The sequence below is a fragment of the Chenopodium album genome, chromosome 20, assembly GCF_948465745.1.
Source record: "Chenopodium album chromosome 20, dcCheAlbu1.1, whole genome shotgun sequence".
NCBI lineage: Eukaryota > Viridiplantae > Streptophyta > Magnoliopsida > Caryophyllales > Amaranthaceae > Chenopodium > Chenopodium album.
Genome location: NC_137853.1, coordinates 27,940,219 through 28,004,176, shown reverse-complemented (window position 1 = coordinate 28,004,176; position 63,958 = coordinate 27,940,219). Strand labels below are relative to the sequence as shown.

Here is a 63,958-nt window from a genome sequence, read left to right as displayed (position 1 = left end):
GCTTACATTTTAGCTTACAAATTTATGAAATTTAGCTGTAATCTAGTTATTTCTGATGTTGTTTGACCATGAATTGCTGATCTATGCAATGCAAATTTTTTCGCGTAGTTTTGCAACTTACTAATTTGTTTATTCCCTTGGAATGAGCAAAATTTATACTTAATTCATCATAGGCAAAAACTTGTATTGATCGTGTGTATTGGATAGAACTGTGTTTAGCCACCCCAAATTGGCTAAAAGTCAACCTCACACATGGGTGAATTGTATGGGATTTGGAGACTTGCCTGTCATATGAGCTTAATAGTCTCTATATGAGTAGTTATACCATATACGGACATAATGTCGTGAAATATTGGTATGTTTATGACAATAGTTGGGAAGCTTGTGCCTTATGCTCCTAGTGTGACAATTTTTGTTTGTAAGAATTGAGTTCCCATCCACAAGGTTAAACTAAGAGAAGCCTGTTTGAGTGGGTATCAGGTTCTCCTAGGAGAGAATTATTTCGCGGATAGAACGGCCAAACAAACTGTTGACATTCTTAAAAGAAGAGGGCAGGGGTTGGAGTCGCAAGTTGGCTCTGTTAAGGCTGTGATTGAAGATCTCAAAGCCAAGGCCTCATTTTATGACAGAACTGCAGCTGAATCTGAGGTAATTATTGGTTGAAAGTTGCTTTTATTTAACCTGTCCGTCAAATGTGTTTTTAACTTTTTTTTTTTGTATCTTCTCAGTTTAGCTTTTATGTGCTTATTGCAGGAGGGTCTTGTAGAGATCAGAGAAGAGTTAAGTGATGATGACGATGCTGGAGGAAGTATGTCCAAACAGGCTAATTCTTTCTTAAATTGATGATAAAATTTTCTTCGATGGAAGCATTGTCTTATGACGTTTCCCATGGTTATCTGCTAATATATTTTTTTTATTGCCCTTAGTAACACATTGTTAAAAGGATGATTTTTTTTTTACTTTTCCTGTTTGTGCTTGAAGGATTTTGTTTTTCGTACCATTTATGAGGAGTCTCATTTACGTGCTCTAACTAAAGGCAGTATGGACATATTAGCCTCATGGCCCTCAACTACGTCCTGACATTGTACTACACCGAAGGATTTTTTTTCTAATATCTGTCCTTAGTCTATGCCTCTGTGTACTTTTGAAGGAGAAGGAGGGGGGGGGGGGGTTCGGGGGTCGGGTTAAACCTATCGTATCAATTGTTTGAGTTTTTAACTAGCGTAGGATGAAGGTATTTTAAGCCCAGATATTGCATAAAACACCTCCAAAGTTTGTTCAAATTTTGGTAAGGTTTCTAAGATATCATAAGGTATACCAGAATATGTTTTTTGCATAACTGAGTAGCACTTCTATTTAATGTATTGCAAGTTGAAATCAGTGCTTTTTTTGTTTTTGTTTTTTTTTTTTTTTTTTTTTTTTTTTGTTTTTTTTGAAAGAATTTGTTTTTGTGTTTTTTTTTTTTTGATGGATTTTTGGATGCTGCATGCTGATTCTCATATTAACAGATATTTACTGACTTTTGTTTAAGAGTTGTTTGACCTACCCTGTTCCTCTCATTACCTTATGCTGGTAGCCTAGGTTTGCGATTTTCATTCACTTAAAAACCTGTCAGTAAAGGAATTGCTCACTTTTAATACGCATGGAATATCAGGCCCAGAAAAGGCAGAGGCTGCTAGTGTGTGTGAAGTTGGTAATCATAGTAGACCTGGGGTAATTGATGATGAAGAATGTGCTCGTATCATGTCCAGGATGGATGAACTTGAGAAAGAAGAACTTGAGGAGGAAGAAGAAGAAGATACTGAAGAGCTTGGAGACGTTACACGTGATGAAAACTTCAATAACTTGGTAAATCACTAATCAGTATTAATTACTTTCTGTATAAAGCAATATATTTCGGAGAATTTAGTAAATCAATGTATTAGTTCTTGCTGCCGGAGCTATTTACATCTAAACTGTTGACCAATCAGGACCAGGAGCAATCTAAAGACCATCATCATGCCAAAGTACTCTCGGACAGAAATGCTCTACCACAAGATGCCGATAACTTAATTGTAATACTTGTTATGGCTTCCTATTATATGCATTCTTGGAAGACTATTTTTTGTTGTGCATGTTGACTCTTCCTGCAAGCTGCTTACATCTGTCGTTTGGCATCCTTTTCATGCAGCATGAAAGTTTGAGTTTGCAATCTATGCATAAAGGTACCTTTCTTTCTCCATTAGAGTTTACTTTTGAAGTATGATGTAAGTGCAAAATAGCACTTGGCCCCAACCCGGCCCTAGTTCTGGCAGGTGTGATTGTCTGGACCTTATTATTCCAAGCAGTCTGTGTTTGGGATTGGACATTGTTGCGGGGTTGGGGTATCTGATTCAGCTTACTTTGCTATCCTATCTCTTTCTGTCAATTGTATTGATGCTGATATACTCTCACCTTTATCATTATGATCAGATGAATCCTCACGTGGCAAAAATTTGCTGCAAAATCTTGTTGAAAGATCGACAGGGGAAGACTATGCCCCTCCTGTGATGAAGACAAGTATTCCATTTGAGTCCAAGTCAAAATCTGAGGTATACATGGCTTTTTCTTTATGCCCAATACACATCTTTCTGCTGTGTTTCATATTTACTGGATTTTTTGGGAAAAATTTGATGGGCTATCTTGTACTTTTGAAAAATCAGGTGATGCCTTCCACATCTAATTTTATGCACAGTTTATTCCTAATTAACATCTATGTTATGCACAATGTATTTGAAACACAATGTCAATGTTTTCCTTCAAATAATGTTTACACGGCTGGAGAGTTCATAGTTTTTTTGAACATATTTAACTGTATTTATAAGTATTTGTTAAGTTTTGAAAAATTTGTAACTTAATGTGTCCAAATAACTGACTAGGTAGAACTCTTTTTTCCCTTCAATATTGTTCAAAAGTCACAACTACAACAAAGCCTTAGTCCAAAATGATTTGGGGTCGGCTAACATGAATCATCACATGGAATTGTCAAAAAGGTATGAGCAAATATTGTTCACAAAATAAACATAACAAAAAGAAGTTATGTTGTTGCATACATTGTGCGTTATTCAAAAGCTCAAGGATATACTGTGCACAAAGGTAAGATGTGAAACTGTGAAAGGCATCACATGAAACGTGCAAAAGTTCAGAGGCGTCCCACTAGTTCCCAGGTAAAATACATGTATTTAAGAATTACCTCAAAAAAATGTACTCCATATTGAAATCTACTACATATATAGTCTTAGTTCTCAAACTCTAAATACTCTCCCTGCTAATGAATGGTAAATTTTTGTGGATAGTTGAAGCAGCTTCCGATTAAGACTGTTACTTGCATCCATCAAGTAAATTCCTCTGCTTCTAACTAATTGAAATCTACAAGCTTCCTCTTTCCTTGATTCTGTCCTCTTTGTACATTGTCTTGCTAGTTTTTGGAATTCCCCACAGCCACCAGAATTTGGGGATTAACCAATATAGTCAATCAGCAAGGCATTGCTAATACCACCATAATTACCTTTTGACGTTGTAGCAGTAGTGATGGCTCCAGATTTGTTGTGACAAGGCCTGAAAATTAATACCATACGTCCATAATTAATTATAAATTAAAACAAAAGGAAAAAGTTCTTCTAGCTTGTCTTTTTTCTCGTCTCCTCGCTCTTGTCTTTGTTTATAGTAGTGGACTAGTGGCATTTTGATCCTTTGTGGTTGTATACTTGTATTTGGTCACCTATGTACAGTGGTCATGTTGAGTGGTTGGATAGAGAGGAAGCTGAAATGGGTGACTAGGCTTCAGTGAGGAGAGTGAGGATTATGTGTTGCCAGTGTTGTCCTAGTTGTAGACAGAGGGAGATGAGTGGTGGTGCTGGTGGGTGATAAAGGGACACAATATGATTGGCAAGGGAATTCAAAGAAGGAATAGTGAGGCGTTGTAAGACTCACTGTTTCACTGAGAGACTGAGAGGTAAAGGGTTTTTCTTTGTTGGGTGAGAAAGAGGTGACAGATGCGGGGATGGGCTTGCGGGTTATTCATTTCTTTAGCACATAATGTTGTAAGTAATCAGCGGAAGGGTACTTGTATGTGCATTTTTGTTTGCATGTTATTCCCATTTCTTGCACTGTTTTTAATTGACCTAGCTTAAATTAAACAACCCCTAAATGTGATTGTTGAAAGTAGGTCTAAATTATAAGATTTAGTTCTGGTTTGGTTAAAAAGTAGGGCATGTAAAGAGATTATATGAATGCAGAGAAGATACTACGTACCTCAAATTGGATTTTGGGAGGCTGAGTGTGCCTAGGAAAAAGTGTATTTGTCCAAGGTAATAGCTCCATAAATGTTTAATAGCACTAGCTGCTCATGTTTAGCTTGCTGATCCGTATAGTTGCAAGTTCTAATTTCTGTTGTGTTTTCCTGTAATTGGATGGTTGGTGGCTGTCAATTTACTTTGCTTGGTTGCGTGATGATTGTTGTGCCTTTTCATATTTTCACTATTTCAGGCTCGAAATTATATGGAGTAGGTCTTAAGTGGACTTGCAGAATATGTGATTGGAAGTATTTTCCATGACTAGACTAAAAGTCTCTTGCTTACTGATTATAACCTAGATAAACTGCTAAACATTGCTTGGCTATATCACTAGAACAGTAATATGGTACATGCTGGTATTTCAAACCCATTTCTAAGATTTCTCTATATAAAGTTTAGTAATTTAGATAAATTGCAGTAATATAAATTTCTCTATATAAACCTAGATAAACTGCAGAATATAAACCTAAATTTCTTGCTGTCAGATATAGATTTCTATATATAAACTAGATAAACTGCAGCAATATAGATTTCTCTATATGATAACTGATCCCATCCCTTCCTATTTTACCTCCAGATATCTGTTCCAAGGCCTAAACCAGATGCTAGCAATCGATTGTCTAGAGACTCTAGACCCAATACAGATAGCCTCAAGGTATGTCTTTTGACCGTCTCCCCCTATAGTTCATCTCTCCTTGTTGCCATGTACCGATCTTTCATTCACTGCAGGCCTTCACTGGTTCTATCATAGAGCGGACAGATAATTTGCAAATTTCTCCAGATAAGGAAACTATTGATCAGGTAATTATGTCTTCCTCTGGTCTAATCATCATATTTACTTTTCATTCATTTAATAAGAAGTTATGTTTATATAATGCAGCCATCTAATCCTCAGCCTTCAAAGCCGGTATCCAGATTCAAGATGCAGAGAAGGGCTGTTTAGAATTGTATCATGCAGATCTCCTAGGGATAATTGTAAATTGTAGAGGATAAAATGTGTCAACGTGGTATCTATTCTAGCCAAGATTGGCATCACTTTGAAGTTAGTAATGTTGACTTTTTAAGTTGAGAAGAAAATTTTGTTGGATGTAATATCTGCTTGTCTTGGATCTTGACTGTATTGATTCCTAAATTGTTGACTTGGAAAATTGTTTCTTTTGCTTAGAATACTCCAGGTAAAGACTTCCGTCAAAAAAAAAAAAAAAAAAGGTAAAGACGTAAACAGTGCCGGTCCTGACATTTTTGGGGCCTTAGGCGAAATTATTTCCAAGGGCCCCTCTATGATAAATTGTAAACACTATAATCCTAAATCGTAATACGAAACATGATAAGAAAGTGTTATAAATATTTTTACTCCCTCCGTGTTTTATTTAAGTGATACATATTGACCGGCACATAGTTTTAGGCAATTTAATTGACTTAAATAAAATAAGAAGTAAGTGGGGTAGTGGAGTATTAAAAAATTGTTAAAGAAAGATAGTGGGGTTAATAGTTTATTGAAAAGTAATATATGTGAGAAGAAAAATATAATAAAAAAAGTAGTAGTGGGTTTGGGTGGGGACCATAGAGGAGAGAGATATAATATTTTAATGTATTGTTTTGCCAAAAAAGAAAATGTATCACTTAAAAAAAACACGGCCGGAAATGGAAAATGTATCACTTAAAAAAACACGGAGGGAGTAGGTCATTTTGACATGTAATAAATAATTCAAAACGGTTAAACTAAATGTTATAACAACGGAAAAAACAATTATAAGATATACATGTATTCATCTATACAAATCGAAGTAAGGAATAGAAGTATAAATTAATTTTATAAAAAATAAGTGAATATAAATACTTGTACTCCGTACTAAAAATAAGAACCAATATAAAAATTATTTAGTACCTCAAGGCTCAATAGCTAGATGGAATCCTTAATTGAAAAGGAACCATTCTACATATAATAGAGACCGAGTAATAAATCAGCGGATGACTTTAAAAAAATAGCTTATAAGAAAGTCTATATAAGAAAATATGAAAATAAAGCTTACAAACTTAAGTGAACATTCTAATACAATTCATTACGCATAATACCGTACCCCAATTTATTCAAACCCTTCATCTTCCATAAACCGTAATATAGAATAATGAAAAGCCACCATGTTTAACAAGGCAACAATATGACAAAGAAAATACTTACAATGTCAAAAAAAAAAAAAAAAAGATAAAGATAATTACAATGTCCAAAATCTATATTAGAAAATAAATGTATCATTTAAATTAGAGGGCATAAAAAAAAGTGGAGTTTCATCATATTTGGAAGAAGAGATGGATGTTCAGACTACGTGAATGATGGGGATTAAAATCTACTCTTAATATTCAGTCATTCATTGAAAACCCAAAACAGACATAAAAGTAAATCATTGGAATAAAGAATGTTTAGATTTTCAATGAAAATTTATGCTTTAGAATTAATGTAGTGTGATTACAGAGTAGGAAGGGTGAAAGACTTTCCCCTTTAATAAGAATCAAACAACTGTACCAATTTGATTTCCATTGACTGCGTACCGTAAATATTTTCGTGGGCCCCCCTTGTCCTTGGGCCCTAGGCGGGCGCACTCCCCGCCTACCCTCAAGGCCGGGCCTGGACGTAAAGTTTAGAGTACTTGGTACTCGGTGTGATTATGTGATGTTTAGAAAAAGATTAGTTGTTACATATAGAAATGGTTTATAATCTTAATTTTTCTTTTTTTTTTTTTTTTTTTTTTTTTGAAAACCGATAGAGCAATGTTATTAAGCATTATCCAAATCCACCAAAGTTAAAATACTTTGGGGAGAGGAATCAAGTCTTACAAACTCCAAAAATTCACCAACCTCCCATCGAGCAATTAGATAAGCGGCGGTGTTACAAGAACGTTTAATATGGGAAATAATACAATTATCGAACCAAGCTCTATCGGACTTAATATCATCATAGATCACAAACAAGGGAGAGAGACCCCCAGTACCATCATTTACCCGCTTCACTACAGTCATAGCATCGCATTCCACCCACACATCCTTATACCCCAGCCTTCTTGCAAGCTTCAAAGCGTATTACACGACCATAACTTCAATGTATTCGGGTTGGTTACCAAATGGCTTCTTCGTTGCTGCACAGATTAAGCTGCCCCTATTACACGTCCCACCACTCTAAGCCTCGCTTCACCAATAAAGTTGATTGACTTGCTATACGGAGTATATATATGGTTAAGGAAAGTCAATTCCCTCGTTATGACTCATAAGTCAACTTTATCTGCCCTTTTTCTAAATATAGGATGGAATATACCTTCTTCGCTTTTGTGTTTTTAGGCAATTGGCTTTTCATACTTTGTTCGACTCGTTGAATTATTCTTTCCAAATTCAACTCACACTATTCATAATTTTAGAATGTTTGAAATAGTTGTCTTCTTTTCAATTTTCCAATGTACTTTGTAGGATAAGTAGCTACAGGGACGAAACCTATAAAGCAAATAAATGCTAGAAAAAAGTGTAAGAAAATTTGGGAGAATTTTACTTATGATGAAACTTATGGGCAAAAGTGAAAACAGACACGTAGAGCCTATTTTCTTCAGCTTAATTTCAGTTCAGTTCAGTTCAGTTCAGTTCAGTTCAGTTTTCATCTTAATTTTCCTCTCCCATACAAAAATTCAGTTCAATTCAGTTCGGCTCCAATAAGTTCAACTCAGTTCAGTCAATCAGAACAGACCCGTAGTATTATGAAGTAGAGTAAAAGCCTAACAAATTAAATATTAATATACTTTAAAAGTTACTCCATTTGTTTTTATGTGCCCCACTTTTCTAAAGCTTTGTTTTTAAAAAAAATTATTTTTTAACGAATTCAAATACTCTAATAACTTGAGTTCACTTAGACTTTAAATAGGTGACAAAATAGGAAATACACGTTTTTAGACAAAGAAAAGGCACGCGTAGAGGAAAAGGACAATTTTATTTAATGGATTAAAGTTTTATTTGGGAGTTCTCATTGCATATTCTCCCTCCCAAATAGCATTACTTTTAATAAGTTTTCCTAATATGACAGTATTTTCATAATTAACTAGTATATGACTCAGGTGTTGCTCCGATTGTTACTTTCAGTATTTTTTTTTAAGTAAAGTGCTTGAAAAACTTGTTGATTTTTTTAATTGTCGGGTAAATAATAATATAAGAATGACAATAAATTGTACTTACATTTATATTAATTAGATTCTTATATGTATTTATATAATTATGTACATATTTACAATATGATTTATTTGTAGCTAAGATGGTAGTAAGTGTGACTTTTATTCAATTAGGTTCAGTGTTCAAACCCCAATTAATCTTGACATGTAATGAAAAATGAAGATGTTGAATGGTGATGTGGCGTGATGCTAGTGCAAGAATAGATACACGTGGCACATAGACACTTTTAAAAACGCTTTTTAATAGATAGTATAGATATATAATATATGTTGTTTCAATGAATACTACAAGAAGGGGGGTTGAATTGTAGTATGACAGTTTAGCCAATTTTTTTGCGGAATTAAAACTAAATAAGCTAAAGGAACAGAAAGATAGATTAAAGGAACTAAAGTGCGAGAGAGAATTTTACGTGCACGTAAAATTCCTTGGCCCTAATCAAGGAGAAAAACCATGACCACTTGGGATTTTAGGAAAAGAATCTTCTCTAGAATAGGGCAATAAATCCTATTACAAACTAAAGACTCTTACTTGAAGTTCCTCAACGAACTTGAAGCCCCGAGGAACAAGTCACCCAACTTGTTACTCTTCTCACTTCTCTCTTCTTTTTCTCTTCTCTTTCTCTTCTCTTTCTCACAAACAGAAGTTCACTCAACCTTCTCCATTCCCCAAAATACAACTCGAAAGAAATTTACTCTAGTATAAGAACACTCTATTTCACTAATGTGGAATTGGACTCTTAACTCAAATTAAGAAAGCAAAAGCTTGAAACCTGTGTGAGCAAGGGCGAGTTTTTCCAAACGAAATCAAAAGCTATTTATAGAACAATGAACTCACTGGAAAAACTTTTTTGTGTAGCAACTCCATTATGCCACTACTCCAACCCACTAAGATGATCATGTCCCTAATTTTAAGGAAGCATGAACTCCTCAATGTGCTTGACCATGACATGAGAAAGATCATGGGGAGTAAGCCGCAAGTTTGGAAAACATGGAATAAGATTTTATTTGTAAAAAGATATTTTCGAAAATCAGAATAGAAATAAAATCCTTTTTGTTAAAAAGATAGTTGTTAGAGAATAACAGTTTTCCTAAAAATTAGCATGCACAGTTTTATCTTTTAGACCAATTCCAAACAGCTATTTTTGAGTGTAACTTAATATCTCATACTTACATAAATCCTAAAATATTATTTATCTTATTCTTCATGTTTCTCTGATGAAGCTTCTACTCCGAGGCTTCTGTTCCTCGGAAGGAACTTTTCTTCTCTGGTGAAGCTTCTGTTCCTTAAGGGGAGCCTTCTCTTCTCAAGTCTTCATTTCTGAAGCACCAGTTCCTGCAAAGGAACTCTTCCTTTTGGATACCTCTGTTTCTGGCTTTCCTATTCCTCATGGTATCTTTGCACGACATTTAGTTCTCCTAGTCATTGCATCTGATCACACACTTAAACAATCAAGCTCTTATTAGTCTGTAAGTAAGTGAGGTTGTGTCATCATCAAAATCATTAAGTCCAGCAGTATAGATAACTAATAAACTTAATTAAACAGAATCAAGAATCGATGCAAACTTTTTCGGTCTGATGTTGGACCAGTTTGTTTTACAGTTTTATTAATCTAACCAAAACCAATCCGTACTCCGGGTCTTGAATTTTAAAATTCTGATCTTCGATCCTATCCGATTCGGTCTGGTCTTGGACCAGTTTGGTCCGCGCAAAGTATATGAGAGCCAGTTCCAGGAGGAAGTACTGGACGAAAGGGGAGAGGGTCCAATTGGACCAGCACACCATTAAAATATTAATACCTGCAATTAAAAATAAAGGACAAATAAAAAACTCCCGTTTGGTTGGAAAAACGGGAACGGGGTGTGTTTTTGGGGGGAATTTTCCGCCAAAATGCAGCCGACTGCTGCTGATGTCACTGGTTCCCTAAAATTGAAAAAAAGAAAGAGAGAGAAAGCTAGCTAAAGTTCATTGTTTCAGCCAAAACTTCAAGAACAAACACCAATGAAGAACGAAATTCCAAATCTCAACTAAATTGATCTAATTTGGGAAACTCGAAAACGAAAAACCAAATCTGGTAAGCACACTTTAATTTTTTATGGTCTTTTTGTTGTTAAATTAGTCTTTTTGTTAATTTAAGGAGTTATTTATTAATGTATTATACTAAATTTCTAGGTTTTCTGAGTTGGATTTTTGGGAATTGTTTGCTAAACTCAACAATTATCATCAATTTCAGGTACTATACTTTAAAATTAATTAGTGTTTTTGCTAGGGTTACTATATAGTATTATGTCAATAATTTCTAGGGTTTGTAGATAATATCATAATATTTCAATTGTTTTGAGTATGAACCATGAAAATCTGATAATTGTTTGGGTTTGGTTTTTGGAATAATTCATGTGATTAGTTATTAGTTATGTGTTTGGGTTTGGTTATTAGTTCATGTGACTAGTCATTAGTTATTAGTTCATGTAACTAATTATCAACAAGTATAGTGCACATTTTCCAACCAATTAATTCATATATTAGTCAAAATATGAGTAAACATATAATTCAACAGAATTTAACAAGAACTTACCCCCATCTACCTCTACAAGTGACTTTCTTTTCCATACTCTTTGTCATTGTAACAAGAATTCAACACAAAGCAAGCCTTCACATACCAAGAATAATATAATCAACCTCCAAATCTGAAAAAGATCGTAACAAGTTTGGGCTTGATGTCATACAACGTAGCAAGTTTAATTTTAACAAGAGAACATTTCCAATACTTTGGGTTTGGTTTGGTTTACAACTTATGTGTCTTTGATAATCTGAACTTATTTGTTTTGAAATTATGTTAGTAGCTTTGATGGCACTAGGTGTTGCAATTTTGCATATAGTGTAGCAACAATGGTGAATTGCAACTCCATTTGATATTAACTATTAAGTACTTCTACTTGATATAGTGAATTGCAATTTTGCATATAGTGTAGCAACAATGCCCAAACAAAGCATCAACAATCTGTTAAACGTATCTATGTGCTTATTATTTCAATTATATAGAACATATATATTGAATTTTGAATTGTGGTCAACATGCTTGTTATTTCAATTACACACAACATGTTTTTATTGAATGTGCTTGTTATTTCAATCGCATTTGATATTAAGTACTTCTACTCGATCACTTATGCTAATCGAATGTCTTATGATGTTGTTCTTTCTAATGGGGTTGTTTCTCCGGCCTTTTTGTTTTGTTTAGTAGCTACTTGTTGATCAACAACTTTTGCTTATAATTAGGTAAATCAATTGTTTATGCATCCCCTTTCCCTTTCAGAAAAGATATTTTTTGATATATTTATGATTTCATTATGTCTAGTAGCACTAATTGAATTGCTAGCCCCACAAAAGACACATAATTTGTTCAAATCCTAAAATCCTTACATGCCAATTAAACGACAACCCTAAAATCCCTAAATTGAACTCATGAGCTAATGGTGTAGGTACTTCAACCAAAGACCTAAATTTAACTAAACTGAGCTAATGCAACAACAACCCTAAATTGAACTCATTAAATTGAGCTAATGGTCTTCAACTATAACCCTATAATTGATCTAATGGTATTCTACTATAACCTTAGAATTTCAACAACCCTAAATCAGCCAAAGGACCAATTTATCCCAATTTGACACAAACCCTAAATTGAACTAATGGTCTTCAACTATAACCCTAGAATGGATCAACCACAATTAAGAAGTCAGATTGAGCAATTGTAGTCAATTACAAACACAAGTGCTTCTAAATTAATCAAATGCTTCTAAATTTAGAATTGATCAAACAAAATATACAACTAATCACTAATATACACACAATTAAACGAAAATGGAATGCAGAATTCAATTGAGATTTACCTTGAACAAGAAGAGGTGACTCTTTGCTTGAATTTTCTCTCTTGCTCGAACTTTCTCTCTGCTGCTCGCACTTTCTCTCTCTTGCTCGAACTTTCTCTCTCTTGCTTTACCAAAAGTGGAAAAGTGTCGGTCCAAACTTTCCAAAACATTGAGCGCATAATGAAATTTCCGCCAAAATTTCATCTCCAGCAAAACGTAGGCCGTTTTGCTTGCCCAGCTGGCCCCCAACTTAAGTGGCGAAAATACTATATTGCCCTGCTTGCTACCAATTGGACCCTCTCCACTTTTGATTAGTCCTCCCTCCCAGTTCCAGTAATCCACCCCAAAATTGCAATGTATTTATGTATTAACCCTTCAACTCTTAAACTTTTATACTTTGTTAGGTTGATCCTTAAATCATGGCATTCTTTGTATTAGCTAAAAGGCAGCTGATACCCCATCAAATTCAATTTCGTTCTTTGCTATCAACACTTGTTGTTCGCCCCCAGATTCCCTCTTCTTCTTCAAATGGGTATGTCAACATCTTCTCTCAGACATTTCGTCGAACACTTTCAATGCACTTTCATACTCCCTTACACAAACAACCTTCACTGTATTCCTCAACATTACAACCATCTTTAATACAATCTTTTTACAACCCTATTGATTTCAATGCAATTGTAACCGAAAACAATCAGAAAGATGAACTGGGTGTTGCTGAATTAGTGGAATTAGTGCAGAAAACCAAGGATTTTACTTCTAGGAAGGAAGCCATTGATTTTGTTGCTGGTTCTAGTATTAATCCTGATGCCAACCAGGTTTATTTAGCTATCTGGGAATTGAGGAATGATTGGAAGTTGGCTTTATTGGCATTTGAATTGAATTTAAAATGGGGTTTTGAAAATGAGAAATCATTGGGTTTGATAGTTTGGGTATTGGGTACTCATCAGAAGTTTGATGTTGCTTGGTCTTTGATTCGTGATTTGCACGGGTCGGCGGATACTCGACAAGCAATGCTTGCTATCATAGAGAGGTGAGTTTAACTCATATAGTTCTTTGCTAGTAGCTATTGTTAAAGAATACAGGTTTATGTTTATTGCCAACATGTTTTGTGATTATGTTTATGTTCAGCAATAAGCAAATGCTTCGTAGAACCTATTGTGCAGTGCAAATTGTTAAATTCTAATTTATTTTATTTATTTTATTTTTTTTCTTGTTTGCAGCCTAATGTGCTTTATTCAAGTCTGTAACTACCATGTAAGAGAACTATTTACTCGTATTAAGGAAGTTATGTTTCCTTTCAATCTTATGCCATTAGAGTTCTAATGATTACTGTGAATGTAAGGGATGAGATCAAGAGATTGATTAAGTCAAAATATGTGATCGGATTTTAGTATTATTTTGCTATAAGCGTTGATAGCTTGATATGATATGTAAGCGTATACTTATCGAAGATTTTGGTCATATGTACAATGACATGAGTTATCTTGTCATATGACTGAGTTAATTCTTGATTGCAAAGACTACTTTAAGATTGAATGGTTTGACCTCGTAATTGCCAGTCAAAAGCTGTATATAAGAGATTGTGACTGATAAGTCTTAGAGGTCTTAAAGACCGTATGATGCTACAAAGTTTTTCCTTTATTTTTTATGTGTTTTTCATACAATGTTCTTCTTTTGCCAGCTCCTATACGAAAATTGCGTTTACTTTTGTTTAGTAGCAAATAGCCTGCTCCTCTGGTGGTCAAATTAGTGCAGTTTGGTTTGAAGTAAAATCAATGGTTGGCTGATGCCTTCCAGTCCAACTGAGGTGCTTAATGTTTATGGGTTTGCAAGTGGGTGTGGTTCTTACACAGTATGTTGACACACGAAAGTGCCTAGGGTTAGTGATGGAAGCTGACTTTCAATTCAATTAATAGGAACAATGTTTAATTAATAATATCAAGACTTGATTATTTGATGCGTTATTAAAATTTTAACAAAAGAAATGATCCATTTGAAAAATGTCAAGTTTTATAGATGACACAAAAATCTAACTGCTTAGTGTTAAAGTTTAGCAACTACAAAATTTAATATATGATGCCTTTTTATTATAAAAAGTCTACCTGTGATTCTGTGAAAAGGAATTTTTGAAAAAGATGGCGAACACTGAAAGAATCCTACATGATACTAGTCATGCTATTTCTCTTCAGTAATTGAAACTAATTGATGTATCTGCCTGTCAACCATAGTGCTTGTCTAGTTGCCTCTGTGCTTGGTCTAGTTGTACCTTTTAGAAGTTGAATCTGATTATTGATATACACAAGTTGTACCTGCCAACACCACCCTTCAATATCTAATTTATCTGTAATTATACCAAGTCTTGAGCTTGATAGATATATCATATTAAATTGCTCCTTTTCAGATATGCAGCAGCAAATAATCATGAGAAGGCCATTAAAACATTTCAATTCATGGAGAAATTGACACTGCATCCAGATCAGAATGCATTATATACTGTTATTAGTGCCCTATGCAGATATGGCAATATTGAAGAGGCTGAGGAATTCATGCTAAAAAATAAGAAGCTATTTCCTCTTGAGACCGAGGGCTTTAATATCATTCTTCATGGTTGGTGCAATATTATTGTTGATGTTGTTGAAGCAAAGAGAGTCTGGAGAGAGATGGCAAGTTGCTGTGTTACACCTGATGCTATGTCTTACACACACATGATTTCCTGTTTCTCGAAGGTCGGAAACCTTTTTGATTCTCTGAGACTCTATGATGAGATGAAGAAAAGGGGCTGGATCCCTGGCCTTGATGTCTATAATTCATTGATTTATGTTATGGCTCATGAAAACTGTTTGAGTGAAGCTCTTAAAATTCTTGAGAAAATCAAAGAGATGGGTTTAAAACCAGATTCTAGGTCATACAATTGCTTGATTTGTCCTCTATGTGAAGCTGGTAAATTCAAGGAGGCAAAAAATCTGCTGTCCATTATGACACAAGAGCATGTCCAACCAACTATTGAGACATATCATGCATTCTTGAAAGATGCTGATTTGGAAAGCACTTTTAAAATTTTGAGTCAGATGAAAAACGATAAAGTTGGTCCAGACAATTGTACATTTCTACTCATTTTTGATAGGTTTTTTATATTAAGAGAACCCGGAAATGTATTGAAGGTGTGGGTTGAAATGAGACGCTTTGGAGTAGATCCTGAATCAGAACACTACCAAGCTGTTGTGCGTGGCTTGGCAAATTGTGGCTGTTTGATGAAGGCTAAGGAATTGCATACTGAGATGCTTTCAAATGGCTTTGTAGATGATCCGACACTCCAAAAATTGTTTCAAGGACCAGAAGAAGGTAGTCATCATAGGAAAGTTGGGTCTATAAAATTTGTGAAGCCTGCTAATGAATCAATATCTTCATATACATCCCGTGTCAGACCAGAGAGGGGAGGGGGAAGGAGAAGTCGAGGTTCCAAAAGCTCAAAGAAGCAGCAAAGATTCAAAGGATCCTCTGTGTAATAATGATTTATGAACCAAGTTATATCAGATGATCTACTATGTCATCAATAGCTCTACATCTGTCATTGCTTTAATCAATATAGTCTTTTGCAATAAAAAATAACTCTTGGCGAGTTATAGCTATGCTATGAATGAAAGGTGAAGACAGGCTTAAACTTGTGAATTTGGTGTAGATAATCTGGGAGGGTAACATTACTGAGGTTATTCTGGTTAAATATTCCAGAGTATGTGAATTGAGTACTGATGCTCACTAAGGGTTGCCTTAATCTAATTTCCGTTTGCACCTCCAGCTAATGCTCGCTTTGGTGTCATCCCTGTCAGGTATGTTTATCTTCTAGTACAGTTTCTTCTGCGCTCAATTTTGTTGTTTGGGTATTGTAAATATGTGGGAACTCCAGGATAGAGTTTGGAGCCGGGACCTGGGTTCACCGTTATCTGTAACCTTCTTATTACGGATTATTCTTCTGATTCTTCTTGCCATGCAACCTAATCCATTTGGCTGTCATTATCTATTGGCTTTACGGGTGAATTCATAATTATAGTTAAAAACCTTTGGATATTTTTTCCTGTATTTTTTTGAGAAATCCTACTGTTCGCATATTTCATAATATATTAGAGTGCATTAATCTTAAAGTATGAATTAGCGAACCACCTTGTGTGAAAAACAATCATATCATTAAAACAACAAAAAATTCTGAGAAAAACTTATAAGTAGCATGGATGAAGTTATATGTGCATATGAGTTTGTTTATTGAATCATGTCACCTTAGTAGACAACTGAACTGTAATAAAGAAGCCCATTTGTAGAGAGATTTGATGATACTGCTGTATTGAAAGATGTGGAGGAGCCGGTGCAAGCCAAAATTTTCTCTAATTAATCTGAATGGTCTAAGAAATCAGTAAAAATTATTACAAGAGAAATGTTAGTACTCAGGCTTCCAAATATCATGGTGAGTGGAAAACTGCTAGGAATTAGCTCAGATCAGAGAGATTAGGAAGATGATTAAGCAGAAACTTAGCTAAGTAACAGATATTTGTATTGATGATCAGAGTAATCAAACAATACAATCACTTTTCATTCGAGAGGAAGAGCAGCTCTCCAAAACTAAGCAAAAGCTTAACAATATTTTCAGCATACATTCCCCCTCACCCCCATCTCCTATTAATACCCAAAAATTAACCAGCAAACTCTAGAAGCTGCTAGCAAAGGGAATCAAAATAACAAACTCAATAACTAACTTATTCATGAATTACTACTGTACCCTCTTCCCCAAAACTGATTTCTTAACAACTTCCCTCTCATCAATTGTTAGTATTCTTGGGCCTTCTTGCCTAAGTCTAACGGATACCAGGCTTGGGCTGATCCCTTGCAAAAACCAAGGAAAACCCCTGAATTCTGTTTATGCCTCCTGTGAAGGCTGTAGTCTTAAGATCTGAAAGGTTTCATGTATGCTTCCTCATCCATGTTTGACGCTCAGTGACCTGAATACCCAGGGATTGAAATAAATCACTTGAAAATTGAAATGTCTATATAAAAATGAGAAGTACAAGTGGTAATAGTTTGATACAATGGATTGGATTTTTTGTACGAAAATTCATCCACATCAGACCTGATACCATAGAAATCAAGATCACAGAATTGGAAAGATTCCCTTGCTTCCTGTGTCCCCAAAGCTTTTGTTGCCCAAAACTGAACCCATCAATGAAATTTAGTACCGAGTTGGGTGATCAAATCAAGTACTTCCTGGTAAAATGACAAGTACTTCAAATCTTCCAAGCTTTTATAGTTTAAAAAGCAACCTTTGGTCACCTTAAGAATGCCAACTTTAACAGAGAATATGGTACCATTAGAGTGTAGTATACCTAGATTCCTTAGATCAGGATCATAAAGGGGTAAATTTACCTACTTGAGTACCACCTTTAGTATGTACTGTAATTGAATGGTCCTGCTCCGATAAATCTACTAGCTAGTTTGTATTTCTTTAATACAACTCCAATATCAAAATTTTCAAATGCGGAGGATGCAAAAGTAATAGCCAAATCTTCATCATCCATATCTTGCAGATCCGTAGCATTTAATAAAAACTCATCAAAGTGAGATTGAATTGCCTTCCGTAAGTTGAAAATCCACGACTCTGATTTTTCAAAAGGCTTGGTCACCCTTCTAGTCTTACAAAAGTTGCTCAAACTTTCGTCATTTCCTGCTATAATTGAATATTTAACAACTTCGTGGAGAAACGTGTAAACATAAAGAAAACTATGATATGGTTTTTCTTTTCTACAATCAAAGTCTCGTAATCGTTTATTGAGCTTCCATTAACCATAATTCACCGAGCTATCAAAATTCTCAATGTCTAACTTCCTTAATTGGTAACAAAATTAATCTATGTTACTCGGATTCAAGTACCTGTGTCCAACACGGTTACGTGTCCAAGTATTCGACCGACTCGGTTATTTTGTGAATTATTTTTTATTATTTTGAAATATAATGAAGTCTCCAAGTGTCATATTCATGTCTGAGTGTCGAGAAATCAACACGGGTACTTGAGGTAATAGAAGAGTCCGAGTAACAAGATTAATTGATAATAATTTATGTAATCCAAACAATACTTTGACACCCTAGTTTAGAATTAAAGCTCTAAATATCAATTCATTATAAGGACAATTTGGATCCATTTCATGATTGCCATTATAATTGATCAAGTATTAAGAGGTTTCATTTAAATATTATTGATTTATTTGCTGTCATACAAGTAGAATTAAGTCCCTATACCAATTGGATTTTTATCATGTTTCAAAGTGAGACCTAGCAAAGGTTTGGGGTTCTGACCAAAGGTGACAATGTTTACTAATAGACACATACAATTTATTACATTGCTCCCCAAATGTTGCGAAAATGTCTTGTCATGTGATGTACTCTTTATTGTAATATAGAAATACTATCTAGTTTTGATTATTCTCTCATCATAGTTTAAGGTAGATTACAGGCAAAATTGTATGTGACACTTAAAAGTATATACTACTCTTGTAGTATTATGGAGTTTACTTGGGAAGGAAATTTCTTTGACAACTCATTATACTGATAGGTGAATTCTGAGTTTGAGTGTTATCTGATTGATTAGAAAGTCACATTATGTGATTTTGCTGTAGCATGAGCATTCTATGGTTTCATTGTAGGCTTTATCAAGGTCTCAGGGATGTGGTTGAAAACTTGTCAGCTAGTTTGGAAGTGAATCTCAATGAATATTCATGATCTAACCAGCTGAAGCTTTGAGTTTGCAAAGTGGTGTGTGTCTGTTAAACAACAATGACTATGCTATGTGAGATTTTTGAAGCATTTGTTAGATTTCATACTTTGTTGTGTTACTTGTGGAGTTGAGGTCCTTGAGGATAAAGTTGGAAACTTGTTAGCTAGTAGCCTAGTACAGAAGTGAATATTTTCAAATTGTACCCTCTGCAGGCAGAGTTATACATAATATATAGATCTTTTAACGACGTCGTGTTGATGCTGTAGATTTATATGTGATTACTCTACTTGATTACTGAACCTTGGCTAAAGCTCGTAATATGTTGGGTTAAAATTGGTCTTAGTAGTTTCTAATCTGGTTGATTAGTTAATTACTGAACCTTGGCTAAAGCTCATAATATGTCAAGTTGAAAATTGGTTTGTTTATAGTTTCAAATCTGGCTGACTTTGATGTTATTAGTCCCCAAGTCCTCTTTATTGAAATCGATACTGCATAAATGAGTTGTTAGTGCCAACTTGTGGTACACATTTGGGAACAGTGCAAGAGAGCTAGATGCTCTGAATTAGTGCTACAATTTTCAATTATTTTGAAAATTTTAAGTTAATTTTTATAATTTGGCTAACGGAAGCGCTATAAGAAACTTCGTTAGGATAGTTTATTTATTTCTGCATTTATCTATGCCTGGGCAAAGGACTAAAGCGCGGCCTAAATTTACTAGGTTACTTTATTGATAAAAATTGATTGATAGCTTAATTAGTTAGAACTTCCTTCCCGGTTCTACGGGATCCTGGGATCGATTCTCATCTCCCGCCCTAGTGGCTCTCTAAACACCAAAAAAAATAAAAAATAAAAGATTGATAGGTAGGGACTAGTATTTCTAATCCTAGCATGATATATTTTATTTTTATTTATTATTTTTTTATAGTACAAGCTATAAAAAATAGCTTATGTACATGCTATTTCTTGATTAATGAGAATGAAAGGGAAAAAAAACCATTATATTGACAGCTTCTTTTGCCTAAATTGTAAGGCCAAGCTACCATGTCTTTACCTCCTTGGTGATTTAGAAATTGAACTACTATAAAGAAACTTAGCAAGCTGTAGGGAACCTCTTTTTTTTTTTTTTTTTTTTTTTTTGTTTGAAAACAGCTGTAGGGAACCTTGTTCTTTAGTTTCTTTTGTTATTTTATTTTCTGTATTATTAGAGTAAATGGACTTATTTTCTTCTTTTTTTTATTTAGGTTGATCGCATGATGATAATAAAGGGTGAAAGCTTGTAATTCTAGAATTTGAAGGCAGCTTTGGCCCAGAGAAGTACTTGAGTTCTAATTACGTGGGCTTTAATGGATGAAATTGATTATGAAACTAATCCGGTATGCATAAAATTGGCTTTACAATCTAAAGGGAGCAGGACAGAAGGGATGGAAAGCTCAAACTTGGCTCTTTGGCCAATAGACTATTTTCAAGATCAGCTTTTTTTAACCCTCATTTTATATGCAAGATAGCTTGTTAGTAGTTGAGGATTACATCTCTGAATTTGATTAATGTGATGTCCATGAAAGGCCTGAAGGAAAAAAATGAACTTTTGTGGTGATTGCTGAACATAGATCTTACTGGAAAGGTTAAGCTCTAGCTCAATGGATCTTTTGACATTTTGAGTATATGTGTAGATCCTCTATTAAGCGTGAAGAGCTAAAGATGTGATAAAGGTTTGGTGCTTGATTAGGTATGAATTTGTGGGGGCATCTGAGAGCAAGAACGTTAGAACACTAAAGAATACGTCGTTAATGACTCGTCAACTTCCAACAAAAACAAATGATGCTGCAAGTGTCATGGTTTTGGGCATATAGCATCTGAATACCCTAAAAAAGTAAGAGGTACATGTTGACTATACATGAGTATGATGAACATGAGGCTCAAATACACATATGACAAGGCTTTAAGGATGAAGATATGATGAGGAAACTGGTATTGAATTTAGACCCACAATGAACCACTTATGTTGTTTCTCCATGGAGTCACCCAAGTGTCCTCTCAACTTGTTAAAACGGAATAGGAGGGAGTGGAGGATGATTTGCATGAGGTGCATACAGTAGCATGATCTCATATCATCATGGAGCATTATGGATTTGTTTTGGGTATGTGTACGGAAGGGAAGAACTAGCCATGGTGCTAGTCAGTAGAGAAACCACGCGAAACACTCAAGCAGTGGGGTAAGGAGGATTGCAAACTCTGCAGGAACATGGTTAGTGCTGTGCGGATCAAGTTGGGTTGAGTAATACGAGTATGTTTCTCCTGACCAAAGGCTACTGGATTTTAGGTGAAGCGTCTAGAGTCTCCATGTATGATTGAGTTGCTTGTGGTGCATGTCAAGTGGGCTGAGTGTTCTGAAATAGCACTAGAGATTCAGCATATTATAAGTTAATTCTAGTTTTTACCTAATTAAAGGGTTTATGTTTGTTTTTGAATAACTTTTGTATACATCCGGTGTACAGTAATTTACTGTACATCGGGGGTCACTTTTTATCAAATTTAGGGTCACTTTTACAATTTTTTGGGTAACTTTTATCAATAAAGTATAAATACTTTGTAACATTTATCCATATTAGGGTAACTTTTGCTTATTTTAGGGGTAACTTTATAACGGATGTACAATATTTATTGTACATCCGATTTATTTAAAAGTTTGTGTTAATCTTCCTTGTTATCAACTACTAAGCTGCTAAGCTATTTGACCTCACGAGTGGATCACATAAATTTTAATAATTTCTTTGTTCGTTATTTTTAGGGGCATATGAAATGAATTCTTCTTACCAACTTTAGGTTATACCCCCTTATTTTTTTTTATTTACTTATACTGAATCGTGCTTAATAGTAAATTAATTTGTTTGTTTGTTTGTTTTTTTTTTTTTAGAGTCACAAGGGCGGAGATAAGAATCAATTCCAATATCACCTGGAATAGGGAGGGAGCTTTAATCCCTTAAGATATCCTTCACAGTCTATAATAGTAAACTAGTGTGTGACTTGGGCTTTGCTCCAGGTGATCTTTTGAATAATTCTAGTTTTATATTGGACGCTTTAAAAGTCTTGTTATTGGTCAAAATGTATTATATAATAAAAGTCTGGAATAATTTCATTTTTATACTATTAGAATACAATGATAAAAATTACTTATTTTGGATTTATTTTGATTTTATTCTACATTCTAATAAAAGTATTTATATATAAATTTGAATTAATAGAATATGATTTATTTCTAGCTAAGATAGTAATACTAATACACTAATACATGTTTTCATTCACTGATGTTTTGGTTTGAATCTCTTTGTATGCATTTTAAATTTAGAACATTGAATGATGATGTGGCGTAGTACTGGTGTAGGGTAGGATGCACGTGGCACATACACGAATTTAAAAACGCCTTTAGTTTTCGTTTTATTATTACGAGCATTTTTTTTTTACGAAAAGTATGGAATCTATTAACTAATACTAAAACAAAACATTACTGACATCATCTCTTTTCAAAATTGTATATGTGTCGCTTTCTTATGAATTTTTTTCCCGCCTAACATCATTGATGATGTCATTTTTTTGTGATATTTTTTTTTTGTGTGATATTTCGTAAACAAGCTAAGTAATTCTTTCAATGACTTTAATCTAAAAATCGGAGTATAGTAATTGAATTGCAACTGTATTCATTCTTTTGATTTAAAGATCTATCTTTCCCTCTCCTCATTTCCTTAACATTGATATTCAAACATCCAAAAATTTCTTGAAATATTCAAATTGTATTCCTTTCAAACAATCTCTATTCAATGAATTTATAACAAAATTGAAAAGATTCATTGTATATACAAGTTCTACACTTTATTATTTATTTGTTAAAATCGTGCATCGCACGGGGATAATCTAGTACCCTTACAAAATGGACTCGAGTAGACGAGTACTCCTTGTGGGCCAAAATTTACATCTTTACATCCCTTACCAATTTCGCTCCTAAGATAGTCCTAAATCAAAATAGACTTAGAGTACTCCCTCTATCTCCCTTTATTTGCTCCATTGGGGAAATGTTAAATTTTAATTTTTTTTAAAGGAGTTGACGAGGGAGAAAAGTGGTAAGTTAATGGAGTGATTGTAAGAGTAAAGTTTTGGTCCCTACAACCGAATATAGTGTGAGAAAAATTTAAAGAGACTAACTGAAAAGAAAATTGGGGTAAACATTAGGGATATAGGGAGTATCCATTACAAAGTACTCTTTAGTCTGGTCAAACCTTGTTTAATTATAAATGTAAGAGAATTCCTTTTTTTTTTTTTTCTTGGTGTTTAAAGAGTCACAAGGGCGAGTGATGACTATAATCCCAAGTTCACTAGGAATCGGGAGGGGAGCTCTAACCACCTGTGTTAACAACTTAATATAATAAGGTTCCACTAACAATTTAGTTGCAATTATTTTATTATTTATCATTAATAAAACCTAGTGCGTGACTTGGGTGTAATTCTAGATGTAACTTTGAGGTTTTATTTTATTTTATTTTTATTTTATTTTATTTTATTATTATTATTATTATTTTATTATTTTTAATAGAGAGTTGAAATTATTGAGTAAATTAGAATACATTGAGAACAACAATTATTTTGGATTTTCTGTTTTTTTTTTCTTTTGTTTTACAGATTTAAACGTTTTTTTTAGTACGGAGTATATATTATATTTATAAGGTTTTTTTTGTTTTTGTTTTTTTTTTTTTTTTGAGATAATATAAGTTATAAGTTTGGATTCAATATAATAGCCAAGTAAAAATATTTGTATGTGGAAAAGGATTATATGGAGTATTTCATAACTAAAAGATTATGGGATCAATTTCTATTACATGCAACTAGAGGGTGGGGATTTCCTTTATATAAATGGGCCAAGTCTCCTTCGAATTTACCTTTAATCAATATCCAATGAGATTACATTCTTTTTTCACTATTAATGAAAGTCAAATGCATGGGTAAATTTCATATTGTCAACTTCGAATTTACATGGGCCAAGTCTCCTTCGAATTCCCTTTAAAATAGTGTAAACAATATCCTTTTATTGTCAACTCTGGGTACTTCTTTCTCATTTAATTTCATCCCCAGCTTACCATGTTGCTTCTTCAGTCTCTTGATTCGACCATAAAACCTTTATTATCTTAACATCTTTATAGGTCTTAATTTCCTTGTAGGTCAGACTTTGATCTAGTTCTATGGTCTCAGGTTGTAACATATGCGACTTATCCGGGATGTACCTTCTCATCAATTGAGACACGTGAAACACATCATGCACCTTACTAAGGTCCATAGGCAAGCTAGGCTACCTTCCCTATCCTTTGTAGAATCTCATAAGGTCCTATGTACTTTGGACTCAATTTTCCATTCTTTCCAAACCTCACAACTCCTTTCATTAATAATACCTTAAGCAATACCTTGCCACCAACTTGAAATTCCTCTTCTCTACACTTAAAATCCCATAGCTCTTTTATCTATCTTATGCATGTTGCCTGAATCTTAGCTAGAATTTCTCTCACTTGCTTCGTGGTTTCCTCTATCATTTGAGGACCTAGAATAATTGTCTCACTTATGTCGCTCCAACATAGTGTCATGCCAATACTTGCATGATAACTATTGTTGTAAGAGAATTTTATCAAGTCTTGATCTAAGCTATCTTCCCATCCTCCTTGGTAATCTAATACACATGACCTTAAAATCTCTTCCAAGGTTTGGATGATTCTCTCTAATTGTCCATCCATTGCAGGGTGGAATGTTTTACTTATCTTCAATGTCATACCAAAGTATTTCAGCACGCTTCTTCAGAATTTCAAAAGAAACTTAAAATCCCTATTTGAATTGATATCCTTAGGAACTTCATGTAGTCTCACAACTTGTTTGATGTAAGCCTTCGCAAGTTGTTCCATTTTCCAAACGTCTTTCATTGGTATAAATACTGCCGATTAGGTAAGACAAAATAACATCAATGCCAAAAATTATGAAATAACATGGTATCAAATTATTCTTGTTTGACCATATAAACCACAAAATTCCTCCCAAAACATAGGAAAAAATCCATCAAAGCAGACTCGAAATCTTGAAATTTCAAGTAAGAAGTAATCAATACTTAAGAAATTTCATTGGAATACCCCTTTTGGGGTAATTCAATCACCTAGGCATGTAATTGGTTGACTAAATGAATAGAATTAAATCTTCCCAAGATCATCAATGTAATCAGAAGCAAGGTGAAGATGTGAATTAGAAGAATTGATTATGGGAAGCTTCCAGAAGGAAAAGCGATTTGAAGAACAGGGAAAGTGAAGCAATTGAAGGTATTTGAAGTAGTGTAATCGCAGCAAGTTTTTCCATTGGAGAAATTGTAGAGGGTGAGAGAAGAAATGAGAGTTAAGCTGGAAATATGAAATTTAGTGAATTTTATGTTATGTTGAAGCCTTTTCCCATAGTTTTAGTTGACTAAGCTGGTCGGAGTTATTATCCTATGCTTTGCAAGATCAAAGATTTCTGTGGTCTGCCATATATATGTGATCTATTCTCTTTATTTCATGTCATGACAAATTTAAAATTTAACTTTAACTAAATATTAATGGATTTCAACTTATCCATTGAATTTTATATGTTCTACTCTAGAATTTTCAATTTATAACTAGTTATAATGTCCATGTTTATTTTAAAAGAGAGTAGCTTCTTTAATTTATTAAATATTATTTGAGATGTTTTAAGTTGGATATTGACTTAGAAATTATTTTTCATTAAATTAAGCTATTCTGCCATCGCTTAGATAGCTTCATTTATAAAAGGAAGGAAATATATAGCACTGCTGCAGGTCAGATATTTGGGTTTCTGAGTGGGTTGAGAACAATTGCATTTGCCTTTTCTGGGCACAATGTTGTTTTGGAGATACAAGCTACACTTCCTTCTACACGTTATTGAGAGTTATTAGGTATTTCAAAACTTAAATTACTTTATTATAATGTTTTTCAAATCTTTCATTATTAAAAAAAAAACCTAACAAATTATGTTATTAGGTTTATGCAATGCCAATGTTCGACATGCTCGAATCTTATCTATCGCTAAAAATAAAATGCAAACCTAGTAAGATGCTTTGCCTAATAACCCGATCTATTTATGTGGGTAAGTTGTGTTTGAGAATTGAGAATTTTTTGTTGTGTTATTTTTCTTTCATATATTCATTTTATCAAATAGGTAATGTTTGTAAAAATACTTTTTGCAGGTATTACTATGTTTATGGGAATATCATTTCTATTTTTTGGTTCTCTTCTTAGCGTTCTTGGTGGAATTGCATTTTCACCCACTTCCTAGTTGCTATTATGTGAGTATCTATTTTCACATCTTTCATCATTTTCTTATATTGTTATGTATTTTGTCTAATATTATATGTTACTAATACATTGTATATGTCTTATAGTTACCTTGCATAATGTGGTTGATAATTTGCAAACCCAAAATGTATAGCTTATCTTGTTTTTGCAATTGGGTGAGTTTTTAACTTCAAATTTCATTAAATTTATCAATTTTATTTATTTTATTTTATTTTATATTTATTTATTTTTTTTACTTTCTCTTCCTATCTTTATACAAGTACTTCTGCATTATATTTGGCGCATCACTGACGATCTTAGCCCCAAATAGAGCTATAAGAGATATCATAATGCAAGCTGGATCGTATAATATATTTTTTTAATCAATTCTAGATTTTAGTTAGGGATAATATGACGTTATTACTTTATTTTGTAGTATGTGTATTGTGTTCGATAAAAAATTAATGAATGACAATACTATCTAGAATATTTTATTCACCATTTTTTAATTAACTTTTTCTTAAAATTATTTATTCACCATCTAATAATTTTTTTTTTATTATATCTCTATTATAATTATTTTTTTTCTCCCCTCTGCCATGCTTAGTTTTTTTAATGCATTATTTAATATGATTCTAATTTTGATAATATGATGTACTTGTATGTAACAGTATTATGATGATTATAAACAAGTGATTAAAAAAGTTTAGTTTTATTAATTAATTTCAACCAAGAAATCAAAAGTAGAGACCAAAATTTATTTGTATATTGAATTAATTTTGTTCTAAGCTATAATTTTTATCTAAAATTCAACTAAGAGTTTAAATTTAAAGTTGATTATTTTATATTGGCAGTGATGATTTGTATCATACTGTACAGTAGTCTACTTTCAATATGAACCAGATAATGCATAACAATCACAATTATATTTGTATTACAAATTAAAACGATTAAGCAATTAAATTACTCCTTTGAAAATTTTTAGGAGCAATGATTTTGGGAATTTCTCTTTATAAGATTTTCTTTCTCGCGGCATAATGGTGTTTCTTTTCGTGGAATAATGTTTAAGATATTAGATATGACAGTATTTTATTTTTTTAAAAAGAAAACAAAATGTGAAGATATGTGAGTATGTCTACAATTCAGTACGAATTCAATGTTGTAACTCCGAATATTATGTCCATGACTCATGAGTGGCCCAAAAATGATGAAGTAGCAAGTGATTTTGAATACTAATTGATCCATTTTTATTCTCGACTAATTAAATGTATTAACCTATACTAAAAGCAAATCCTTCCATGACACTTGTCATTACCTTGTGAAAAATTTTCCCGCCTTTTTTGCTTCTCTGTTTTTTTTTCTTTTTTTGGCTAAATTTTTAAGTAAATTATTTATACCTTACGCATTTTCCTTCCCATTTGACAATCATATTCCATATATACTCAAATAAAATATTTTTTTAATATATTTTATATACTTTATATTTTGTAATATTATTGACATAAATATTTAACAACCGTGCATTGCACGGGATTTTCACATAGTATTGTTATAAATTAGTAATGTAATAAAATTACATGTCGGAGTAATTTGTATAGTCTTAGTAGATTGTGTATTTGTTGATTATATTAGTTTGCATAATAATAAAACAGATGACATTGAATGAATGTTTGTATTTCAGGGGTACTGGTGTGACACTATTAGTATTGTCATGGATAGTAACATTATACACACTCTGTCAAATGGTGAAAATGCATGAAATTGTGAAAGGGAAGAGATTTGATAGATATTATGAATTGGGACAACATGCTTTTGGGGAAAAAATTTGGGTTATGGTTTATAGTCCCACAACAAAATATGGTTCAAGTTGGTTGCGATATTGTGTACATGATAATTGGAGGCACTTCCCTATAAAGGTGTATAACATTCTACTACCAAATGGAACTCCTATCAAGTGAATCAACTTTATCATAATCTACAATGTTATCCAATTTTTTCTATCTAACTTACCAAATTTTAATTGCATTGATTGTGACTCGAGTTCTTTATTTTTCATTATTGCAAGTTTTGAGTTTTGAAATTTTAACATAATACTATTAATGGATTGTGACTTGAATTTGAGTTTTGAAATTCTCATTAGCATGTCTTTTCTAATGGATAAATGTCAATTTTTTTTTTTAATTTTTTAAAATTTTTTTTAATCAATTTGAATTTTTGAAAATATGTAAACATATAAAGGTTAAAAGCTAAGTTACTTAATATTTGACCACATATTAATGGATTTCAACTTATCAATTGAAATTTATATATCCTTTCAGTGTATAGCAATTGCATTTTCACCCACTTCCTATTGTGTAATTAGATTCTATTGTCACATTATTCCTCCCTTTATACTTTAATCTTATTAGTTTTTGGAAAAAGTAAGAATTTTTTTTCTCTTATTTTTATTGTCAATTTAGCATGTATTTATCTATCTATTTTATTGTCACCTTCCCATGTATTTGTACTACTTTTTCCTTCCCTTTTTTAATTCTCATGTTTTTTCACAAGTGGAAAAATCATTTGGGTATGGAGAGACTACAAAAACATTTTTTTTTTCCAAAATATCCAAATTCATAAACTTTTGATGGATCATTGGGATGGGCAGGGCCGTCCAATTATTATGGAGGCCCTGTGCAATTAAGATATGATTAGGCCCTCCTTAAATTTATTCTTTCAAAATGAAAGTATTATACATAGACAAAATACTTTTTTTAAGAAAAAATATTTGCTGTAGGAGAGTTACGAGAGAACAATGATATTAAAATGCAATTTGGTCTCATGTGTTACGTACTGCACCTCCATCCTGCTTGATACTTTTTTTATATAATGAATAGTCATACAACATTTATAATAATAATAAAGAACAATACTTTTACAATCAAAATCATAACTAAATTCCATATTTGTCATAACGCACACTTCATCGCGTCAAGCTTGACCCGAGCAATGATTTTTGATATCTTTGAACCTTTTCAAGTAGAGATCAACCTTCGCATTCTGTGCTGATGTTTTGATCATGGAGTTGATGAAAAACCCTAAATCCATAGGAATCCAAATCACCTTCCCAATTATTATTAGGACCCTAAAACTAAATTTATCATCCATAGATGAGAATCAAAATCCTATAAAATTGGGAAAACACAAAAAAAAAAAAAAAGGGACAGACTCTCACAAATGGAGAGAACAAAACAAAACAAAAAGCAAACCAAGCATAAAATTGAGTTAAATTAAAGAAAAAAAAAGTCGAAAATAGTATAATTTCCGAAGCATGCGAATTTGCTAACCGTGTTGAGGCTTACATGTTTTATAACCAAAGATAGAATTAGGCGTTTTATTGTTTAATTAGGTCATATGTATAATGAAGTTGTCGACCATGTCTAATATTTTTTTATAATGTGTCATTCTACATAGGTTATTTGTTTCTATGAAATAAAATTGTATAGGTTTGGTGGATTCAAGCCTAACGACATCATTATTTGGGGTTTTTTTTTTTTTTTTTTTTTTTTTTTTTTTTTTTTCGCGCCACAACCATATATATGGGATGTTATAAAAGAATTTGGGTCATGATGTTATTTGGGATACAATTGTATTTAAATAATTAAGTTTAAATGTCATTGAGCCTTGAATAACACTCTAAAGAATTTGCTCACTCCTAAAATCAAATATAAATGACCTCATCCTAAAACAATTTGTTAACCTCTAAAGAATTTGCTCACCTCTAAAGAATTTGCTCACTCTTAAAAATCATATACAATTACCTCAATCCTAAAAAATTTGCCTAACCTAGGCGATAATAATTTGCTCACCTCTAAAATCATATACAAATCACATTACTCTTAATGGACTGCTCACCCCTAAATAGTTTGCTCATCCCTAAAAAATATTGTTCACCTCTAAAAAATCACATACAACTACTTCACTCCTTCCCTAAAATAAATTTCACCCTATATCATACACAATTACCCTCCAAATAAATTACTCAACCCTAAATTATTTGCTCGCCATTAAATTATTTACTCTAACAATTCTATACGTGATCCATGTCAATCAACAACCTAACTCTCATATATTGACCAAACAGAACATTCGAACAAACAAAATACGGAGTATGTTCAAAGTTTAAAAAACATCTTCAAAATAAAATCCACAACCAATGACAGAAATACGTCAAACAAATAACAAAGTAAAGCCATGGGACAATGATCACTATTTCATCATATTGGCAATCCTTACTTCATTATATAATTGCAACATTTAAATGTTAAACCACATGCATTCTGGTTGCATAGATTCCCAGAAAACTCAAAATTCCATACTTACAAATATTTACATTCACTAGTCGTGGTATCGCGCGCGCTATACCCCAAGTTATCATAATTTCTTTATACAAAAAAAGTTAATAATAAAGTTTATTTAATTTAATTTTATTATTACTAGACTAGTTTAAGTTTAATTTGTATTTGCAATATATGTATACGATACACTATTTTTTGTATGAATGTAAATATTAGATTATTATTTTTTTCAATTTACATATAGGAATTATATCACTATTTAATCAAGTTGGAAAGCAGAAACATCTCTGGTCATAAGCACAATAAGGATGGTGCCTTAGAGCTTGGTTATATGGTGTAAAGAAGTAAAGGTTACTCTAACAATGACTTGAACCACACTCCAAATGTAAGCAAAAAGACTAAGATACCTACGTAAGAAAGTTGAAAGCCTAATGTAATCTTTATCGGAAGTATAATATATATATATATATATATATATATATATATATGTATATATATGTATATATGTATGTGTGTGTGTGTATATATATATGTGTATATATATATGTATATGTATATATATATATATATACACACACACACAAAAGTGTTATTATCTAATGCTACATCATAATATTTACTATGTTTATTACTAAAAATATACTAAAATGATGGTTAGACAAATTATATTTAATGTTGCGTTCTTATATCTATATCTATTAAATATTGTTTTATTGGGAATATCCAAAAGTAGTTTGGAACAACAATATTGATGCCAAAATAAATTTTGAATTTTTATTTTAATACCTAATTGATCCTAGTTTATAGCAAATAAAATGAAAGAGCAAAAAAAAAAAAAAAAAAAAATGATGACATCATACGTGAATTTGGAGGGAAAATTCTTAATAAAAATTTGACACATAAGACACTTTAGAGAATTGATGACATCAACATCTCTGTTTTAGTAATACTTTATAGATTTCAACAAATTTCCTAACGAAAATTACACCCACCCACAAAATTTTTTTAAAAAATAAATTGATAAATCAAGGGCTAAAAATCTTCTAACTTCTAACAAACTATTTACCTATATTAAATAGATAGAATCGTAGTCCAATGAGGTAATTCAAATGAGATAATTGAAATACAAATAGAAAAAGGAATATTTCAAGGAGATGTAAATGTAAAAATTGCATCACCACTGTAATAATTTTTATTTTTATGTTCAAATAACAAGAAATTAAACCTCAAATCTGAGCAGTACAAGCCAAGAAATTATTTTGGGTATGGCATAACACTCACGACCAATAAATTGAACATTTCAAAATCCCACATTTAAAATTTAAATGAATACATGTAACACAGTAACAATCAAGTATGATCTAAACTAAATTTTAGATTGATATGGAAGATCACAATTTACACGTAGCACAAAATTCTGAAAATATATTGATAAAATGCAATCGAAATTCAAATACACAATACATGTTTTAGTCGTTCCGATACCACAAAATCAAAACTACAACATAAATAATCGAATGCACAAAAAACATAATCATAAAAAAAATATAAAATGAAAAATAAAATAAAAAAAATCAGAGGAAAAGTAAGACATACAACAGAAGAATTGGAGTTAGGCCTCGTTCTCTTCACCTTATTTTTGCTGAACTGAAATTATTTTTACTGAAACAAAATTATATTTGCTGAACTTAAATTAATTTTACTGAACTTAAATTAATTTTACAGAACTGAAATTATTTTTGCTGAACTGAAATTATTTTTACTAATTTTCTTTTATAATTCTTCTTTAAGAAAACTGAATTTTACTGAACTGAATTTTACTGAACTGAACTTATTTTTGCTTAACTGAAATTATTTTTACTGAACTGAAATTAATTTTAATTGAACTGAACTTATTTGTACTGAACATAAATTATTTTTACTTAATATTATTTTCTTAAGGTGAAGAGAACAGGTACTTTTGGCGGGAAATTATTTAATAATATATTGACAAGTGTGTCTTTAGATTCGCTTTTAGTAGTATTTAATTGATTTGTGCTGAATAATGCTAACATGTCAGCAATTGAAGAATCCTAGTCTAACTAGATTACAATTTTTTCTTACAGCTCCATCCAAAATGTAAATATGGAAAAAATTAGAGAATCCTATATTTGTTAAGACACAAACTCTAAGACGGTAAGGATATCCAACTTCTAGTTTTGCCACTAGAATAAATCCCTATATAAATGCACAAAGTGAACTCATTAAATCCATATTATTATCATTCAACGTAGATTATAAAAAATTAGAGAGCACTTGCAAAAATCATATTGTAAAAATTTTATAGAAGTCCCAGAGAGCACGTACTTGCAAAAATCATATTGTAAAACATCACAATTAATATAATCATGGAGGGAGTAAAGAAAAACGAAAACACTAGCTTTGACATAGAAAGTGGAGGAGAAAAGAACCAAAATATGATGGTTGAAAGCATTATTAACATCGGAGAAAAGAACGAAAACGTCGGAGTTGATAATAATGCTAACAACGGGCTTCCGGTAACCTCGAACGACCGAAAGGGGAAGTGGTGGTATGCTGCCATTCACAATGTTACTGCCATGGTGGGTGCGGGTATTCTCGGTTTACCGTATGCTATGTCTCAACTTGGATGGTATGATATGTCTTTCCTCTTCCATGCATGTTTAATTTTATTAATGTATTATTTTATAAAATTCTAATTTTGATAATATATAGGATGTACTTGTATGTAACAATACGTATTCTGATGATTATAAACAAGTGATTAAAAAAGTTTAGTTTTATTAATTAATTTCAACCAAGAAAGCAAAAGTAGAGACCACAATTTTTTGTATATATATTGAACTAATTTTGTTCTAAGCTTAAGAGTTTAACTTTTAAAGTTGATAATGTGTTATTGACAGTGATGATTTGTATCATACAGACACAGTATTCTACTTTCAATATGAAAATCAGATAATGCATATCAATCAGAATTATTGTTATTGAATTTTTTTTAAGGAGCAATGATTTTGGAAATTTTATGTTAATTTTTTTTTTTTTTTTTTTTTTTTTTGAAAAAAACATAAATAAATAAAGTGTGAAGATATGTGAGTACGTCTACAATTCTATACGAATTCAATACGGTATACTGTATGATATTAGCAACCTTGTGATTTTGGATATTAATTGATCCGCTTTTGTTCTCGACAAATTAAAAATTATTATAAAGTAGTAATATAACTAAATTGTATGTTATTATATTATACAGAGTAATTTGATTTTATTATACTAAAAAAAATATTAGGCTAATATATTAGTTTGCATAATAATAAAACAAATGACATTGATTGAATGTTTGTATTTCAGGGGTCCTGGTGTGACAATATTAGTATTGTCATGGATAGTTACATTATACACACTCTGGCAAATGGTGGAAATGCATGAAATTGTGCCCGGGAAGAGATTTGATAGATATTATGAATTGGGACAACATGCTTTTGGAGAAAAATTTGGGTTATGGTTTATAGTCCCACAACAAATCATGGTTCAAGTTGGTTGCGATATCGTGTATATGATAACTGGAGGGACTTCCCTTATGAAAGTTTACAACATTCTAGTACCAAATGGAACCCCTATTAAGCGAACGTATTTTATCATGTTCTATGCTTTAATCCAGTTTTTTCTATCTAACTTACCAAATTTTAACTCAATCACCGGAATCTCATTCATTGCGGCAATTATGTCTCTTAGGTGAGTTTTCACTCCTTTAATTGCATAAATTGTGACTTGAGTTATATATCATTTTGAATTTTTAATGGACAAATTTAAAATTTAACTATAATCAGATATTAATGGATTTCAACTTATCAATTGAATTGAATTTAATATGTTGGACCCTAGAATTTTCAATTTATAGCTAGTTACAATGTCCATGTTTATTTTAATCCTTTAATTTATTAAAGATTATTTAACATGTTTTACGTTGGATATTGACTTAGAAATTATTTTCATTAAATTCAGCTATTCTGCCATCGCTTGGATAGCTTCATCTATAAAAGGAGTGCAATTGGATACAAGTTATGCAAGTAGATATAGCACTGATGCAGGTCAGATCTTTGGGTTTTTGAGTGGATTGGGAACAATTGCATTTGCCTTTTCTGGACACAATGTTGTTTTGGAGATACAAGCTACACTTCCTTCTACTCCAGAAAAGCCTTCCAAATTATCAATGTGGAAAGGTTCATTAGCTGCCTACATAATGGTAATGCTATGTTATTTTCCGGTGGCCTTTGTTGGCTATCTTGTATTTGGAAGAGTGGTTGAAGACAACATAATGGTCTCACTCGATAAACCTGATTGGCTCATTGCTATTGCCAATATCTTTGTTATTATACACGTTATTGGGAGTTATCAGGTATTTCAAAACTTAAATTACTTTATTATAATAATGTTTTTCAAATCCTTCATCAAAAGAACTAATAAATTTTGTTATTAGGTTTATGCAATGCCAATGTTCGACATGCTCGAATCTTTTCTATCGCTAAAAATGAAATGCAAACCTAGTAAGATGCTTTGCCTAGTAACCCGTTCTACTTATGTGGGTAAGTTATTTTTGAGGATTTTTTGTTGTGTTATTTTCCTTTCATATATATGTATTTTATCAAGTATGTAATGTTTGTAAAAATTAAAATCACCAAATAATTATAAATCATATTTGAAAAAAATCAACTTTTATACTAGTATTAATTGTCAACTATTAAGATGGAATATGTTTTTTTTTTTTTAAGGAAAGATGGAATGTGTTTACATTATAGTTCATTGGAGTACAATAATAATAATAATAATAATAATAATAATAATAAATTTACTTTTTGCAGGGATTACTATGTTTGTGGGAATAGCATTTCCATTTTTTGGTTCTCTTCTTAGCGTTTTAGGAGGAATTGCATTTGCACCTACTTCCTACTATGTAAGTTTCTATTTTCACAGTTTTCATCATTTCATATATTGTCATGTATTAATTTGTCTAATATTATATTTTACTAATACATTGTATATGTCTTACAGTTACCTTGCATAATGTGGTTGATAATTTGCAAACCCAAAAGATACAGCTTATCTTGGTTTTGCAATTGGGTGAGTTTTTAATTTCAAATTTCACTAAATTTATAATTTTGTTTACTTTCTCTTCCTATTTTTATACAAGTACTTATTATAATTTTTTTATATTACAGTTCTGCATTATATTTGGCGCATCACTGACGATCTTAGCCCCCATTGGAGCTATAAGAGATATTATAATGCAAGCTGGATCATATAAATTTTTTTCTTGATCAATTCCAGATTTTAGTTAGGAATAATAGGATGTTAAAAAATTTCAAACCCACCAATTTTTTAGGGGATTATCTGTGTTTAGAATATATTGATATGTTAGTATGTTACTCTATTTTGTAATATGTGTATTGTGTTCGATAAAAAATTAATGAATGATAATTCATTTCAGAATTTTTTATTCTCCATTTTTTTAATTTCAGATTTTTTTATTCACTTTTTTCCAAAATTATTTATTCACCATCAAATAATCTTGTTTTTATTATATCTCTACTATTATAAATTTTTATTTATTGTATAAAAATAGTTGAAATTAAAAGATCTCATTCCCATATTATTAAACTAATAAATCCCACATATTCAAAAAAAAATTTGATTAACCTTGTTAAAAATGTGTGTAAAGGCAAGTGAAATTTTTATTTACGGACAAAAGCAGAACTAACAACATACCAAATATTGAGTTATTAGATTTATTCAGCTTAGATAACCTTGCCTTTTTAAAAAAAAAAAAAAATTTTTATGTAGTAATTAAAAAATTGTTTCGGCCTCAAATTGTTAGGATGTAGGAAACTCCACACAAAATATTAGATAGAGGAGACACCTCAATAAACCTGTTTTAAATCAGAAAACTTTGAAAGTTAATTAATAAACACACGTCTTAGCACCGGCTAAAATCCATATATATATATATATATATATATATATATATATATATATATATATATATAAACTCAAAAATAGATTAATATTAAATGCGTGACATTTGAAACAACACCAACAAATAAGTAGATGCAGCAAGAAATAAGGATAAACAACGTCAACAATAATGGTGGTTAAATAATGGTGGTTAATATAATAGGGATTGGCTTTGGCTTCCGATAACGTCGAATTGGACGGCAAAATGGTCAATGCATGGTTCCTACACCCAAGTGTACCGAGCAAGGTACACCTTAAATAAAGGCGGAAAGTATATATTGTTCACACATAAAGAACATGGTGCTTTTAAATCTTTGAGATGGATTTTAAAGAACATATAATTAGAGTGAAAAGAACATATTGTTAAAAGGTAAAGAACGCGACCATTTTTAAACATAAGTTTTAAATAATTAAAGATAATTACAATTTTATCTTTTTAGCTTGCCTCTAATGATAAATCGTTTTTAGGAAATCTGTTTCTTATAATAACTTTCTTCTATAAATAAATCAAAATTTAAATTTTAAAATTCAAAAGTTTTATTTTCAAAATTTTGTCAAGCTAATCTTCATTACACAATACTATCGTTGTGCTGTTCTTTTTAGAATTTAACAATGTTCTTTATAAAAAAAAAGACGATGTACATTATATTTGTTTATAATATACAATTAATTATTAACGCTATGTTTGCAGCAAAAAAAATTATTAACGCTATGTTATTTCCATATGTTTATTACTCCCTCCGTTTCAGTTTGTTAGTCCCATATACTATTTTGGGCGTTTCAAAAAGACATACCCATATTAAATGTAGGAAATTTTGATTTTTACCACCTTACAATATCGACTTTGTTGAATTTACCACCTCCATAAAAAAAAAGATTTACTTTACCACCACATAAAAAATAAAAACATCACTTTTCCCACCTCCACCCTTACTCCGATCCGGTGACGGAAACCGCCAGTGGGGCCCAGTAACTGTCACTTCCCTCCAATTTATTTCAATTAAACACGATTTCCCTCTCTCTCTTACTTTTCTCACCTTCCATAATCAATTTCTCACCAAATTTCTCACTTCCTCATCAATTTCGACTCTCTCTCCTTTGATTTTTGCTGTTTCTCACTGTAACTACTTCTCTCTCCTTTGATTTTTCGCTTTCTCTCTGTAAAAACTGGAACCCTAATCTATTTTGGGTGGTTGAAATAGCGCTGGATCCACAAAATTGCTACACATCAGCTGTGCTTGTCATCTTCATCAGGTGGAGGGGACCAAAAGCTTGCTAATTGCTGACAGAATTGGAGATTCCTGACCACAAGAGGTACTTTAAACCCTTTTTTTTGTATATTTCGTTGGATTTGTGGTTGTTAGTTGGGGTAAATTATGTTTTTTTTGGGAGTATGTGAAATAAAGTATTATAAACCCTAATTATGCGAATCTTTGACTGAATTAGATTTTGCATGTGTTAATTAATTAGTTAATTAGAGTTATATGTACTTGTTTACTGTTAATTAAGTGCACAGTGAAAGTGAATTGCTTTTAGTTGCTGTAATTGGTGAATTAGGGTATTATTACTGAAATTGTTTATTGTTGTTTGTGCTTTTGTGGGAATTGTTACAGAATGGAGACTGTGAACTTAAAATTTACATTAGGTGGGGCCTTTATACCTTCTTTGGCTGGTAAAAATAGGAAGGTGTTAACTTGGGATGGTGGGTGGGTTTATTGGATGAGAAATGTGGATAAAAGAAAGATTGATGTTCATTTTTTGAGGCAAGCTGCTATACATGGATTTCTGTATGTGAATGTGAGGGTTCCTAGGGGGTTTAGTTGCTGGTATAAGCAAAAGGGGAAGTCTTGGGTGAATGGGAAAAGGGAGCTTGTTGATGGTTAGGTGCAAGGGTTTTTGGATTCTGTGAACAAAGAGGGGACATGTGAGTTGTATGTAACATGTCATCAGCCAATTGAGGGGACTGAGAAAACACCCTTCAAGTGTATAGATGGGAATGAGCTTACCCCTACAGAAAGGAAGAAATTGAAAAAGGAGTTGGGTGGGCCTAAGGTAATTGAAACCAGCCCAAAACCTAGTAAGCCCAATGTAGAAGAGCCCTTTAGGAGAAGCCCTAGGTTAAAGGGCATTGTGATACATGACAGAGAGGATGAGGAGAGGTTACCTAGGGTTGAGAAAGTGACTGCTACTACACAAAAGGGGAAGGGTAAGCTCACTGCTGCAGACAAGGGTAAGGCTAAGGTTGGGGATGATCCTGGTTTTCAGTCAACTGGTGAGTTAGTGAGAAAAATAAAGGAAAGAGTGAGGAGCTTGAGGAATGACACTGATGATTTTACTGATGAGGATGGTGAGACAGAGTCTTCTAGTTCAGATTTGAGTGATTTTGAGTTTGAATGTGAAGGTGAGGAGGATGCATACTCTGATGATGATGAGGAGTGGTTGAAGCAAAATTTGGAGCATATTAATAGTGAAGTGAAGGGAAGTTTGAGGGGAGTTGGTGAGGGAGGGGAGGACAGGGATGATGAGGATCAGGGCAATGGTGCTGAGGTTGAAAAAAATTTGAAAGCAATTGATGTGAGGGTTGAAGAGAAGCCAGATTGTGATTCTGATGAGCTCAGGAGTGTGGATGGTGATTCAGATGATGATCAACAAAGTGTGACTTGGTTTAACCCTGAGACAGACTTTGATAGGGCTATTAAGTTTGAGGTTGGACAAAGGTTTAGTGATGTGCAGACCTTGAGAAGAGCATTGAGGCAGCATGCAATTGAAAACAGGTATGAGTATTACCTGCTTCACAATGATTCAAAGAGGCTGACAGCATACTGTAGAAGAAAATGCAAGTGTGTGTATAACAAGAAGAGCTGTAGGTTAGTGCAGTGTACATGTGGTAAGGCTGTGAGGTGTAGGTTTAAGTTTTATGCAACTAGACTAGTCAAATCAGAGGCTTGGGTAATTAAGACTCTTAAGTTGAAGCATAGGTGTGTTAGGACTAAGATGAACAACAAGGTGACAACAGAGTTCCTAGCTGACAGATATTTGGAGGAGTTTAGGGGAAACCCCAGATGGAAGATCAGGCAGATTCAAGACAGGGCTTTGAATGACTTGGGGATCAAAATTACATACTCCAAGGCTTGGTTGGCCAGAAGCAGGGTAAAGCTGATAATATATGGGTCTTCTGCAGAACAATACTCAAGGGTATGGGACTATGGGAAGACCATTCTGAAATGGAACCCAGGGAGTGAGTGCAATGTTGTGGTGGATGATATTGGTCAAATTGAGAGGCCAATTTTTATGAGAATGTTTGTGTGCTTAGCTGCATTTAGGGATGGGTTCATTTCAGGTTGCAGACCAATTATTGGGGTGGATGGCTGCCATCTCAAAGGAGCTTATCTTGGACAGATATTGGTGGCAGTTGGTAAAGATGGCAACAATGCCATATTCCCTATAGCTTGGGCTACTGCAGAGATTGAGAACAAGGACAGCTGGTGCTGGTTTCTAGAGAGTTTGTTGAAGGCTCTAGCTGTGTTTGACCAAGGAGAAGGGTTGACTTTCATGTCTGACAGACAGAAAGTAAGTTATTTGTGTTTTTTTTTAATCTCAGTTTGCTTTTTTTTTTTTTTTTTTTTTTTGTAAGATACTAAACTGTTGCATTTGGCTTGTGTGTAGGGTCTGTTGGAAGCATTTGATGCTGTGGCCCCCAGAGCTGAGCTCAGATTCTGTGTGAGGCATATTTGGTCAAATTTTAAACTGAAGTTCCATGGTGCAACTTTCAAGGAATTGTTCTGGGCTGCTGCAAGGGCAAGCACTCTGGTATGCCCTTGAATTACTTATACTTGCATTTGATCTTGTGTTTGGCTGGGGTGGATGTCTTATATTCTGTATTTGAATGTATTATGAGCATGTATTATATTCTGTATGCATGTATTTTATAATGTATTATGTATGTATGTGTGGTTATTTTTATGGATATATGTCATTTATAAGCATGGGTGTCTATGGTATGTGTGTTGAATGTTTTCCATGTCTGCCTTGTTGTATCAGTTTGAGGTTGAGGTAGCTATGGAAAGCATCCATTTTTTGGATGAGGAAGCATACCAGTGGCTGTCAAACATTGACCCACAGCACTGGTCAAGGCATGCATTCTCTACCACCTGCAAGTCTAACATGTTGTTAAACAACATATGTGAGACATTTAATGCAGTGATTAGAGATGCCAGAGACAAGCCTATTCTAACTCAAATGGAATGGCTTAGAAGATATATGATGAAGAGGAGTAATGACAAGTGGGAGGCAGCAAGGTCTTGGAAAGGGTTACTCACTCCATTTGTCAACAAAGTGTTTGATGGTCTAGAGAAGTATGCCAGGACCTGTGAGGTTACAACTTCAAGGGATGACACATATGAATGTAAGTACAAGGATGATCAGTGCATTGTGGATCTACAAGAGAGAAAATGCACTTGTTTTAGGTGGGAATTGACTGGGATACCTTGTGTCCATGCATTTGCATGCATAATGGACAAAAGGGATGACCCTGAGATGTATGTGCTCCCCCATTACTATAGGGTGACATACTGGGCTGCATATGAGAACCCAATCCAGCCTATGTCTGGCCCTAGGCATTGGGAAAAGTTGTAGCTCAGACAGCCATTGCCACATGTGCTCAAAGTGCAACCAGGAAGACCCAAGGCAAAAAAGAGAAAGCTTGAACCAGGGGAGGGCACTTCTGCAGCACCTGAGGGGAAGAAGCCAAGGGTGAAGAAGCAATGCTCAAACTGTGGTGGTTTTGGTCATTATGCCAAAACATGCAAAGCTGAATCAGTACCAGAACAGCCCAACCCACCTGTAACAAACCCAAAGGGTGGTAGGCCACAGTTGCAGACTCCTTGGCTTAAGGAACTGAGGAAGAAAAGTGAAGAGAAAGCAGCAAGACAGGTATGTTTGTGGTTCCTTGCACTTTTGCTCTGTTCTGTTGTGAATTTTTTTGTTTGGTATTTGATTCTTGTCATTCTGTTATTACAGGCTGCACTGAAGTTGCCACAATATCAGCCTACAACAACAACAGCAACTAATACTCAGCCTGCAACAACTGCTGGGACAAGTAAGGCTGCAACTGTGAAAGCTGTGTCAAGCCAGCCTGCAAGAACATAGCCAAGTCAGCCTGTCACCACCAGAAGCAAGAAGAGCCTCAGCCAGCCCCCACCAGTGCAACCAGCTAGCCCTCCCAAGGTCAAAATACAGACCAGGTCCAAGCTTCATGTAATGAGAAGCAAGAAGGTGAAGGACCTGAATGCACTGTGAACTTAGTTGGTTCATGTAACCCAATATCTAGCCTTTTTTTTAAAAAACTCTTGTGTACAGTTTCTAATGTATTTGCTAGTACAACAATCATTTTGCACCATGGTGCCTTAACTAACTTTTGAGTCAGCCAATGTAAAACATTTGAATGCATTGTGTTGCAAGTACTAATATGAAATTTTATATGTTTGTAGCAAAAGTTTTTTTTTTCATTGATTTTAGTCAAAAGTAGTACAACTAATGTCATCCCAACTATCACTCATAACAATTTCACAAAAGACAACTTAAGTTGGGGTCATTCACCAACAAACAAAAAAAAAAAAACCAAAAAAAACAAATAACATAAAAAAAACCAACCTAAGTTGGGATTAATTTTGGATTTTAATCAATCCAAACTGAACCTAAGATCTAAAATACATTGCCAACACCAAACCAAAACAACAAAACACAACAGCAGCTTGTAGAGTCATCATTTTCTTTGATGTTGCGTTGCTGCCATTCACCTCCTTGCTCATCTTCTTCCTGTCAGAACTAAGTGCTTTGCATTTCATCTTCAAGCTGTCAATCTCATTCAGCAAGCATCTCCTCTGTCCACTAACATCATCAACTTCCCTCTTCAAGTCAGTCAGCTCTCCCTTCAGCAGCTTCTTGTCCAGCAACAAGTTGTTAATCACCTATGTTTGCCAAGGTGTCCCATCTGGTTGATCAACCCACTCAAAAGCTTTGCAGCCCCTTGTTTCAGTCACAGGATCATAGAATTTGCAGGTCCTAAACTTCCTTCCAGGGTTCTCCCTAGTCCAAGCAGTAAGCCTAGCCATTGGAACTCCACATTGGCATCTTTTCTCTTTTGAGGGTGAATAGCTTAATGAAGACATTACTTGCTGACATTTGTGGATAAAAGGAAGGAAATTAATTGTATTTCAACAACAATCACCATTATCTAACCCTAATTGCAGTACCCAATTAAGAAATCAAAAAACCCCAAATTAATTTCATGTTGCATGAACCCTAATTTTTTACATCAAATTGGGGTTGAATTGATATAACAATGCGTTTTATTTCAATTACTCTAACAAAATGCATCAAAATCGCACAAAGATTATCAAAATCGCACAAAAATTTGCAAAAAAAATCAACATAATTAACGACAATTGCTTACCTAGTTGATGTTTGATCTCCAAGGGTTCAACTGATTGCTACACAATTTGATGGTTTGGGATTGTTAAGATTGCCCAGAAATACTGATTTGTGAACAAAAACGCAAAAGAATCACCCCAAATTTGAAGAAATTGGTGAAGAAATGAAGACCTAGGTTTAAATAGACGCCAAATCGAGACAAATTAGGGGTAAATTCAAAAAGTAGCCGTTATGGTGGGTCCCATAAGCGTTTTCCGTCACCTGAGCTCAGACAAGGTGGGAAAAGTGATGTTTTTTTTTATGTGGTGGTAAAGTAAATCTTTTTTTTATGGAGGTGGTAAATACAACAAATTCGATATTGTAAGGTGGTAAAAATTAAAATTTCCTTAAATGTATTCCACTTTTAACTTAGTTTTTATTTCCTATTTTATACATATTAAATTCTGATTATTTAAATTAATTTATTGTGCATTGATGACATGACTCAAAGTATAGAAATTATTCCCTAGAATTATGCAATTATAGTTCACGGTTTCCTAAAAATATCAAAAAATTTTAAATAAGACAAAACTATTTATGAATTGTTTTTGACTTTTATGTTAGATTCCAAATATTTTTCTTTTCTTGTTTTTTGTAATTGATTCCATATGGGACTATCATATTGAAACGGAGGAAGTAATATGTATTTTCTAGATCTTTTAATAAACTATTTTAAATGTCCATGTTCTTTGATGGTAAGTTTAATGTACTTTCATAGTAACATAACATTCATTGTTTATTGTGAAATGTTCTTTGAATTTTATTTTCGAATCATGATAGGTAAATATAAATAATGTGCATTATATAATATTATCATGTTCTTTATTAATATCATAGAGCATCTTTATGTCAAAAAATCAATCGTTAATAGAGGAGGTTCCAAAACAATATCGTCATCAACCTACATGATCCTGATTAAATAAAAAAAAAAAAAAACCATAATTATTGAATGATAATTAATATTGAAAAAAGTATAGAATTATCAAATTATATTCAAAATTAATATCATAATAATAAAAAAGATGACGCTTAAACTAATTTTAAAATGACATCCATTCAAATATAATACATCAAAGAACCTAAGGGATATATAAAAAGAACATATGTTACATACAAGATTACAAAAAGAACAAAATCATAAAATAACTTCATTATTATAAAACAAAAGAACATAAAGGACACAACAAAAGAACACAAGGAATATTTAAAAGAACATAAGTTATATTTAAATAGAACATGTGAATTGAATAAGATTCAATATTTATTTCAAAGCTATTAATAACAATGAACATAACAATATTTTAAAAAGAACATCATCTTCCACCTTTGTCACATTAATCTCGAATTTAAAATACAGACTTATCAAATATCAATTAAAATTGAAAATAACCAATGAATTGGATAATATGCAAAATATTCTAAATCAAATCGAAAATAAACAATGAATTTGACAATATCATGCAAAACATTCTAATTAAAATCTAAAATAACATAGTTGATGAAAAATAGATATAAAATTTCATCTAAAATTAATTACATTTTCTTTTAGGTAACAATTACTCAAATTCACCTTCATTCTCCATCGGAGAATTATCATCACAATCATTGTCAGCAAATTGGCAAGAATGTGCAGCCGTAGTTTCTAATCCATGAAATTCTCTCTTAAATCTTAATTTCTCTCCAAATAAATTCAAAAAACCAAAATATAGAAAATTATACTCCGTACAATATGCTAAAGTAGGCAGAGATATATATGGCAGCTGCAATGGAAATCTCCTAAAATTAAGGGGCCAAAAATTTCCCCAAAAAAAAAAAAAAAAAAAAAAACTTTAATTTCAACGTTGCTTAACCTGGTGTACCAAGCATGGTACACCTTGGTGAATGTTAAAATTTTCACAAAATGGTGGTATTTCGCCATCCACAATATTACTTGTATGGTTGGTGTTGGTATTCCGCTTAAATCTCTTAATATGCATGTCCAAATTTAATGCGGAGTATGAAAATACTTGATATTTGAGGATAGAGGCCTAATAAATTCTAATCTTAACGAAAGGGTCTCTCCTTCCAAGTCGTTCTCCATGCAACCATCAAATATGACAACTAAAGACACCATACAACATTCGTGATTATATTAACCAATTTCGGGTGAAAGCTAACTTTACATTTTCTCATTGCGCTTGCATTCTAGTCTATTGTAACTTATATCCATGTCTAGTACAATAGTTGTTCATCCTTCCTGCCTGTACTTTTTCTCAAATGATGAAAAATCTTGCAGGCGGCAGTCCGAATATAATATTATGTTCAATGCCAAAGGTAGACACCCATCAAGTATCAACATTAAGCAAAATCAAGCTATGTCAGTCACAAGCATTGCACAAACTTCTATTGATAAAAATCAATAGACGTTGCAGGACAAGATTTTAGATTGCGCAGTCATTTCTAATGAATATACTAAGTATAACTAATGTTACAGCACGGTCCAACTACAGTTGTGTATAAATTACTGCAATGTTACACGTGACCTAAATGTTATCAAGAATAAGTGAACTAGCACAAACATTTCATGAACTAATGACAGTAAATTTATCTTGCCATTTCAGATGCAATCTAGCTAACAGCTGCCTTCTCAAGGACATTTTCTCTGAATATAAGAAGCTCCATGCTCTTCATATCTGCACCAAAGCACAAGCGTAAGAAAGAAAGATGATGTGTGATATGACAAATAGTAATTTGCCAAAAATTCAGAGATCTGCAGCTGCAAAAGGAGGATAAAGAAGAGTCTTACTCAGCCTTGGAGAACCACATTTGCTGGAAAGAACCAAGAGATGCCAGTATACTTCCTCCTATCCAAACACTGGAAAATATTCCGGTGAGTTAATGTACAACATATTCACATAAAAGTCTCTTATGACAATTTGGCAACTTAGGAAAAGAAAAACCAAAATAAAAAGTGCAGGGACTAACATGCTACACCTGCATGCTAATTCACACAAACTGAAATTAACAAGAAGCATAAAAAACAAGGTGCTGGACAAGGGGATTCCGGGACATTAGAAGAGCAACAAGGTCCTGGACAGTATAAATCAAGTTCCATAACATGTCGAAGTTATTCCAAAATTTTATTCCACAACAAAACCTCATTCTATTAATAATCTTTGCCCATTGTCAGCAATCAACCCCAGCTTATATAGCAGGAAAACAAACATTTGCTAGCATAAAAAGGAACTTTTCTACACCTATGTTACAATGACACCAAGAAATTTATAAAATTACATGTACAAGGACAACTATAACCTTATAAGCCATGGAAGGATTGAGTAACCCAACAAAGAACCAAATTCTATTAATAATCCACCGGTATGATAATGTTAACAGGCTATTTTTTATATTGTTTTACAATGACAGAAATGGATCCCCCATCTTAACTCCATGGGAGCTGTACAATTGCACGAAACTGTAGGCATTGGAGAACAAGAGCAGATTAAAATAAGAATCAACTCACCTGAACCGTCTTTCGGTAGCATTTCCACTAGCCAAAACCTTTACTCTGGCAGCTTGAGGCGACTCCTGCACAATAAGCACTGGTTACTACACACAAGCTTACAACTGGAAGTCATGTTCACCTTGATGATTTAGTGGCAAGGAAAAAAATATAGCCTTGACACATTCAAGGCTGTGATATGATTGATTCAATAATACAAATGAACTCCAAACACGTGTTTCCAACTGTTTTTAACAAGACCTGTCAAAATAAGTTAAAACAAAATCCCTAATAAAGGTGGTAGAATTCAAACCAAATTAGTACCTACCTTATCTTCAGACTCCCAAGACTGTTCATCGACCAGGTCTCTCTCCCGGAGGAACGAAGAGAAAGGAAAACCCTAATTACCAATCTACTGGTTTTCCCTTTTTTTTACGTCCAATTCCAACAACTATTGATCATTTAATTAGCGAAATCATCCTGATTCATTTATTTTTTATATTCAAAAAAATCATTTGTAGGTCCTTCATGTTCCCAACTTTCTCCATTCTCCTATACATCAGGTTTGTAAATTCTTTTGAAGACTCAATTGCATCACTGTGCTTTTAGATTGGAGCCCTCTCCAGCTTATTTTAAGGTGCCTTGCGTAATTATGAATTCCGATAGGTCGGGGGGGGGGGGGGGGACTTTGCTTGAATGTGGTTGGTACCTCATATTAATACATATCATTCCTTTCCACAACTCTAGTTTCCAGGGTTTGTTCAAGATGCTGGTAGCTAGCATTGCCACCCTGAGTTTCCTGGCCATAATTTTTCTATTATTAATTTGTAAGAGATCTGTCAATTTACATTTTTCAATGATGGTTTTAATTGGATCAACACTTTCTAAAAGGGTTAGGTGGATGAAATTGATGAAGGTGATAATGTACACACTTCCTTGTGGCTTTAGGATCTGTACAGCAGTTTGAAATTCTAGGTTGCTGGATGATTCTAATGTTTGGAGGTTTGGGGTTTGATCGTCCAGTATATATACTGAATTATACTCTGCATTTAATACAAGTTTAGACAATACAATTTTTGTACCTCTAAAAGGTCTTTCTCCAGACGTTCTTTCAGTTGTTGCATTGACGCTGTACCTCCAGCAAGCTGCAAAGAAAAGGAAATCAACATTTAGAGTACAACTAGTTTGAGGCCCGGGCGATGCCCCGAGTCATTTTTTTTATATAAAAAACTATAGTAAATTGTTTTAAAAAATAACTTAAATAAATTAACGGAAAATCTATTGATGATTTTATAATTTAAAAAAAAAAAATAAAAAAATTCATTTTTTTATAAATTTTATTGAACATTAACAAAATTCATTATGAAATATGCAGTATCCTAACTTTTATACTTCATATTAGTTTGTTTTATCTGTTAAATGAATTTTTATCTACCATTATAAATTTCTTCAAAGTATAGATGAGCAAACGAAAGAATGAGGATTAAAAAAATTAGCATTTATGAACATTAATTTTTTGTGAGGGAAAATTGATGATTAATTTCAATATGACATGAATCACATGACCCCACATCATTTATTAATTCATGACGACACGTGGCAAAATGATGACACGTGGCATGATTACAATTCTTGTCTTGGGTTTTAATATATATATAGATATAGATATACACATGCAGATTCACATTAACAAGGTGTCATGGATGTTATATGACAACCGTGATGAAATTTCACAGAAACCAAGAGAATAAATATTCTGTACAGAAAACCCAAGGCAATATGTGACTGAATGCAAACTTAATGATAATGATTGGCAGCCCAATTTCAGTCTAGGTTCAGAACAAGGTCTAGATTTAATGCATGACCCACCCTGACTTCAGGCCAGTTATTGAGGCAGGAACAACATATTTATAGTATGTCAAAATCTTTAGTGTTGGGCCTGGCAGACAAGTCCAGCTCAGAAGGTCAGGATACATTATGAGGTAGAAGGACTGGCAGCCCAGCAAAGGGTCTATTACTTACTTAGTGTGGAGCAGTCCCAACCAGTATCTCAACAAATCAACCCTGCCTGCTGTCCTTTAAAGTTTGACATTATTTAGTAAATTTTAAATTGTTTCTTCTGCTCATACACTAATAGAATTGAAAACACATTAGACTGAATAGAGTAACAGAAACAAAGTCGAGCTTATTTAGTGTGATGTATTCTCACATTATGGCAGACAGATTTGACTGAACACATCCTGCTAATTGAAAGTAGATAGGTTTCAGATAATCACAGGAGATGAAGAAAGGGGAAAGTTAGGCCAACTACACTGCAGGATAAGAAAATGCTCACATAACACATCATATTTAACAATAGCAATGATATTACAACATAATTTACGGCTCCTAATTTATTATTAAAAAAAATAAATAAATAAAAAATAAGTCAGATGCTTAAGATAACAGGGTTGTGTCTTTATGTGACTTGAGCAGATTAGGACTGTGATGAGGAAGTGTTTCAAACAGGTGCAAAATTAGAGTCGCAGCAAATGTAACTTTTCTGCAAGAAAGATAACCTACTTTTTAGAAAGTCTAATAAAGTGTGCAAGCCCAGCCACATACATGATAAATACACAAAAGGAAGTGTATAGCATCGAAAATTACCAATATACTACTGAAAAGTTCTCTTCGGATGTCAACGTCACACTTATTTATGCTTTCAATAACCTGCATTGAATATCAAAGCCATGAATATCTACAACGTATGAAAAATCTTAAGTAACACTAAATTTCTCAGGTATTTGAAGATATTTCCATCGGAGTCCTACCAAAAAGTAGAAATGGAATACATTAAACAAAATTAGTACAAGGATATCAGTCCCATTCAATAATAAAGTATTAAAGTGTAACAATGCTTGACCACTCTTCTAAGTTTAAAATCTACAACTATTACTTAAACTACTCATAAATTTAAAGGCCACCATTTTCCCACAAAATGATTTCATGTGCTGAAATGTGCAATTTTTCTCCAATTTTATACTCTGATATTCAAATGTTCCAAGCAAATTTTAAATGTAAAACACTGTTTCATTTCATCCTTCAGCCTATGAACAGCCTAACCTATAGGGTAAGAAGCATCAAGTTTTTGAAGAATACATCTACCTGTGTAACAATTTTCAAAAAAATGGAACAGAAATTTGAAATGTTGCGTCCGATGCAAGCTATTAATTCAGAGGACCAACATTATAGTTTTCCACAGATAGAGTATTTATTCTCTTTTACCAAAAAGATAAGTACCAAGAAAGTCGGAGAAATTTGATGCATGATTACGATTGAAAAACAAAATTACAGAAATTACCATCTGAGGCAAACCACGGGCTGAAGCAGCAGTCTCTACATAACTCTCCATGCCAGGAATAGTCTGCAGACAAATAGGCAGACATTATATTAAATGAAAATTGTCACTAAGTTATAAACACAAGTTGAATACAAATGATATGGGGCATTAGTATAGACTACAGGAAGCAGAGTATTCAACACTTAGACATCATTAATAATAACCAGTAAAGAAGGAACTTGTAGAGGAAAAGTCACAAACAACAAGCAGAGACCATACAATAGCATCAGGCAAGTTGAAGGAAATTTTCAATGGCAATTGAGTCAAAGATTGCCTAACTGCAGGATTAAGGAGCTATATTACTAAGTAAGACAGAACATGGATAGCTGTTGGTTCAGGTGGAGAGTCTCTATGCTCTATTGGCAAAAACATTCTACGGTTTCTTTGGTTTTCTTTTTGTGAGTGCAGATAGTAAGTAACTAATAAAAGAAGGTTTTGCAGTCAAAAACCACAACATTAACTTAATTATTTGCGTTCATATCTCTACTTAACTTAGTAAGGCAACATTATGTTAAAACTTAAAAGTTAGTATAAAATAAGTTTTGCATTTTCTTCAATCTACTCTTTCTTTTTGTATGATTGTGCCCAGTGGTGGTTGGGCATGGTCAAAGTTATAATCAAATTAGAATCATATCTCTCTCAATGTCCTGTATGGTCAAAGGGGTAAATCTGGCTTCTAAGTTATAATCAAATTAGAATCATATCTCTCTCAATGTCCTGTATGGTCAAAGGGGTATATCTGGCTTCTAAGTGTTGGGAATAAAATTGGGGGATGACTTTACCCATATCTCTCCATTTCACTTCTTTAATAGGTTGAATCCTGATGTTCATTGTTTGTGCTGTGATTTGCTAATAGTTGGGGGACACGAGTACACAATGATGATGAAAGTGTTGGGCAATAAAAGAATTGGATGGTGGGGTTTACGATGGTGTGGCTGGGTGGAGGGGGGGTAACACAGTAACAGTGGTATGATTGGGAGGAAAGTATGATGATTGTGGGGGTGTAGCGGGATTGGGGAATTGAATCCCAGGGGATGGAAGGAGAGTGGAGTCTGAGTAGAGGTCTTTGTGGTAATTCTATTCTACAAATTCGAGAAAGGGTATTTGTGAGCCAAACATACACAGAATTAAGCCACTCCACACCCTCTTTCCATAGCCACCTTACATATAGCCCCTAAGCTAGCTAATGAACAAATTAAACACTTGACAAAGATGTTCCAGGAAACAAATTCAATTCATATGATAGGAGCTTAAGGTCCAGGAAAGGATCAAATCCAATAAACTTTACCTGAACCAATGATGGGTTGAATAAAACATCAGGAGTCTTGAACCTATCTGATCCAATTTCGATTGTCCTGTGATGTCAACACAGTTAATAAGCATGCATGACCATCATTGATTTTATTTACTGTACAGAATCTATGAGTATACTGGTTCAAAAGAATAATATACAACCAGACTAACACTGTCTCCATCTAAAAAAATGTCACATGGTTTCATCCCCTCAAAATAAAATAATCAGCATGATTTTTTTTATAGGATATTATATATCGAAAAAAAATTAAATATATATAAGACATGTAAGGGTTGCCAGCAGTTCTTCAAAATTCCAGGTGAAAGAGGGGAAGTGGAGGGGGTAAGCTCTAATTTCCAAATACATCAGTGAGGGGCACGCTGGGGAATGCCACGCTAGTGAGAGATCAAAGACACTCTAAATACACCTCTCCAATAGAGTACTTAAACAAAACTTCCAACCACGGACAATCCAATAATTCCACTCCAGCCAAATCACCTAAATAATGGCCAAATCTGCAGCCTTACACATTATCTTAAGCCTCTTTGCCTTCCAAACTGCATATGATTTCATTAATGTATCTGATTACAATCCAAAGGACCAATCCAATGAGTCCCAACAATTCCAAATAGCCTCTAAAAACATAATACTTCCTCCGTTCTAGTAATATTGCAACAACTAGACTTTTGCCCTATTTATCATGCTTGTTTGACCACAAATTATGTTTTATACGTAAAGTAAAATATAGTCATGTGGGGTCTTGTTAGATTCACCTCGTAAAATACTTGTACAATATCAACTTTTTTTAATTTTTACACATATATAGATATTTAACATATAAAATGTGCTTTGGGATGCGTAATTTCATCCTTGTTGCAATATTTGTTGAACAGAGAAAGTACAATAATGCAAAAAAAAAAAAAAAAAGCATCTTCACTAGCAAGATGCCAAGACATAGGAAATAAGAGAAAAGGCGTTGTGTGGTCTCCAAGTATGGAGCCTTTCCATACTAGCTACCCAGGCTCAAGCTTTTACTCACTTAAGAACTTTGGCCCTCAGTATGTTTGTAGAAAGAGCGAACGAATATTTTGGTGAATTATAAAGGTGATAGTATTAGAGCAACAAGTAAAGAGTTGGCCAACCCTACCTTCCCACTCCAATCCATTTGGAATAACCCATATATGTTCTGAGTCACATGATGCCACAATGATTCATGTTCAAGAGGAAAATACCACAACCACTTACCAAACAGAGAAAATAATTTAGAATCTAAAACCCCAGTCCTTTTTCCAACTGTACAATTTTCTTGAAATTCTCAGGACAACAGGTCGTCTCTGACGCAAACCCAAATAGCTAAATGGTTAACTCTGGATCTTACACCCCACTATAGCAGCAAACTCCCCAATTACACTTCAGTTTTTCCATCTTGAGAAAAATTTCTTCTCCTGAATACTGGGCTTTATTAATTTATTTATACATACTAAGATAAACAGCTCTCTTGTCAATATATCTTTGTAAATTATACAAATATATAATGAAGAATAATAATCACAGAGAAAACAACTATGCTTATGCAAAAGGTAATCTCCAACTATAAGCATATGATAAATGAGTTAATTCTTAACAGCTTGCTAACAACTTACTGTCCATCAGGAAGCTCATATGGCGTCATAGGAATATTTGAGTATGAAGTTTCTGTAACAACATCAGCAAAATAAGATAATTATAAAAGAGAAAGAGATATAGAAGCAGAATGAATTATTTTACAAAAAACTATTTAAATCAGAAACCAGTCACAAGAAGCACGATGAATGCACTATGTAAACAATAATAACTATTCGTTATTCCTTAACAAATTTCTTTAAATGCACAAATATTTCATTGCATTGGTATTTCAAATTAATGGATTACATGGGATTTTAAAAGTTGGTTCAAGTCGAAATAATTGAATGGAAGCCGGAAGGGGTAACACAGTAAAAGCAAATATTTGTAAAGAACGCGATAAAAGAGAATTAATATGTATTTGTCACTTGTACAAGAATGACCATTTGCAGGTACTAATGAGAATCTAATCACAGATACTTCAAATGATCTTCATTACACCAACAGTATATTTCAAACCACACAAAAAATGTATGAAAAAATTATGAGATACCTCCAAAGTAAGAGACAGAATATGCAATTATCTTTGAAATTAACATTCTGTACCCTGTGTTAATCAGACATGGAGAGATTAACTCAAATGACACATGTAAAATTTCATGTTTTTGGCTGGTGTGTCAAGTGTCTATACTCTATACCCATCACCCATGTTAAACTATTGATGATTAGACACCTTAAAACCAAACAGATGATCAGCATGACCATCAATCTTACAATTTTACACCTCTTGTATTGCAAAAAGCATAGAAGAAAGCCTGATAGAACAAATAAAAGCGGTCAAGAAATAGTCCTTTGAAACTAAAACAATAAAAGGAGCATATGCAGCATTAACCTAGATGAGCATAGTAGATTATTCAACCATAAATATCAACCAGCTATCGAGTGCTTGGGTTCCAAAAAAAAAATAGCAGGCACCAGTGAACAGAAATTAGTCAATATACTAAAAGAGATTGGCGCATGGAAAAAAGTATCAGTTCATTCCTACATTCCAAGAAAGCTCATATATCTATTCGCAAAACATGATCCAAATAATACTTAACGAGGACAAGGAATTAGAGCTTAGTAAAGAAAGTTGGACATAAACAAAACCACTTAACGAGGACAAGGAATTAGAGCTTAGTAAAGAAAGTTGGACATAAACAAAACCAAATCTGTACAATAGTACATTTTCCAAACAAAAGATACAGCAAATAATAAAGAAATGAGATAAAGAATGGGAAAGACACAAACCATCATAAGGTGTATCAGGTGCTCGACAGACACACTCTTTAATGTCACTGGCGATAACCCTCTGTAAAACAAAAGATTCTTAAAGCATTCAATGATACAAAATCAAGAAAAAAAAAAAACAACTTTACATACCTGACAGTAGAGCCTGTAACTTTCTGTCGTATTTGGAAAATCAAGATCAACAGTCTGTATGGTTCCAACATGAAAAAAAAAAGGAGTAAATAAAATTCTTTTTTTTACAAAAAAAAAATAATATAAATGCCTAATTGAACTCAAGTTCACAACTAACTCATTTGTCATGCATTAGTACGGATGACACATAGTGAAAGTGTACATCCAAGTAAAACAATGAAGTAAACCAACAAAGAGAACATTTTAGTATACATCTTATCATAGGCTGGGCAGGGAAGGTCAAGCAGTGACAGATACCTGAAATTCCCCAGGACGTATCTCCTTTCTTTTAAAAGAGTACCTAGGCTTGATCTGTCAGATTGGATACAATAAACATGAGACATGCTCAAGTCATGAAAAAAGACACAAAAGTCAGTCCTTGAATCTTACAATGATGCCTTTGCTTTCCAAGCTTTTTGTCAAGCAGTCGGTGAGAAATTCTCCTCCAATTGGTGAAGTCAATACAGCCTAAATGAGATTACAGATAAGATACAATGGCAACAAAGAACAAAAGGGAAAGTTTAATACTCGTAACACAAACTAAAATATAATATTTCAGTTAGTGTCAGTAATATATTATTCAGAACACCTGGCTGGACACAGAAAATTAAACACATATATAGCTTTCCACACCATTGATGCACACAAACTCCTATAGAGGCTATGTTTTCCATTTTGAAAGATAGGGATCTTGGGCCAACCAGCTTCATCAGATGACCAGAAATTTCTTTCCTTTTATAATTTTTTTTGAGTCCTAAATCAAACCTTTTGTCTAAAAGTAACTCTTATAACTTCATCCAAAAATTTTTGATGATAACATACCTAAGTACTTAGATTTCTAGTCGAATAGCAGTTCAATTCAGTTTTTGAATTTCTAACTTTCCATATAGGCCCCATTTAATTTAATGTAAAATGTTTTCATGGAAAATTATTTTCCCATTTTTTTTCTCATTTTCCTTTGTTTGATTTGTGAAGGGGTGGAATTGTGGAAAATTGCATCCTTAATGATGGAATACATTTTCCTTTATAAAACAAGGAAAGCTACATTTTCCATCCCCCCTTACCTCCTTTTTTACTTTCCTCTACTCCATCATCACATTTCCACCCCTATTTTCAATCTCTCTGTAACTTTTCTTGATGGAACCAAACAAAGGAAAACTAATTTGCAACTGTGGATTTCCTTGAAAATGTGTTATCTATGAATACTAAGTTATAATTGAAAGTGTTTTACGCCAACCCAACTGGGCCATAGTGTTTCTTTGATTTCCATTTCTACTTAGATCCAACAAACAAGCACAAACAATTAAAGATATAGTCTTCACCATATACCCATACTTGAAATCATGCTAAAAGTTCTTAGTGCCTTAATCAACAGCAAAGGAAATCAACTATGCTCAAACTGACAAGGTTTACCTTTTGAAGAACATAACCATCATGCACAGGGGCAACAGTGGTCGAACCTCCTCCACTGTAAAGGTCAACAGTTAGCAGTTATAAGCTGCACTACAGTATGAACAAAAGTCTTATAACGAAAAATCATCTTTACAAAATCAGAGGAGCTACAATCTATACTAATAAATTAAAAGGCGTTTCTAAAAACGTTTCTACGCCACGTAGAACCCCTCACTATGCCACGTCACTAACTCAACTCCTTATTATGCCACGTCAGCTACCCCATTCCTCAATATGCCACATCACCACACTACCAAAAATACTCCATGTTGTCTCAACTATATTGAAAAAAAAAATATGGATGACAAGGTTCAAACACTAGACCTCTAGGAAGAGAGATTATTGTGTAACCATCTAGGCTAATAGCTAATTATGTTTTAATATTGCACACTAAATAATATAATACTATAAAAGTATTGAAGCTGCACAACTATAAAATTAGTATCCCGGAGCAACGTCCGGGCTACTCACTAGTAATACTTTAAATGTAGCTACTTTCAAACTCCTACCTGTCAACTACTAGAGAGGTTGCTCGTCCTGATGCAAATGAGGTAAGAACCTGGCAATGAAGATTAATCAATACATCAAAGAACCCAAAATAAAACATGGCAGATTTTGAATGATACAATACATCAATATTCAGGTGTACTAAGAAAAATAAAAAAATAAATAAAAGGCATACTGCATTCTTGGCCAAAAATAAAGCTGGAACTTTGTATTTTTCAAACATCAGCTCTGCCGCCCTGTTATATGCACAACTTGTTAGAAATTGACACAACCACATAAACACAACTCATACAATACTTGTGCCATGTTGTATCAGGAAATGAGTTAGTCCCAAAAAAGTAGAAACAGATAACATCATGCTTGTCACAAGCATTCTAAACCTTACAGTAACTCTTACAATTGCAATGAGAAGCTCTATCGCACTCAAAGAGAACAAAGAAAAGAATCAAACATGGGTCCTGTGAATCTGTGATACTGCCAAGGTAATGTCTTGGGAGGTCAAAATATACACAACTTTACCACTAACAAAAACGAAGCCAGGGAGACTCTTTTCTGAAAACCCACACAATAACATTTTGAAAGAGATATCATGAGTTAAAAACAAATGAAAACTGACTGAAAAGGGTGAAATCAAGCAGGAAATATATCATGCCATAATAATAGTAACACTTATACTCAAAGTATAATTATGAGATTAATGACACATAAAAGTGGTTATAGTGAAAGTTTTTTCGGTAGTAGCTACAGCAACGACAATGACAATAATGAGTTAATGACAGTATTAGTGATGGTAACAGTAATTGATCCACTGTAAACTAAAAAGTATTATCTTCCACAATATATAGCTTCAAGCCTTCAATAAAACCCTTATAAGCTAAATGGTCTTCCAATAGTCAAAAGAAAACAACCTAATTTATTTTTTACAACCTAAGAATGACAGTTAAGAAATTAAAACAAGGTTGCTACATAGTTGGAAGATGGGCTCAACTTCCCAACCACAAAAGCCATCTCACTGCAGAGAGAACTGAAATTGATGCATTTACAATCCTTTTACTGCATATATGATGCAGCTACTAGAGCCTGTAATAAAGGTCTTTGAAAGTGGAAGGTAATTTGGGCACTCAAAGGGCAAAGCCCCAGAGGTAAATTTCTTTGTCCTTATTTGGAATAATAAAGAACCTTTTAAATTCATTTTTTTGTTATTGTGGGGAAGCACCCATTAAAGTTAACTCATCTTTTCTTTTCTTTTCTTTTTTATTTGCCAAAAACCACGTATTATCTCACTTTTTTTGTTTTACCTCCAAAATCTCTTAACATTGTTTTTCCTTCCCATGTTCCTATTAATTTTCTTTCTTTACTTTGTCCATGTACTTCTGATGAACCTCATTCAATTCACGGCATGAAAAGAAAAAGAGAAGGAACCAAGGTCATGGCTTTATATACAGAATGATAAAGTTCAAGAACATGATAAGCTATTGTGATAAACCACAATTGTGCCGCATCATAAACTAGGCTCACTGGGAGGTGCCCTGTGAAGGAGGCTCAGAAGCATAGATAGAATTAACAAGTGGAAAGGTAAGTGCAAAATTTTATGACCAAGTACATGAAGACACAAACCTTTTCTTTTTAGTATGACCTTATTTGCTGCTGTTAAGCAATATGCTGTTAAACTGGCTAGGGTATAACAAAAGAGCTGCTCTCTAAGGTGAGAAATTCGCATGGTTTAATTGACAAAGGAAATGGAAGGACTTAGGTGACTGTTCACACTGTTTATGACATTAGGTCAAACAGAATTGGAAGTTTTCGAAAATGGGACCCGAAACTGATGTCGTTTGAGGAAAAGTATCTTCGCTGTCTAGGTTTCCAGCTTCACTAAAACTTATAGGTGGCCTTGACCATATAATATACCCTTCTTGATTTACGCCAAGCATAATTGTGAATGAACTTCCTAGACTCAGTGAAGTCATAAAATCCTAACTAAAAATGTGTCTTTAAAGGATGAAGCATATGGCAGCCTGACTGGTTGTATCAGACTTCTTTATGGCTGTATACGTAATTGCTACTCCAACATCAAAGCATCAGTTTATACGCTCTCTCTCTCTCTCTCTCTAAACTTCAAATTAAATAAATATCCACCTTAGAAATAAAAAGCAAACAACATTATATTAATCACAAATAAGTTTACAAGATATTTAGATGAATTTTAAAACAAAAGAACATACTACTAGCGGTGAAGAGCTGAGGACCTGCTGTGAATTTAGATATTATGCACATTGACCAGCATAAAAGACAAAAAGAGCAACACTTGACCAATAAAGCAAACATGCAATTCTTGACATGGAGGGAAGGGGGAATATTGTCACTCGTCAGACACTCCCGCTAGCATTCAGCAGGATCTCTACATAAGAGGTCCTTGCAACCATATCACTTTTATTACAATCTGTAAACCCTAAGTCCATACATAGCTAAAGCTCACCTTTCTCTTTGCTGTTGATTGTTTGCAGATGGCTCTGCAAGTAACATTGGGTGCTCTTTTGGATCAATCAGTAGACATTCCCTACAAGTAATATCAAATAGATCACAATGTGCCTTGTATAAATACATAGCTCAACTAAAAAATAAATCAGGCAAGAATCATACAATTGAAGAGGATAAAGATCAAGATTATAAGCTATATATAGCTAAATATTTTTCCTAAAACAATAGTTACACGGGTTAAAACAATAGCTACATGGGTTAAAACAATAAAACTGAATATATCTACATTAATATTTCTGAAACTCAAGCATATAACTATATAAGCATAGGAAGTAAATCACTAAAGCACTGAATTCACAGATACAGAGAAATATAAGGATCACAATATATATACAACAAGAGAGAAATATTTAGACAAAGGCTCTTTGTTCATCTGATTTTGTCTGAACTTGTATTATTTTATTTAAAATTTGAAACTTTTATTATCTTGTCTTGACTTAACAGCACTTAAATAATTTAGGCCAGAACTAAATTTGTATGAACTTATTTTTTTTTCTATTTTGTCTTATATAAGATAAAACAAACAGGCCAAAATACACAAGCAAGTATGGCAATCTCGGAGAAGAAGCACTTTTTTTTTTAAGACGAAACAAGATAAGTTCAAATCAAATAGATTCACATAATTTCACATAAGATAACTACAGACAAATTAATAAAACCAAACAGAGCCTATTTTTTTTTTTTTTTCCTGATAAGATTTAAATTTGTCTTGGTGAGTTGATACATCACTAACAACCTTAATTGAATTTGTTCCTTACAAAATTTCTGTTACAAATAAATACATAACAAGGCTTTTAGTAGAATTATTTATTGAATATAATTGCCAAAGTGAAGTGATGAATTTTGTTTACATACATGCTCTATGACATCCTAAGGTTTACCAAGTTTCCTCTAATCAATGGCAAAAAATTTATTGCCAAGGGATATTAGGGACTTCCCAATTACCTCAAATAAAGATCAACCACTAGTAGCTTATGTATGGTTCTCTGCATCACAAAGATCCACTGTAATTCTAGAATGATCAAGTAACTTGCAAGAAATTGCACCATGACACGATCAAATAGTGAAATTTACCTAGACCAATCTTTAAGTCTTTGGAATCAAGGCCTAATTTGCTTCAAGCAAGATGAGAAAAGGCTTTATATACGAAATTTGTGTACTGCTTTATATTATGACCTTGGGTGATCATCTACACAAAACTAACAAAGAAAGTGACTGGCAACTCTCCTACACCCTCAATCAATAGTTGATATTCATATACAGCTCATTCAACAGAAACTGAGCCAGAAAATACAATATTGAAAATTTTGAATGCACAAAACTACATTCCCAGAGCATTATTACTATCATCACTTTCAACATTAGTATAATGTCCACTCCTTTCACATTAGGAACCAAGAAATTAAATATTCCAATCACCTGAAACCATGGTCCAATATGCTGTCAACAATATCCCAGTCTGCAATAACTCCGTCTTTAAAGGGAGATAAGACCTGATAGAGTAGAATACATGATACCATAAGATTTATATAAAAAAATAAAAATAAATAAATAAATAAATAAACAAGAAATGTACGGTTTATTTTTTAATAGGTACATTAACCACAATGTTCCTTCTGCTACATTAGAATTTATATTATAACAAGAAAGCAGAAAAGTGTTATCTTTCAATATTTATCCCTTGTTCAGGTAATCTTGCAGCCTGCACTCAATTATATCCTCCACAATCACAAAATTATGAGTAAGAAACCAGAAAGAGGACCTCTAAGGGAAGAATTACATCAGTCACTTGCCTCCATATTATCACGACGAAATCCCAAGGATTGTGATCCGACATAAAATTTGCGTTTACTCTTTTCTTTCTCAGATTCAAAGGTTTTCACAGTACTGTTTGAATCAGGAGCTGAACCCAGATTCTTGTCAGGGTTATCAGGAACATCAACCTCCATGTGATCAACTGCTCCAACCACCTTGACAACATTAATGAAAAGAAAGAGGATAAATTTAGATAATTGAACCAGTACACTTAACAACAAAGAGACAACTAAGATGCACAATCATGAACGTCACCGTTACTGTTACTTCATCACCAAAACATTAATACTCTAATTCCTTAATTCATAAGTAAGGACTGGTAGCCCGTCTCAAAAAAAAAAAAGTAAGGACTTGTAGAAGAAAAGCATCCATTGTAAGACATGACCATAACTCATTAGAAGAATAAATCATAGACCAAGTTTTTTCATGCACTGGAGAGAACATAAAATCTGTACAATAATTGCAAAGAGCCCAATATCAACTAAAGATAACAAGACGCCAGATTATTTTTGTATAATGGAAATATCTGAGGTAAAAAATGACACCTCATAGAATTTAAAGTTTTATCAAGACTATGTAGGGAAATGATAATTGAACAATCCATGCAGATGTGCATGAGGAATCCCATGTTGAGATCTTCACAAGGCATAAGCAACTGATAAACAAAATATTCTAGCCTATAACACTATATTAATTACAAATAGGGATCTTGAGGATATGCGTGTTGGAGTGAAGTTAAATAAAAGCTGAAAAGAGCTTTGCCGTACTCGAAGGGAAAAGCCGACCATTAGGGCACACTGTGACATTGACAATACACACTGACTCTCCCTGAGAAATACACACAACACCATTATTCATCTTCTTACTTCTTTCTTCTTTATTTCTTCCTTTGAGGGAATAAGATCGTGTAACTCTAACCTCTCATCCAAAAAGTGTCTATGTGAGATCAGTGTGTAAAGCGAAGGTAACGAATTGGCAAATACAATTGAGTATCTAGTTGCGCTGAGATCTCATGTTAGTAGTCCCTACTTGGTTCGACAAACAAATTTTAGCTCACCATTGTTTTGTTTAATTTTTCCCTAGTATTAGCCTTCAAAAATCCTTTAATTCCAACGATGCCAGCATCCTATATGATAGGACTAAAGAGAGTAAATTAAAACCTAGTTCACCATCGTAGAGCTCCTATGTCCTATAGCTGTTGTAGCTCTATAGGAGTAGATGAACGAGTGACAAGGAAAAGTTATGCAAGGAACTGTGAATGCTGTCCAATAGCCTAAAATCAGGCTTAGAAGATTCTTGATGGAAAGGTAAAGAAGTTCCATAAAAATAATGATCTGATTTTGAAGAAGCCATAAACATTAACCAACATTTTAATTAAACCACTCTCACCATTTCCTAACAACATCCTAAACCAAAAACTTATCAATTGATATTAATTACGAAGTAAAATTTAAGGATAAAATATCAAGTAGCAATCCTTAAATCAAGAAAAGCTACCAAAGCAGTACCAAACACCTTTACATTTATTGGAATAATGACAAACAAGGGAACAAGAAGCACTCGAATCGGAAAGAAGAATATGACAAAGCACTTGAACTAGAATGAAGAATATGACGAAGCACTTACAGAAGGAAAGACAGCCTTGGGAGCATCTTCACCGGCATAGCCTGCCTTGCAGGTGTGAGACCCCATGTCTATCACAATTGCTGATACTTCATCTATTTTGCAGATATAAACATAAAAGGATCAGAAACTACGCATCATTGATAAAAATAAAATCTAATCTGCAATAAAGTTATTGGAAAACCATCCCCCAACCCCTCCTCCCCAAAAAAAACAGAAATATTCCAATCATCAACAAAATTCCTTTTTGATAAACTGAAAAAATACAACTCTATTGTAAAAGAATAAATTGGGCGAACATAGACGAAGAAGTCCATGGAAAGTTCAAAACTTTATGATAAATAAAATGATTTCATTCAGATTAGCCGGATGTTCTTAAGTCATGTACAACTACAGCTAATTCGCAGCTGAATTTTAACAAGAACCAGAAAAAATCTAACTCATATGTAATAATAGACATATACACCAATCATCAACGAAATTCTTCTTGTGACTAACTGGTAAAAGAATACAACTTTATCACAAAAAAATTATATAATAATAAAAAATAAATAAAACAAAAGGAAGTGAAACCGAGAAGTTCATAACAAGTTTGAAATTCGACAACTATAATGAAATTGTATTTCTAAAATCAAAGTTTCATCAAATAATAGTAAAATATCACTAGCTAATACATAAATTAAACAATGTGACAAAAAAATTTGAACTTTATTAATATAATTGATCGTGCAACCAATTGAAAAGAACAGAACATCACATAATTAACTATCCCAACAATTTGTCCCTAGAAATGCAGAAACAATGTACAATTGCAATTATCAACTTCCAATTCAGCATTAAAGATAAAATCATAAACCCTAAAACCCTAGCAAAAAATGAAACGTTGAAAAATTCCATGAAAATTAACGATTGAAGTAGTGCATAAATGATGGAGAAATTGAAGAGAAATTAGGGCGGATTACAAAGGAAAGAGAGAGAAAAAGTGAACTTACCGCCACCATACATGGTTGCGCCTTGTTTCGACGAATTGCGTAAATGGTGGTCTGCTAAGTTGGGGTTTTGGGAGGGAAGAAGAGTTGATGTGTGAAGTGAAAAGTGTTTTGTTTGAGTTTTTCGAATTTTGATGTAAAATCCAAAGAATTTGTTCTCAAACTTAAACTTTACGAGTAGTGTAGTGGAGCTCGAAAATTCTATCGTAAAAGACGAGTACCGCTATGTACCACTAAAGTAATTAAGTACTCCGTAATATAGCGCAATATATCACTATTAAATTATTTAAATTTATTATATTTTGGGAAATTATCAATGATACCCTTGTGGTTTTGGCTTTTATCAATGGTACACTTTATTAAACTTTCATTATCAGTGGTACCCTTATATTTTACCCTTAATTACTACAGTAATCTCAACGTTAAACAAACGTTTGTTTAACTAGGAGAATTAATGGGCTGGGGAAAGCTAACTTGAACTGACAAAAATG

General features: G+C 33.1%; 4 protein-coding genes across 4 annotated transcripts in view; 3 read left to right on the top strand and 1 right to left on the bottom strand.

Moving 5' to 3' along the window:
- The window catches only part of LOC145598217 (uncharacterized), a 6,193-nt gene extending 788 nt beyond the window's left edge, over positions 1-5,405 (top strand). Inside the window, exons 3-11 of the mRNA XM_081654542.1 lie at positions 481-648; positions 754-808; positions 1,655-1,848; positions 1,971-2,054; positions 2,171-2,204; positions 2,452-2,570; positions 4,891-4,968; positions 5,043-5,114; positions 5,194-5,405. Coding sequence (XP_081510668.1) covers positions 481-648; positions 754-808; positions 1,655-1,848; positions 1,971-2,054; positions 2,171-2,204; positions 2,452-2,570; positions 4,891-4,968; positions 5,043-5,114; positions 5,194-5,256 — 867 coding nt within the window. The 3' untranslated portion in view covers positions 5,257-5,405. The remainder of the gene's footprint in view (positions 1-480; positions 649-753; positions 809-1,654; positions 1,849-1,970; positions 2,055-2,170; positions 2,205-2,451; positions 2,571-4,890; positions 4,969-5,042; positions 5,115-5,193) is intronic.
- Positions 5,406-12,722: 7,317 nt separating this feature from the next.
- On the top strand, positions 12,723-21,742 carry LOC145598374 (pentatricopeptide repeat-containing protein At1g80880, mitochondrial-like). The gene is made up of 3 exons (XM_081654717.1): positions 12,723-13,418; positions 14,790-16,215; positions 20,384-21,742. Exons 1-2 carry the CDS (start codon positions 12,805-12,807, stop codon positions 15,892-15,894), a joined length of 1,719 nt encoding a protein of 572 aa, XP_081510843.1. The 5' UTR covers positions 12,723-12,804; the 3' UTR covers positions 15,895-16,215; positions 20,384-21,742.
- Positions 21,743-33,380: 11,638 nt separating this feature from the next.
- Positions 33,381-36,161, top strand: LOC145598418 (lysine histidine transporter 2-like). The gene is made up of 7 exons (XM_081654769.1): positions 33,381-33,478; positions 34,195-34,578; positions 34,849-35,242; positions 35,324-35,429; positions 35,706-35,797; positions 35,896-35,964; positions 36,063-36,161. Exons 1-7 carry the CDS (start codon positions 33,426-33,428, stop codon positions 36,159-36,161), a joined length of 1,197 nt encoding a protein of 398 aa, XP_081510895.1. The 5' UTR covers positions 33,381-33,425.
- A 9,502-nt stretch (positions 36,162-45,663) lies between these two features.
- Positions 45,664-63,609, bottom strand: LOC145597483 (actin-related protein 4-like). The gene is made up of 20 exons (XM_081653664.1): positions 63,471-63,609; positions 62,482-62,573; positions 60,834-61,010; positions 60,460-60,533; positions 58,979-59,059; positions 56,678-56,738; positions 56,505-56,554; positions 55,957-56,011; positions 54,934-55,011; positions 54,802-54,855; positions 54,505-54,558; positions 54,373-54,433; positions 53,124-53,175; positions 51,475-51,541; positions 50,148-50,210; positions 49,454-49,516; positions 47,890-47,952; positions 46,829-46,893; positions 46,112-46,180; positions 45,664-45,998 (listed from the first exon to the last, which is right to left on the bottom strand). Exons 1-20 carry the CDS (start codon positions 63,481-63,483, stop codon positions 45,953-45,955), a joined length of 1,338 nt encoding a protein of 445 aa, XP_081509790.1. The 5' UTR covers positions 63,484-63,609; the 3' UTR covers positions 45,664-45,952.
- Between the last annotated feature and the right edge of the window lie 349 nt (positions 63,610-63,958).

Excerpts from the sequence above, each read along its gene's own strand:
- LOC145598374 (XM_081654717.1), top strand. The coding sequence starts at position 12,805 with ATGGCATTCTTTGTATTAGCTAAAAGGCAGCTGATACCCCATCAAATT. Across the intron at positions 13,419-14,789 it reads ATGCTTGCTATCATAGAGAG|ATATGCAGCAGCAAATAATC; the intron begins GTGAGTTTAACT and ends GCTCCTTTTCAG.
- LOC145597483 (XM_081653664.1), bottom strand. Across the intron at positions 61,011-62,481 it reads CCAAGGCTGTCTTTCCTTCT|GTGGTTGGAGCAGTTGATCA; the intron begins GTAAGTGCTTCG and ends AATGTTGTCAAG. Across the intron at positions 56,739-58,978 it reads AATCAACAGCAAAGAGAAAG|GGCGGCAGAGCTGATGTTTG; the intron begins GTGAGCTTTAGC and ends TGCATATAACAG.
- LOC145598418 (XM_081654769.1), top strand. The coding sequence starts at position 33,426 with ATGGTGGGTGCGGGTATTCTCGGTTTACCGTATGCTATGTCTCAACTT. Across the intron at positions 33,479-34,194 it reads GCTATGTCTCAACTTGGATG|GGGTCCTGGTGTGACAATAT; the intron begins GTATGATATGTC and ends TTTGTATTTCAG. Across the intron at positions 35,243-35,323 it reads ACGTTATTGGGAGTTATCAG|GTTTATGCAATGCCAATGTT; the intron begins GTATTTCAAAAC and ends TTTTGTTATTAG.